This window comes from Cryptomeria japonica, chromosome 7, assembly GCF_030272615.1.
Source record: "Cryptomeria japonica chromosome 7, Sugi_1.0, whole genome shotgun sequence".
NCBI classification, from domain to species: Eukaryota; Viridiplantae; Streptophyta; class Pinopsida; order Cupressales; family Cupressaceae; genus Cryptomeria; species Cryptomeria japonica.
Genome location: NC_081411.1, coordinates 200,083,943 through 200,156,031, shown reverse-complemented (window position 1 = coordinate 200,156,031; position 72,089 = coordinate 200,083,943).

Genomic DNA, 72,089 nt, shown 5'->3' with positions numbered 1-72,089 from the left:
GTTACTAATGATTCTGATGAGGATTTGACAGACAATGGATGTGCTTTTTCTACTATAACAGAAGATCAACCAACACCTACTGTTCAATTGGTAGAGTAGACCTTGGAAGCTAAATTTGAAGATAAGAATGAATGGATCATTGATTCTGGATGTTCACATCACATGACTGGTGATAAGAGTAAATTCTTAACTTTTCAGGAATACAATGGAGGTCTAGTAAGATTTGGAGATGATAAAGCTTGTTTGGTCAAAGGAAAAGGAACTATATCTTTTGATGGTAAGCACAATATTGATAATGTTTACTATGTTGAAGGTTTGAAGAATAATCTTTTGAGTGTTGGTCAATTAGTTGAGAAAAGATTTCAGTTACAATTCAATAATGGTAAATGCAAAATCTTAAACAGAACTAGTAATCAGACTAGAGGTAATATCTTTCATTTGAATAATAATGAGAAGAAATGTTTGATTGCACACATTGATGAAAGCTGGTTATGACATAAGAGAATTTGCCATGCAAATTTTGATTGCATTGTGAAAATCAGTACAACTAAGGTAGTTAGAGATTTACCTAAGATTGTTAAACCTCACAATTCAGTATGTAAGTAATGTTAAATTGGAAAGCAAGTTATAGTATCTTTCAAGAGTATTCTAGATAAATCTAATAATGTTCTTGATTTAATTCATACTGATTTATGTGGACCATCAAGAACTAGATGTATACAAGGAGATAGATATTTTATGCTAATCATTGACGACTATTCTAGAATGTGTTGGGTTACTTTTCTCAAGGAGAAATCTAAATCATTTGGGAAATTCAAACTATTCAAGGTGATGGTAGAAAATGAAATCGGTAAGAAAATCAAATGTTTGAGATCAGATCAAGGAGGTGAATTCACATCTAAGGAATTTAATACATTCTTTGAAGTGAATGGAATCAAAAGATAGTTATCAGCACCTCGGACACTCTAGCAGAATGGAGTTGTGGAAAGGAAGAGTAGAATAGTCTTGGATGCAGCTAGAAGCATGTTATCTGAAACAAATCTAGCTCATGTATATTGGAGAGAAGCGGTCAATACAACTATTTATACATTCAACACAGTTCACATCAGAGGAGAAAATGGTAAGACCCCTCATGAACTATGGTTTGGTAATACTCCTACTCTTAGATGTTTCAGAATATTTGGAAGTAAATGCTATATCAGAAGAGATGAGTATATTGGAAAATTTGATCCTAGAAGTGATGAAGGAATATTTCTTAGTTATTCATCTAAGATCAAGGCATATAGATTTTTTATCAAGAGATTGCAGAAAATTGTTGAGAGTGCAAATGTGAAGATTGATGAATAGTTTAGAGGTAATTCAAGGTACATAGACTCTAAACCGGCAATAGAGATAATGTCAAATGAACCTACATTGAGTACACCAATACAGAATATTGATCCAGTCACACTAGCATCATCTGAAAATTCTATAGTGACTCAAGAAAGGCATCCAGTAAATGCACCCAGGTATGTAAGATTGAATCACTCTGAAAGTTAGATAATTGGAAATAAATATCAAGGAGTTATGACTAGAGGAAGATTGACAAACGAAGAGGTATGTCTTATTTCTCAAATTGAACCTACAACTATTAATAAGGCATGTGAAGATAAATATTGGATTAAGGCTATGGAAGATGAATTGGAACAAATTGAAAGGAACAACACTTGGTCATTAGTTCCCCAGCCTAAAGACAAAAATGTAAATGGAACTAAATGGGTTTTCAGAAATAAACTTAATGAAGATGGTAAAGTAATAAGAAATAAAAAAAGACTAGTGTGTAAGGGATATTCTCAGAAAGAAGGAGTTGATTACAATGAAACCTCTGCACTGGTAGCTACAATTGAGGCAGACAGACTTTTATTAGCTTTTGTAGCACACAAGAACTATATAGTATATCAAATGGATGTTAAATGCACATTTCTGAATGGAGATCTTAAAGAAGAAGTTTACATTGAGCAACCTGATGGATTTTCTTTGATAGATGACAAAGATATGGTTTGTAGGTTAATGAAAGATTTATATGGATTGAAGCAAGCTCCTAGAGCTTGGTATGCTAGATTGTACAAATACCTTTTGAAGCTTGGTTACACAAAAGGTAATGTAGACAACAATCTATACTACAAAGTGAATAATGATGAAATCCTAGTTATTGAAGTTTTTGTTGATGATATAATCTTTGGAGGAGAAGATGGATTATGTAAAGAATTTTCTAAAAATATGCAACAAGAATTTGAAATGTCTATGATTGGAGAGATAAAATTATTTTTAGGATTGTAGATTTCACAGACTGATAAAGGTATATTCTTATGTCAATCTAAGTATTTGAAAGAATTACTCAAGAAATTTGGCATGGAAAATGGTAAACTGGTAGGCACACCTATGACTACAAATGATAAATTATCTTTGAAGGATGAATCAACACCTGTTAATCCGACAGGATACAAATCTATGATAGGAGGTTTACTATAGTTGACACAAACAAGACCTAATATTATGAATGTAGTATGTATTGTTTCAATATTTCAGAGTAATCCTAAAGAAAATCATGAATCAGCAGTAAAAAGGATTTTCTGGTATCTACAAGGCACTACAAATCTTGGTTTATGGTACCCTAGAGATGAAAATTTTGATTTATGTGCATAAGCAAATGCTAATTGGGTAGGAGATGTGGATGACAGAAAAAGCACCACTGACGGAGCATTTTTTCTTGGTAGCAGACTTATTTCTTGGTTGAGCAAGAAACAAAGTTGTACAAGTCTATCAACAACAGAATCAGAATATGTTGCTGCAACAACCAATTGTACACAGGTATTATGGATCAAGCAAATGTTGAAGGACACAAAGGTAAATTGCAAGGAACCTATAGTCATTTACTGTGATAATATGGCAGAAATTGATATATCTAAGAATTTGGTACTTCACTCTAAAACTAAACATGTTTCTATCAAATTAAATTTTCAGAAAGAGAATGTTGGAGCAAAAGAAGTGAAATTGGTTTATGTAAATACTAAAGAGTAGATTGCAGATATTTTTACTAAGCCTTTGCCTAAGGAGACTTTTGAATATCTTAGAGAGCAGCTTGGGGTTATACCCCCACTAGTAGAGACTTAGAACAGTTGATGTTTGTCATCAACCGACAGATTTAACAGAGAAATCTTTTATTCCAGCTTTGATGAGGAGAGATACTTCTCAGGGGGAGTAGTTAGATAATTTGATAATTTGGTATTTTGGTATTTTGTAAACAGTTCTATAAACTCATGTATCCCGTTTTTGTATTGGTTTGGAATTTGATGTTAAAGGGGGAGAGATATTATGGAAAAACATATTATTCTTTGGGGAGAGATTCTTAATTGGGGAAGAGATTGTTACTCTCTGCATTTTGATTTCTAGTTAATGATGATCTCTTTGGGAGATTGTTGGTTTTTGGTTTTTGGCATTTCTATTTTGGCACTATGATGGTTTTTCCATCTTGTGTTGCCATCAATGCTAAAGGGGGAGATTGTTGGTATTTTGGATGTGTTGCATTGGTTTTGTCATTGATGTCAACAATTGTCATTACTTGTTATGTTCACCAGCATATTCAGTGGCTTATGCATAGTCACGACATCTTGTTCACTAGTAGGTTATATTGTTCAACGACACCAAGGATGATCTGTTATCATCTGGAGATTACTTGGTTATGTCGAAGAAATGATTTGATCACTTGGTTTTAGCGATTTGGTTATTGATCTAATCAGGTTTGCATATTTGCTTTTACTGGCAAATAGGTCCAAGTTATACATCGGCAAGCATATCTATTCCAGATCAACACGACATGTTATGGAGATGATTTATTATTGATGTAATTACATTAAGCCGACATTATATATTGGATATTGCATCAAATATTGATTTACCATTAATTATTTTTATTGTAATATTCTTTATAAAACTGACCTAGACATTTGGTCTTAGGCTTCGGTATATATGTAAGATCTTATTTGTAAAATCGGAGTGAAAACATGTGAATGCGAAAAATATTGTAAGAAGGTATATGCAAAAATAAGCAAAGCTATACACACAGACATCATTTGAAGATTGAAAGAAGGTATTGAGGAGACTAGCAGAGCTTAACTGGTACTAAATCTAGCATAAGAAGATGCTATTTTGAGCAGTACATTATTATTGGATTTAATCATCCAATTGTAGTCAGTGTGACTCCCATCTTGTAATTGAGCAGTGAGCTCTAGGTAGCTGGCCTTTCTGTATTTGCAGACTCCATATTGTACACACATACTATCTGTAGTAGTATCATTTGATTGTGGGTAAGGCTTCCCACCATGGTTTTTCCCCTTATAGGGTTTCCAGGTACAAATAACTATGTTATGTGTTGTGTGTGTTATTTGTCTTTCTATTTCATGCATTAATCTTTATCGATATTGCAATTAACTAATAAAACTTTCTATCGGCATAAAGTTTGGTTTACCGGCATTAAGCACTAAGTTTTGATTATATTAATTTTGGTTTGAAGTTATTGGACAATTGATTCACCCCCCCTCTCAGTTGTCTTCGGGACCTAACATAGTCATGTCTATCATTTGTTGTTGCAAAGTCTTAATTTGTTAAGCTAAAATTCCTATGGATGGTGATGGAATATGAATGGAAGGGATGAATTCTTAACCTTCCCTACAAAATGCATAAGGCCATGCCATGATGTTTTTTTGATTAGTTTGGACCTAAGATTGCAACAAATAAAATGTTCTCTTCATTTCTTTGAAAGTGGCAATTTTGTTTGATTTATTGTACTTGAAAAACCTTTTTTGAGTTGAGGTTGAGTTTGACTAATTCTCTGATTGTGTCTTAGATGTTTGAGGTATGATTTTTTAAAAATGATTACAACACATTAGGAAGTAAGAAGGTGTTGATTATCCTAGGTTTTATTGGATGTATTTTAATGTATATATCTAATTCAATCTGATACTTGCATTCTTTGAATTCTATATGTTCTCAAATTGAATAACATTATACTATATATATTCCTTTGGAGAGGCATGTCCTTGAACGAACATGTCTCTCCTTTAATTATAATAATTTAATCAATATTATAATGTTTCATCAATCAATTATTAATTTAGAATAATATAATAGATTAATATTGAATATTAAATTTTATATGATTAATAATAATATAATAATATAACATAATAATATATTATTATTAATCAACATATATTATATGTATTCTAAATGATAATTCGACTAAAGCTACAAACATTAACACTCCCTCTTATCTAGGGAGGATGACCAGACATAATGTGTAGTGATCTCCCATGTCAACACTTATGGCCCTCACCATAGCTACACAAAACATAATTAACACTCTGTCTTAGCTAGGGAAGATAAAATCAATGCAAATGCATTAAGTCTAGATTAACTATGGAATAGAGAAAATATTATCTCACTATGATATCAGGAAGTATGGTATAAACAAGAATATCAAGGCACATGATATTCACCATAACTCAAAAAATATCATCTCATGATATTGGGATTATTTGCATCAACCATATGATACTTATCACAGGGGACCATAGTCTCAAGATGTGAATTTGCCTCCATCGATGATTCGATTCACAAGCTCTTGCATGGATTGCCTCTATCAGCCTATCCATAAGCTCTTGTGCAGATTGCCTCAGTCGACGATTCTATCCATGAGCTCTCACATGGATTGCCTCATTCGGTGATTCTATCCACAAGCTCTTACATGGATTGCCTCATTCGGCGATTCTATCCATGAGCTCTCACATGGATTGCCTCAGTCGGTGATTCTATCCACAAGTTCTTATGTGGATTGCCTTAGTCAGTGATTCTATCCATTGGCTCTCACGTGAATTGCCTTAGTCAGTGATTCTATCCACAAGCTCTTACATGGATTTCCTCAGTCGGCGATTCTATCCATGAGCTCTCACGTGGATTGCCTTAGTTAATGATTCTATTCACAAGCTCTTATGTGGATTACCTCAGTCGGTGATTCTATCCATGAGCTCTCATGTGGATTGCCTGAGTCGGTGATTCTATCGACAAGCTCTTAAGTGGATTGCCTCAATCGGTGATTCTATCCACAAGCTCTTATGTGGATTGCCTCAGTCAGTGATTCTATCCATGAGCTCTCATGTGGATTACCTCTGTCGGAAATTCTATCCACAAGCTCAAGTTATTGTAAGATCGTCGCCTTCTAATAACCTCAAAATTACAAGTGGAAATCATTTGGAAGTCATCACTTCCTTATGATTTACATAGGGCCCATAAGGCATTAAATGATTTCATTAGTATAGTAATCAATTGAATCAAGTTTTACCTCATAAGTGTTTCACCTTCAATAGTGAAAATCCCTCTCAATCACTATGATCAAAATTGTCACAAGTTGACTGAACCATCTGCTCCCTCTGAAGCTCAAGTTCTTGTATCAACCTCTTGTCCTCTTTTGAAATGTCAAACTCCCTCTGCCTCTAGTCTCAATCATCAATTCGTTTATAAGCATCAATTTATTTCTCCCTTTAATTCAATTTTATGTGCTTTCTTCCTAAAGGTATGTCAGAGAGAGATTACAAATAGCTCATAAACTAAATTATCTCGAACAAAAATACAATTGATAGAAGCATACAAGATTTTACTAGCCAATATTATAGCATAAATTACAAACTCAATAATTCATGTACCTTAATAAAACATGGAATACTTATCTTAAGTTTGAAACATTTCCTTTCATAAGGTGATCCCATATAAGAAATATCACCCATGACTCATCTCTCATCATAATTCCCTTTGAATGATGTAGAACATTTTCAAAATTTTGATCAACACTTTCATTATGATCTACCACACACAGTCATTAATAACTTTTCCAATCTACCAACTTTATCCAATCTCTTTGGTGAGATGTTAGAAAATATAATTAAAAACATTTCCTCCAAGTTATAGCCAAATCCAATAGTTAAAACAAACATTATGACATTTTCCCCAAAACTGCTAACCCTAGGTAGGGTTTCAAGTGACCTGCACCAAAGTCGTCATATCTTGTACAAAACTGAATCAAATTTGATGAGATAAACATATTTGAAAACTAGAAAGACGGATCTTTCCATCCATATATTATATTCTTCATTTTGAAGCCAACTAAAGGCAATACAATGGCATATTTCAGACTGAAAATTCTAGAAAAAACTAAATTCTACAACCCTCTCCAACCTCCAAATTAAACTTCACAGGCCTAAGCTCTGATACCATGTTGATTATCCCAGGTTTTATTGGATGTATTTTAATGTATATATCTGATTCAATTTGATACTTTCATTCTTTGAATTCTATATGTTCTCAAATTGAATAACATTATACTATATATATTCCTTTGGAGAGGTATGTCCTTGAACGGACATGTCTCTCCTTTAATTATAATAATTTAATCAATATTATAATGTTTCATAAATCAATTATTAATTTAGAATAATATAATAGCTTAATATTGAATATTAAATTTTATATGAATAATATTAATATAATAATATAACATAATAATATATTATTATTAATCAACATATATTATATGTATTCTAAATGATCATTGAACTGAAGCTACAAACATTAACAGAAGGTACTCATAAACTAGACAAAAGAGAGCATGTTTGTTAGGATCTTTTCGAATCCCCCATGTTTCATAGGATCTTTTCAAATCCCAATGTTTTCGATAAATTTTGGCCAAATGATAACACATCAAGAAGACTCTCCTAATGTCAAAAGGTCACTTAGAATACAAAAAACCAACATCTTGATACTCTATAAGCTCAAATAGCCCTGTTACACCCTAAAGTGCACCATTTTTTTTGTCTTTTTTTGGAAGTTGAACCAAAGAGAATTTCTCCTCAATTGTCTTGGTTCCTTGGGATATATATCGTGAGTGTCTTGGGGGTGGATTGTTCCCCACCCTTGTATTTTGATATCACAAGTGTTTGGTTACTAACTTAGCTTGGCCACTAATTCCTAAAGCTTTTATTGAGGGTTATGTTTGAGTGGTCATAATCAATGGCACTTTTGACTAAGTTAAAGGAGGTATCCTAGTTTATAGAGGATACGCTCTACAAAATTTTATGTACCATAGAGGCACTAAGGGAGGCATGACATCATTATGACAACCTATAACACTCGTCAATTGTGACTTACATTAGAAACACATTTGTTTATAGTTGCTTGGATTACTTGGCTTTAGCCATTTCCACTTAGATCATTCCACTCTCACCAGCCTTAAGGGTTTCTAAGGAGGGAAATCCTAATAAAGGTTTTATCCTATTGCAAAAATGAAAAAAAGCATAAATGGTAGGTTTGGCTTTTTGGTTACCTAATAAAGGGGAAAGCATATGCCTATCACCTTCAAGGCATGAAAGACAAGATGGTTATTTTTAACCTTTCATTGAAAAGTTTTCAAAAAACTATTTGGTGATGTTTCTCCAATAAGCATGATGTTCAATTTAATCCCACATAGAAATGATGAAATGACTTACAATAAAATAGGTTTTTTTTGTTCTTTTTAGATAACACCAAAGGAAGTGTGAGTTAAACTAGGTACAACTATAACTGCAAAACCTATGAAAGAATTAGATTATATTGTTGGCTAACAAGTAAATTTTTCTTTTGGTTACATAAAACTTCTTCACTATCTCTCTGAAAAACAAAACATTACAATATCGGAGCATGAGAAAATACAAATCAGAAGGTATCTGATAGTATTCAGCAAATGCGAATCACCATCTAGGCGATTGTGAGATTCTGTTAAACCAAATACAAATTAATGTCAAATCGGTTGTAAATTTATTTTTGATCAGTTGCAAATCAGTTATAAATAGAAAGAAAAGATAGAAGATAGATGTTATGTTTCAAAGGATTCATTCATTACAATATTTCCCATGATCTCGATCTCATCATAAACTTTGTACTTTTGTATGTATTTGTGGACAATGTGTAGTATTTAGATAGAGCTCTCATCTTCTAGATTTTGAAGTTTCTTTTCTTCTTTGAGGATTCATTGATAAGGTGTTTGTTGTCTCTTCTATTGTGATCTCTCCCTTGCACCTAAAATCCTAAAGGTTACCTTTCTTGCCACGGGGTTACAAATATATTACACAAAAAAATAAGTTTTCCAGAATTCAAAAATAATGATGGGTTAGCAGCGCAAATGGATTAGAAACAAAAATGATAATAAAAATTGAGAAAATGATAGAGCTAGGCAATTGCGAATGAGAATAAGCAATTGCAAATTTCTATGTGATGAATTGCAAACTATTGTCTAGGTGATTTCCTAGCGTTGAGAGCAATTGCTAATTATTGCATGGTCAAATATGTAGCACTTTCTGATGCATCTGCAAAGAACTTGTAAATCACAGAAAATTATGGTAGAAGGTTAGAAAATCTATTGTTCACGTCATGGGTTCACCGTTTTTTTCATGCTTAGAATCATATAAAAAAATAATAGCTAATTTAGGCAATAAGGAACAATCATGAAATCCCTTAACTAATTAAGCGAATTTTAAACATAAAGCAATGGAAATGAATGCATAAATAGAATCAAATAATCAAAATGATTGGAAACCCCTATTCTGCATTTTAGCTTCCATTGTCCTTCTCCACAATTGTGTGGTTGATTGGCTCTCTGATAAAGCAACTAATAGCCTGCATAGATTTGACACGATTATTTTGAAGATCATGATTCTAGGAAAATTGAGGAGAAATGATCTTGCTTTTATAGACTTCTGAGACAAATTGGGTGCGAAATAGAACAAAAGTACTAATTGATAGTTGAACTAATTTGATTGACCAATGAACTCATCTTGATTGATCTATTAACTTGTTTGATTGATGTATTAAGTGGATTGATTGAAGAGATAACTCAATTGATTGACTAGATGACTCAATTAATTAGCCAGTTGATTGGATTAATTGAGAAGAAGACTGATTAGATTGATTACTTAGAAAAGGTGATTTGGAGTAAAAAGGGGAGATAAGAGAGTTAACTGAGTTAACCGATTTTCTCAATCAGTCATGATTTTCAATTTGAAATTCAATTTCATATTTATTTATATTTGAATTCGGATTTTTGAATGTTGAAATACACATGCAATTTATTGAGATTAGCTTTTGGTGAAATTTGAATTTGAGGAAACGAAATTAATTGAAATTAGATGAAATCAGATGAAATGCGAGTTTGGGGCATTGGAAGAATAATTAGTTAATTAAATAATTTATATAAAATTAATTAATCATTAGAAATTGAACTAATTAAATAATAAAGATTATTTAGTCAAATAATTAATATTTAATTAATATTTAATTAACTTTAAATGATTAAATGATGAAGGAATGGAAACTGAATAATTAGTAAGATGAAGGATGATGATGATTAAATTAGAAGAATAAGATTAACTAGATTAATTAAATAATTAAAGAACTATTGGCCTAATAAGACAAATAATTAGAACATGATCAATGAGACATTTCTAGGCATCTACAATTATAACCCCATTGGAATTTTTGACTATGAATAAAATAAATGCTTTCACAAGTATTGAGGTATTTGGGCCTCATGATTTTGGCCTAATATGAGTCTTTCTTACGCAACTTCCAATTAATTTTTGAGAAGACGTATTTATTCATAAGAATGATCTATCCTATACCCGTACCTCTATTTTTCTTGTGCACTCACATATAATCAAAATCCATAAGAGATCTGAGAGATCCTATTCTTCCTTTTAGTCTCAGACTAGAGGAATCTTCATTGAATTTGTTCTAATTTAGAGGCCATAGAATTGTGAATGGAAAACAAAAGGTATATGGTATGCTCTGAACAGAGGATTTGAGGAGTTTAAGCTTTCCCACATTACTTAGAAGGGCCCCTTTCCAAGGAAAAACTTTCCTACTAATCTATTCAAGGAGAGACATCAAAACATAGTTATCAACAACACCTTGGCTAAGTGGCATACTCAAGTATGATGATAGAAAAGCTTCCACCTTGTAGTTTATTAAAACCTTTTACTAAGATATTTACTATCTATTTGAATAACTATAGTGAGATTTAAACTAGTTACTCATTTTAAAGGGATGGTAAATAAATGGTATTTTTTTTCGTATTCATACAACATGTCCCAAATCATAACGGTTGAAAATTAATAAACCAAGGGTATGAGGATAATAAAATCTTAAAAACTATTAAATATTATATTTATGTAAAGATAGTTCCCATAAGACAACTAATAGGTGATTGTAAGAGTGAACAATTTCATCTAAATAAACATAAAATAAAGTCCTTTTTATGTGTGTTCTAGAGGCTATACTAGTAAATAATATAAAATTTAATAAATATAGTAGTATAGCAATGAAAGAGTGTAAAATGTCATGAGTAATGGATTTAAATATGGGCCAATGCAAGAAGTTGAGTCCACTTTCTCACCAAAAAGTGGAATTGTTTTCCCTGATTTTCAGGTTTTGTCTCATTTGAGTTTAAATTTTGAAACACTTGGAGATTGAATCTTAGAAAAAGTCAAGAATATAAAAGATATCCCTCTTAGTCTAATTTCCAAATATTTAATTTATTTTAATACCCACATAATAAAAAATAACTTTTTCTATGGAGTTCTGAAACCTATGTTTTAAAAATGTTTGTTTTGAGGACCATACCATGTATGTGTAAGACCCCACTTTTTGACACAACTAAAATTATTTTCTCAAACCATTTTGGGAAATGGTTTGTAACACATTGAAGATTGATGAGCATATTTTTCTGCATGTTTTCTTAATTATTATTTTTAATTAATTTTTTAATCACTGTAATTATCTTTTTAAAAATTTGACATGTATGGCCAAATAATTTGACATGAGTTTCTCTTATGTGACTTCAATGGATGATGAAATGGTGAATAGATATGGTTGATTTGGACTTTGGTTGAAAGGGGTTTTACTATTGGGTTGATGAGATTGATATGATTGATATATTGGGTTGAAATAAAAAGATGGTTGGCCCAACTCTAATGTTGGTTGAAGTGAAGTAGGAATGATTTTGTTGGAGAATGAAGGTTGGCATGTTTGAATGGTATCATAAGAGAAGGAATTTTGGTATGATAATGACTCCTTTTTTATTAGACGTACCTTGGGTATCACTTCCCTTATCATTTTTTCTAACCGATCCCTATGGTTGTAAGGAGTAGTCATGTCTATCATTTGTTGTTGTAAAACCTTAATTTGTTGAGATAAAATTTGTTTGGATGGTGATGGAATAGGAATGGAAGGGTTGAATTATTTTCCTTCCCTATGAAATGCATAACACCATTCCATGATGTTTTATTGATTAGTTTGGACCTAAGATTACAACAAATAAGATGTTTTCTTCATTTCTCTGCTTAGTTTGTTGTACTTCAAAAACCAGCTTGAGTTGAGGTTGAGTTTGACTGATTCTCTCATTGTGTCTTAGATATTTGAGGTATGATTTTATGAAAATGATTACAACACATCAGTAAGTAAGAAGGTACTCATAAACTAAACAAAAGAGAGCATGTTTGATAGGATCTTTTCAAATACACCTTATTTCGTAGGATCTTTTCAAATACCAATGTTTTCAATAAATTTTGGCCAAACGATAACACATCAAGAAGACTCTCCTAATGTCCAAAGGTCAATTATAATACCACAACCAACATCTTGATACTCTATCATCTCAAACAACCCTGTCACAACCTAAGGTGCACCATCTTTTTTGTGTTTTTCTCGAAGTTGATCTAAAGAGAATTGCTCCTCAATTGGCTCATTTTCCTAGGAGATATATGGTGAGTGTCTAGGGTGTGGTTTCTTCACCACCCTTTCACTGCAATATTACAAGTGTTTGGTTACTAACTCAGCTTGGCTACTGTTTCCTAAATATTTTATTGAGGGTTTTGTTCAAGTGGTCATAATCAGCATCTTTTTTGACTTCGTTAAAGGAGGTCTCCTAGTTTTTAGAGGCTATGCTCTGCAAATTTTTACATATCATAGAGGCACTAAGAGAGGCATGACATCATTATGAAAACATACAACACTCATCACTTGTGACTTTACTCACAAACACATTTATTTATAGTGGCTTGGATTACTTGGCTTTAGCCATTGCCACTTAGGTTGTTTCCCTCTCACTAGCCTTATGGATTTCTTAGGAGGGCATGTGAGCTAAAGATTTTATCCTATTGCAAAAAATGGCAGAAAGAATAAATGGTGGTTTTGGCTTTTTCGTCACCCAATAAAGGGGACAAAATATGCCTATCACCTTCAAGGCATGAAAGATAAGATGGTTATTTTTAACCTTTCATTGCAAAGGTTTTTAAAACTATTTGGATATGTTTCTCCAACAAGAATTATGTTCATTTTAATCCCACACAACAATGATTAATTGACTTCCAATAAAATAGTTTTGTTTAGGTCTTTTTAGATAACACCAAAGGAAGTGTGAGTTAAACTAGGTACATTTGTACCTGCAAAAGCCATGAAAGAATTAGTTTGTATTGTGGGCTCACAAGTCTAAATTTTTCCTTTGGTTACATAAAACTGCTTCATTATCTATCCAGAAAAAAAAAATATTACAATATCAAAACATGAGAAAATGCAGACCGGAAAGTATTTGACAATATTCAATGAATGCAAATCACCATCTATGCGATTGTGAGATTCTATTAAATAAGATAAAAATTGTTGTCAAATTGGTTGCAAATTTATGTTTGAGCAGTTACAAATCAGTTATATAAAAAAAGAAAAGACAAAAGATAGAAGTTATGCTTAAAAGGATTCATTCATGACAATATTTTCCATGATCTCGATCTCATCATATACTTGGTACTTTTGTATGTATTTGTGGACAATGTTGTAGTATCTAGATAGAGATTTCTCATCTTCTTGGTTTTGAAGTTTCTTTTTTGCTTTGAGTATTCATTGATAAGCTCTTTGTTTTCTCTTCTATTGTGATCTCTTCCTTGCACCTAAAATCCTTAAGGTTACCTTTCCTGCCATGGGTTTAGACACATATTACAAAAAAAAAAAGTTTTCCAGAATTCAAAAATAATGATGGGTTAGTAGTGCAAATGGATTAGAAATAGAAATGATAATCAAGATTGAGAAAATGACAGAGCTAGGTGATTGTAAATTAGAATAAGCAATTGCAAATTTTTGTGTTAGGAATTATGAATTGATGTCTAGGCAATTGCATAGCATTAAGAGCGATTGTTAATTACTTTAAGTTCAAATACATAGCACTTTCTGATGCATTTGCACAGAACCTGCAAATCACAAAAAATTACACTAGAAGGTTAGAAAATCTATTGTTCATGTCATGGGTTCACCATTTGTTTCATGCTCAAAATTATATAAAATAATAATAGATAATTTAGGCAATAAGGAATAATCATGAAATCCCTTAACTAATTAAGCTAATTCTAAACATAAAGCAATGGAAATAAATGCATAAATAGAATCAAATAATCAAAATGATTAAAAACCCCCTATTTTGTATTTTAGTTTCTATTGTCCTTCTCCACAATTGTGTGGTTGCTTGGCTCTTAGATATTGCAACTAATAACCTACATAGATTTGACATAAATATTTTGAAGATTGTGATTCTATGACTCTAGGAAAAATGAGGAGAAATGATCTTGGTTTTATAGATTTTTAAGATGGATTCGGTGAGAAATAGAACTGAAGTACTGATTGATATTTGAACTGATTTTATTGATCATTGAACTGATTTTGATTGATCTGTTAACTTATTTGATTGATCTATTAAGTGGATTGATTGAAGAGATAACTCAATTGATTGACTGGATGACTTAATTCATTAGCCAGTTTATTGGATTGAATGAGAAGAAGACTGATTAGATTGGAGAGATGACTAATTAGATTGATTAGTCATAAAAGGTGATTTGGAGTGAAAAGGGGAGATTAGAGAGTTAACTTAGTTAATTGATTAGATAACTAATTTGATCAATCAGTCATGATTTTCAACATGTCCTCGAGGATTTTTAATTTGAAATTCAATTTCATGTTTATTTAGATTTGAATTTGGATTTTTGAATGTTGAAATACACATAAAATTTATTGGAATTAGCTTTTGGTGAAATGTGAATTTGAGTAAATGAAATTAATTGAAAATAGATGAAATGCGAATTTGGGGATTTGGAAGAATAATTAGTTAATTAAATTATTTAAATGAAATTTTTTAATCATTAGATTAATTAAATAATTAAAGAACTATTTAACTAATAAGATGAACAATTAGTACATAATCAATGAGACATTTTTAGGTGTCTACAATTATAACCCCATTGCAATTATTGAGGATGAAGAAAATAAATGCTTTCACAAGAATTGAGGTATTTGAGCCTCATGATTTTGGCAAAATCTAAGTCTTTCTTAGGAAAATTCCAATTAATTTTTGAGAGGACATATTTATTCATAAGAATAATCTATAATCTTTAATTCACTTGACCCTTGTTCATACTGATCGGGTCAACTCTGGCCGATGAAACAGTGTGGAGAAAATTTGTGAATTCTATCAGTATAACCTTTGCCGATGAACTTGACATATTGGAGCTCGAAGTAGCAGGTATGAAGTCATCCTGATGATCTAACGAAGTCATCTTCGGTCATCACAGTGGCATCAGTTATTGGATGGACGAAAGGATAAAGACTTGTAGTTTAGATCTAGTTATAATGGTCATCACTTTACTGCTATTGAAAGATGCACGTATGTTATTTCCTGCAACTTGGCAACCATGATGGGGCCTGGCATAAGTGAGCGGTACAGGCGAGATAAGGGTCATGCAGATCGGAGATGATTGAATGGCGATCAAGGTTGATCCAAAGGTGGTCGTTATGTCGTGATGGGAAACTGCTCGTTAGTATATTTCTCGCGACATGGTGACCAAGTGGTGGGACTCGAAAGGAGAGAAAATAAGGCGAATTAAAGGCAGTGCAGATCAAAATGATCAGATGATGATCATAGAAGATCTGACAGTGGTTGCTAGGTCGCGATGGGAAATTGCTCATGAGACTTTGCATCATGACCTAGCGACAAAGAAGAATTCTAGGTGAATAGTGTGGCCATGCTAAGATGTTAGAGCAGGGACCCCAGAAACAATCAAGGGGTGCCACGTGGCAGAGCGCAGAGAGAAAGATCAAATGTTTGGGATAGTTGATTGTTTGTCTTGTTGATACCCAATAGAATCACCTTCGACAATTGGGTCTGTCATCGACCATTAGAAATGTATTTTTTTGAAGCTACTTCGATACTTGATGGAGTCCACTTGTCTGAGTTGCTGTATTAGAATACAAACCAATTCAATTTTTGGATGCATGTGGGATAATTGTTTTCTCATGAATGCAGACCGACATAGACAGTTAGATGTCTCACCAATCAGTGCAAATTGACAGTTGAACGGTTGACATGAAAATGTATATGAAGCCAGGAGAAGACTCGAACATAGAGGTTGTTCTGATGATAAGCAGTATACTATGGTGTATACTCGAAGTAATCAGAGTGAACATCTGTACTATAATAACAGACTTTATTGTAAAGATTCTTTGTGTGAATAAAGTGTTCTTGTTGTCGGTGGTGGGTTTTTTACTTGAAAGGGTTTTCCCATGTAAATTCATGGCGTTTATCTCTATGTATGTTTGATTTATGATATTGTCTCTATTTCGTATATGATAATCTTAATATTCTATAAAGTTTTAAAACAAACTAGTCTTGTTTCCCCTACAAATTGACATTAGGAAAGCGTTTTTCTGCACTGTGCTTTCCTTACAAGTGGTATCAGAGCTTGAACTATTGTGTTATCCTTGTGGGTAGGGTTGGTTTTTTATGTTAATTTATTTCAGTGGGAGTTTGTTAGTGTGTCTACTTGTTTATAGATTAAGATGGTAAGCACTTCTGGAAGAATGGATATTGAGAGGTTCAATGGCTCCAATTTTGAGTTATGGAAACCTAAAATTGAGGACCTGCTAGTTGACCGAGATTTTTTGATTGCACTGAGTGGATAGAAACCTTCAGCCATGAGGTAAGAACATTGGGATTTAGCAGATCATAAATCTAGAGGACTCATAAGACTAAGCCTTGTAGACTAAGTTCTGTTGAATGTACGTGAGGAGAAGACTACAAGTGATTTGTGGAAGAACTTAGGAGACATCTATCAGGGCAAAACCTTGGTGAATAAAATCTTCCTTTGGAATAAGTTATATTTTCTGAAAATGGATGCAAGAAGACCCTTGGTAGATCATTTCAATGTGTTTAACATGGTTCTCGCTCAATTGACATCAGTCAGTTTAGCTATTCAAGAAGAAGACCGTTGCATGTTGGTGTTATGCTCATTGCTAGATTCTTGGGAACATTTGGTGATGGCCATTGTTAGTACTACAACCTAGTTCAAGATGGATACTGTGGTAAATACTCTTTTGACAAAATAAATGAGAAAGAACTCTTCTGAGATGACAAAAGATGCACTATCTATTCAAGGTAGACCAAAGGACACAGACAAGAAGAAAGGGAAGAAGTCCAAGTCCAAGTCTCAAGAGAGGTCCAAGTCTCTTGGAAAGAAGTGTAAGGTGAAATGCTCAAACTGTGGACAAAAGAGTCATATTTGAAACAACTGCAAAGAGGAAAAGAAGAGAAAGAACTCTTCTGATAATGAATCTTTTCACAGTGATGCAGATGCCTTTGTAGCAGATTTGGCAGTGCTTGCTTCTAACAATGTGTGGCTGATTGACTCAGAGGCATCTTTCCATATGACATCTCACAAGGAGTGGTTCTCAAAGTATGAACCATATGCTGGTGGGAAGGTGTACTTAGCAAGTGAAACAACACTGGAGATTGTTGGGAGAGGAAGAATTAAAATCCAATTTCTTGATTGGAGAATAAAGGGAATCAATGGAGTTCTGCACACACCAGGTTTGGCAAGAAACCTACTTTCTATAAGCAAGCTGGATGATGTTGGAGTCTAGGTGACGTTTGTGTCTAGTGGTTGTAAGATGACTAGAGGGTCTATTAGTTTGGCTAAGGGTGAACATGTTGGTACATTGTACAAGTTAAATGTTGAATCTATGTGTTGTAATATAGTCACTAAGAAATCTGATAGAACTATCAAGTTGACATATGATGTAACTTCTATGGAAGCTAAACTTCCCATGGAAGAGGCAATGCTCTTGCATTATAGGCTTGGTCACATTGGTGAAAAAGGTTTGAAAACTTTAAAGAGTAAAAATTTTGTAGAAGGACTTACTGATTCTAACCATGAGTTTGTTTTCTGTAAATATTGCATATACGAAAACCAAAACCGTGTTCAATTTTATTCAAGTCCTCATAAATCTTCTAACAGCCTAGAATATGTGCATTTTGATGTGTTTGGTCCAATGGATGTACCTTCTTTATCTAAATCAAAGTACTATGTATCCTTTGTTGATGATTATTCGAGAAGGACATTTGTTTATTTTATGAACTATAAGTCAGAAGTGTTCAGTCAGTTTAAGGAATTTAAAAAACTGGTTGCAAATTAGACTGGAAGAAGAATAAAATGTATAAGAACTGATAACAATAATGAGTATTGCAATATAGATTTTGACAAGTACTGTGTAGACCATGGAATCAAAAGACATAGAACAATGCCTTATACTCCACAACAAAATGGAGTTGCTGAAAGGTTGAATCATTCTCTAATGGAGAAAGAAAGAAGCATGTTGAGTAGTGTTGGGCTGGAATAGAAGTTTTAGATAGAAGTAGTTGCTACAACATGTTACCTATTGAACTAGTCACCTACAACAGCATTAGTAGACAAGACACCTATGGAAGCATGGTCTAGTAAGAAACCTTCTCCAAGACACATTCATGTGTTTGGTTTAGAGGCATATGCACATGTGCCTAATGTTAAAAGATCTAAATTTGATAACAAAGAAGTCAAATGTATTTTCATTGGATATGGAGTTGGAGTTAAATGCTACAGGATTTGGAATCCTGAGATTGGAAAGGTTGTGTACAGTAGAAGTGTCATCTTCCAAGAGCTGAAATCTATGTCTATAGATAAACCAACAAAGAAGGAAAAAGAGAAGGATGTGATTGAATTTCTACTAGGAGAAGAAGTGACAACTCCAGATGTACTTGAAGATGAGAATGAAGAGAGTTCAAGTAGCTCTGAAAGTTTAGAAGAAGAACAAAATGAAGCCTCACCACAAGTGTTAAGAAGATCCACATGAGAGAGGTGACAACCTGATAGGTTTACCCTACATAGGTATAATTTTTCAATGTTGACTATAAATTGTGCCTATGCTTTACTTGCTAATGTTGATGAGCCTAGGACTATAAAAGAAGCCATGGATATGTCAGATTCAGATTCTTGGTTGGAAGCCATGAATGATGAAATGAAATATTTGGACAAGAATGGAACATGGAATCTGGTCTCCTTACCTAAAGGCAGAAAGCCTGTGGGCTATAAATGGGTTTTCAAAAGGAAGTATGATCTAGATGGCAGCATTGAGAAGTACAAGGCCAGATTGGTTGCAAAGGGGTATTCTTAAAAGGAAGGTGTTGACTATCCATAAATTTTGTCTCTTGTAGCTAAGCTGACATCTATTAGATTTCTTTTGTCACTTCCAGCTGCATATGATTGGGAAATCGAGCAAATAGATGTGAAAACAATATTTCTTCATGGGGACCTTGAAGAAGAAATTTATATGTCCTAGCTTGAGCATTTTGTGAAAAAGGGTAAGAAACATTTGGCATGTAAACTAAAGAAGTCTCTTTATGGTTTGAAACAGTCTCCTAGAATGTGGTATCAAAAATATGATATGTTTGTGTTTTCTTTGGGATTTGTGAGATTGAAAGCCGATCATTGTGTGTACTACAAGGTTGAAGATGATAAGATCCTTATTATTGCTTTGTATGTTGACGACATGTTGTTCCTTGGAAATAACAAAGGTATGATCTCAGACTTGAAGTCCCAATTATCCTTGAAGTTTGAAATGAAAGATTTAGGGTCATCAAACTACATCATGGAAATGGAAATCAAGAGGGACAGGTCTAAGAGAAAACTCTAGCTCAGCCAGAGAAAGTACATCACTAGTGTTCTTGATAAGCTTAATATGTTTGACTATAAACAATAGGTTGTTCCTATTCTGCAGGGAACCAAACTATCATTTCATGACAGTCCAGAATCTCTAGAGGAGATAGATGACATGAAGAGTATACCTCATGCAAGTTCTATTGGCAGCTTGATGTATGCAATGGTTTGTAAAAGGCCATACATTGCCCAAACAGTGGGAGTATTAAGCGGATTTATGTTAAACCCAGGAAGACTGCATTGGGATGCTGTAAAGAGAGTTTTCAGATATCCGAAGGGTACTCAAAACTTTGCATTATGTTATCATGGTAATCTAAATGATTCAAAGAGAACTCTCAGCATTTGTGGTTATGCAGTTTTTGATTGGGTAGGGGACATTGAAAGAAGAAGATCCACCAGTGGATATGTTTTTGTTCTGAATGGCAGAGCAATAAGTTGAATGAGCAAGTGACCGCCTATAGTTGCTTTGTCCACTAAAGAGGCATAATACATTGTATCCACACATTCTTGTAAAGAAGTTGTTTGGCTCAGACGCTTGAGTACATATATTGGTTTTGATGCAAGGGAGGTTGAATTGCAAAGTGACAGTCAGAGTGCTATATGTTTAGCAAATAATCCTACATACCATGCCAGGTCTAAACACATATATGTGCAATTCTATTTTGTGCATGACATGATAGAAGATGGAAAGGTTAATTTGATCAAGGTAGACACTCAAGAAAATGTTGTGGATGCATTAACAAAACCAGTGAGCACTCACAAATTCAGGTGGTGTTGTAAGTCGATGGGTCTCAATACCCATCCCTCTCTATAATGTTTGGAAAAATTCTCAAGTAGTTCAGTGAATTCCTTTTCAAGTGGGAGTTTGTTGGAATTATGCGTCTAGTTAACTTGACCCTTGTTCATACTGATCAGGTTAACTCTGGCTAATGAAATAGTGTGAAGAAAATCTATGAACTTTATCGATATAACCTTTGTCGATGAACTCGATATATTGGATCTTGCAGTAGAAGATTTGAATTCATCCCGATGACCTGGCGAAGTCATCTTTGGTCATTATGGTAGTATTGGTTATTAGATGAACGAAAGGATAAAAGACTTGCAGTTTAGATCCAGATCTAGCGGTCATCACTTTACCACTATGGAAAGATGCACGTATGTTATTTCCTACGAATTAGTGACCATGGTGGGGCCTGACATAAGTGAGCGGTCTAGGCGAAAATAAGGGTCATGTAGATTGGAGATGACTGAACAGCGATCAAGGTTGATCCAATGGTGGTCGTTATGTTGCGATGGGAAACTGCTCATTAGTATATTCCTAGCAACATGGCGACCAAGTGGTGGGACTCAACAAGAGACCAGCTAAGGCAAATTAAAGGTCGTGTAGATCAAAATGATCGGACGGTGATCATAGAAGATCCGATGGTGGTCACAAGGTCGTGATGGGAAATTGCCAGTGACACTTTCCATCACAACCCAGTGACAAAGAAGAATTCTAGGTGGATAGTGAGGTTGTGCTAAGATGTCATAGCAGGGACCCCAGAAGAAATTAGGGGGTGCCATGTGGTGCAGCGCGAAGAGAAAGATCAGACATTTGGGATAGCTGATTATTTTTCTTACCGATAGCCGATGGAATTTCCTTCGGTGATTGGGTCTGTCATAGGCCATCAGAAATGTAGTTTTTTGAAGCTACTCTGATACATGATAGAGTCGACTTGTCTGAGTTGGTGTATTTGAATATGAACTGATTCAATTCTTGGATGCATGTGGGATAATTGTTTTCTCACAAATGCAGACTAACACAGACAGTTAGATGTCTCACCGATTGGTGCAAACTGACAGTTGAAAGGTCGACATGAAAATGTATATGAAGCCAAGAGGAGACTCGAACATAGCAGTTGTTCTGATGATAAGCCATATACTATGGTGTGTACCTGAAGTAATCAGAGTGAATGTCTATGTTGTGATAACTGACTTTATTATAAAGATTCTTTGTTGTGAATAAAGTGTTCTTGTTGTCGATGGTGGGATTTTTACCTGAAAGGGTTTTCCCACGTAAATTCATGGTGTTTATCTCTGTGTGTTTGATTTTTGATATTGTCTCTATTTTGTATCTGCTAATCTTAGTATTCTGTAAAGTTTTAAAACACACTAGTCCATTTTCCCCTACAAATTGACATTAGGAAAGTGTTTTTCCGCATTGTGCTTTCCTTACAAGTGGTATTAGAGCCCAAACAATTGTGTTATCCATGTGGGTAGGGTTGGTTTTTTGTGTTAATTTGTTTCAGTGAGAGTCTATTAGTGTGTCTACTTGTTTATAGATTAAGATGGCAAGCACTTCTGGAAGAATGGATATTGAGAGGTTCAATGGCTCCAATTTTGAGTTATGGAAACTTACAATTCAGGACCTGCTAGTTGACCAAGTTTTTTTGATTGCAGTGAGTGGATAGAAACCTTTAGGCATGAGGCAAGAACTTTGGGAATTAGGAGACCAAAAAGCTAGAGGACTCATAATACTAAGCCTTGTAGACTCTGTTCTATTGAATGTACATGAGGAGAAGACTACAAGTGATTTGTGGAAGAACTTAGGAGACATCTATTAGGGAAAAACCTTGGTGAATAAACTCTTCCTTTGGAAGAAGTTATATTTTTTGAAAATTTATGTAGGAACACCCTTGGCAGATCATTTGAAACTGTTTAACATGGTTCTCGCTCAATTGACATCAGTCAGTCTGGCTATTCAAGAAGAAGAATGCTGCATGTTGCTGTTATGCTCATTGCTATATTCTTGGGAACATTTGGTGATGGCCATTGGTAGTACTACGACTTAGTTCAAGATGGATATTGTGGTCAATACTCTTTTGACAGAAGAAATGAGAAAGAACTCTTCTAAGATGACAAAAGATGCACTCTCTGTTCGAGGAAGACCAAAGGACATAGACAAGAAGAAAGAGAAGAAGTCCAAGTCCAAGTCTCAAGAGAGGTCCAAGTCTCCTAGAAAGAAGTGTAAGGTGAAATGCTCAAACTGTAGACAAAAGGGTCATATTCAAAAGGACTACAAAGAGGAGAAGAAGAGAAAGAAATCTTTTGATAATTAATCTTCTCATAGTGATGCAAATGCCTTTGTAGCAGCTCTGGCATTGCCTACTTCTGACAATGTGTGGTTGATTGACTCAGGGGCATCTTTGCGTATAACATCTCACAAGGAGTGGTTCTCAAAGTACAAACCATATTCTGGTGCGAAGGTGTACTTAGCAAGTGACTCAACATTGGAGATTATTGGGAGAGGAAGAATTAAAATCCAATTTCTTGATTGGAGAATAAAGGGAATCAATGGAGTTCTGCACATACCAGGTTTAGCAAGAAACCTACTTTTTGTAAGCAAGCTGGATGATGTTGGAGTCTAGGTAACATTTGTGTTTGGTGGTTGTAAGATGACTAGAGGGTCTATTAGTTTGGCTAAGGGTGAACATGTTGGTACATTGTACAAGTTAAATGTTGAACCTCTGTTCTATAATATATTCACTAAGAAATATGATAGAACTATCGAGTTGACATATGATGTAAATTCTATGGAAGCTAAACTTCCCGCAGAAAAGACAATTATCTAGCATTATAGGCTTGGTCACATTGGTGAAAAAGGTTTGAAAACTTTAAAGAGTAAAAATCTGGTAGAAGGACTTACTGATTGTAACCTTGAGTTTGATTTCTGTAAATATTGTATATACGGAAAACAAAACCATGTTCAATTTTATTCAATTCCTCATAAATCTTCTGACATGCTAGACTATTTCCATTTTGATGTGTTTGGTCTAGTGGATGTACATTCTTTGTTTAAATCAAAGTACTATGTAAACTTTGTTGATGATTATTCAAGGACATTTGTTTATTTTATGAACAGTAAGTCAGAAGTGTTTTGTCAGTTTAAAGAATTTAAAAAATTGATTGAAAATCAGACCGGAAGAAGAATAAAATGTTTAAGAACTGATAACAGTAATGAGTATTGCAATACAGATTATGATAATTACTGTGTAGACCATGGAATCAAAGGATAGATAACAACGCCTTATACTCCACAATAAAATGAAGTTGCTGAAAGGTTGAATTGGTCTCTAATGGAGCAAGCAAGAAGGATGTTGAGTAGTGGTGGGATGGAACAAAAGTTTTGGGTATAGGGAGATGCTACAATAGCATTAGTAGACAAGACACCTATGGAAGCATGGTCTGGTAAGAAACCTTCTCTAAGACACATTCATGTGTTTGGTTTAGAGGCATATGCACATCTGCCTGATGTTCAAACATCTAAATTGGATAACAAAGTAGTCAAATATATTTTCATTGGATATGGAGTTGTAGTTAAAGACTACAAGCTTTGTAATCCTGAGGCTGGAAAGGTTGTGTACAATAGAAGTGTCATCTTCTGAGAGCTGAAACATATGTCTATAGATAAACCAACAGAGAAGGAAAAAGAGAAGGATGTGATTGAATTTATACTAGGAGAAGAGGTGACAACTCCAGATGTACCTGAAGGTGAGAATGGAGAGAGTTCAAGTAGCTCTGAAAGTTCAGAAGAAGAACAAAATGAAGCCTCACCACAAGTGTTAAGAAGATCGACATGAGAGAGGCGACAACCTAATACGTTTACCCCAGATAGGCATAATTTTTCATTGTTGAATATAAATTATGCCTATGCTTTACTTCCTGATGCTGATGAACCTAGAACTATAAAAGAAGCCATGGATATGTCATATTTACATTCTTGGTTGGAAGCCATGAATGATTAAAAGAAATCTTTGGACAAGAATGGAACATGGAATTTGGTATCCTTTCCTAAAGGTAGGAGGCATGTGGGCTATAAATGGGTTTTCAAAAGGAAGTATGGTCTAGATGGCAACATTGACAAGTACAAGGCCAGATTGGTTGCAAAGGTGTATTCTTAAAAGGAAGGTATTGACTATCCAGAAATTTTCTCTCCTATAGCTAAGCTGACATCTATTATATTTCTTTTGTCACTTGGAGCTACATATGATTGGGAAATTGAACAAATGGATGTGAAAACAACATTTCATGGGGACCTTGAAGAAGAAATCTATATGTCCTAGCTTGAGCATGTTGTGAAAAAGGGTAAAAAAAATTTGGTATGTAAGCTAAATAAGTCTCTTTATGGTTTGAAATAGTCTCCTAGAATGTGGTATCAAAAATATGATTCGTTTGTGTTTTCTTTGGGATTTGTTAGTTTGGAAGCCGATCATTCTGTGTACTACAAGGTTGAAGATGATAAGATCCTTATTATTGCTTTGTATGTTGACGACATGTTGTTCCTTGGAAATAAAAAAGGTATGATCTTAGACTTGAAGTCCCAATTATCCTTGAAATTCAAAATGAAAGATTTGGGGTCAGCAAACTACATTCTGGGAATGGAAATCAAGAGGGACGAGTCTACGAGAAAAATTTGGCTCAGCCAGAGAAAGTACATCACAAGTGTTCTTGATAAGTTTAATATGTCTGACTGTAAACAATAGGTTGTTCCTATTTTGCAGGGAACCAAACTACTATTGTATGATAGTCCAAAAGATCCAGAGAAGATAGATGACATGAAGAGTATACCTTATGCAAGTGCTATTGGCAGCTTGATGTATGCAATGGTTTGTACAAGGCCATACATTGCCCAACCACTAGGAGTATTAAGCAAATTTATGTTAAACCCAGGAAGACCGCATTGGGATGCTGTAAAGAGAGTTTTCAGATATCTAATTGGTACTCCAGACTTTGCATTATGTTATCATGGTAATCTGAATGATTCAAAGAAAACTTTCAGCATTTTTGGATATGCAGATTTTGATTGGGCAAGGGACATTGACAAAAGAAGATCCACCAGTGGATACATTTTTGTTCTGAATGGTGGAGCAATAAGTTGACTAAGCAAGCAACCGTCTGTAGTTGCTTTGTCCACTAAAGAGGTAGAATAAATCAAAGCTACACATGCTTGTAAAGAAGTTGTTTGGCTTAGGTGCTTGAGTACAGATATTGGTTTTGATGTAGAGGAGTTTGAATTATGAAGTGATAGTTAGAGTGCTATATGTTTAGCAAATAATCCTACATACCATGCTAGGTCTAAACACATAGATGTGCAATTCCATTTTATGCGTGACATGGTAGAAGATGGAAAGGATAATCTAAATAAGGTAGATAGTCAAGAAAATGTTGCGGATGCATTAACAAAACTGGTGAGCACTCACAAGTTCAGGTGGTGTTCTAAATGATGGGTCTCAATACCCATCCCTCTCTATAATGTTTGGAAAAATTCCCAAGTAGTCCAGTGAATTCCTCATCAAGTGGGTGTTTGTTGGAATTATGCCTCTAATTAACTTGACCCTTGTTCATATTGATTGGGTTAACTCTAGCTGATGAAACAGTGTGAAGAAATTCTGTGAACTCTATCGGTATATCCTTTGCCGATGAACTCGACATATGGGAGCTCAGAGTAGCATATTCGAAGTCATCCCGATGACCCGACGAAGTCATCTTCAATCATCGCGGTAGCATTGGTTATCGAATGGACAAAAGGATAAAAGACTTGTAGTTTATATCCAGATCCAATGGTCATTGCTTTACCATTATGGAAAGATGCATGTATGTTATTTCTTGTGACTTGTCGACCATTGTGGGGCCCGACATAAGTGAGCGGTCTAGGCGAGATAAGGGTCATGCAGATCGGAGATGATCGAATAATGATCAAGGTTGATCCAACGATGGTCATTATATCGTGATGGGAAACTGCTCATTAGTATATTCCTCATGACATGGTGACCTTGTGGTGGGACTCAACAGGAGAGTGGCTAAGGTCAATTAAAGGTCGTGCAGATCAAAATGATCGAACAACGATTACTGAAGATCCGATAGTGGTCACAAGATCATGATGGGAAATTGCTTGTGAGACTTTCCATTGCAACCCAGCGACAAAGAAGAATTCCAGGTGAATAGTGAGGCTTTGCTAAGATGTAAGAGCAGGGACCCCAGAGCCAATTAGGGGGTGCCATGTGGTGGAGTCCAGAGAGAAAGATCGGACGTTTGGGATAGCTGATTGTTTGTCTTGCCTATACTCGATGGAATTGCCTTTGGTGATTAGGTTTGTCATCGACCAACAGAAATGTTTTTTGAAGCTACTCTGATACCTAATGGAGTCGACTTGTCTGTGTTGGTGTATTTGAATACGAACCAGTTCAATTCCTGGATGCATGTGGGATAATTGTTTTCTCACGAATGCTGACCGACGCAAATAGTTAGATGTATAACTGATTGGTACTAACCGATAATTGAATGGTCAAAATGAAAATGTATATGAAGTTAAGAGGAGACTCGAACATGGCGGTTGTTTAGATGATAAGCCGTATACTGTTGTGTGTACTCGAATTAATCAGAGTGAACATTTGTGCTGTGATAACAGACTTTATTATAAAGATTCTTTGTTGTGAATAAAGTGTTCTTATTGTTGGTGGTGGGTTTTTTTCCCGAAAGGGTTTTCCCACATAAATTCATGGTGTTTATCTCTGTGTGTTTGATTTCTCATATTGTCTTTGTTTCGTATATGCTAATCTTAGTATTCTATAAAGTTTTAAAATACACTAGTCTTGTTTCCCCTACAAATTGACATTAGCAAAGTGTTTTTCCACACTGTACTTTCCTTATAATACTCATACCTCCATTTTTCTTGTGCACTCACATATAATCAAAATCCACAAGAGATCTGGGAGATCCTATTCTTCCTTTCAGTCTTAGACTAGAGGAATCTTCTTTGAATTTGTTGTAATTTATACGTCATAGAATTGGGAATCAAAAATAAAAGGTATATGGTAGATAAACGTGCTCTAAAGGGAGGATTTGAGTAGTGGAAGCTTTCCCACATTGCTTAGAAGGGCCCCTTTCCAAGGAAAAAGTTTCCTACTAATCTATTCAAGGAGAGACATCAAAACATAGTTATCAATAACACCTTGGCCAAGTGGCATACCCAAGTATGATGATAGAAATCCTTGTAGTTCGTTAAAACCTTTTCCTAAGATATTTACTATCTATTTGAATAACTAGAGTGAGATTTAAACTAGTTATTCTTTTTAAAGGGATAATACATAAAAAAAAAATTTTTCATATGCATACAACATGTCCCAAATCATAAGCGGTGAAAATTAATAAACCAAGGGTATGAGGATAATAAAATGTTAAAAAATATCAAATATTGTATTTATGTAAAGATAGTTCTCATAAGAAAACTAATAGGTGATTGTAAGAGTACACAATTTCGTCTAAATAAAGATAAACTCAATGATATATCTCATTATAAACTCAGTCATATCCGCCCAAGGGGCCATGAGGTATTTTTTATTGTAGCCGTCATCAGCCATCTTGGTGACTCTAGAGTGATCCTTGTCTTTGTCAAAGAAGCTCGACAAGTCCTCCTCTCCTATTTTTTTGTCTTTGTTTAACCTTCTTCCATTTGTGGCCAGACAAGTGAGCGTCACCACCAAAGTTTCATTAATCTAATAATCGACCCCATAAGCCTTGAGACTTCCTTTTTTCCATCCATTAACAAAGGCCTCCATAATTAGAGGAGTGGAGCCATGAAGCTTGTCTAGGAAGGGGATGAGGCCACCATCGATGACTTCCTGTGAGACATCTTTATTCTTCTTCCACTTATCGCAAGTAGAGGGCTCTTGTTTTTTCTTATCTCCTCTCATTATACTTTTGGATGCCAGATAATAGGAGGTCACAATTGCTAACCAGTCACAGAAAATGAGCCATGTCCATAGGATATCAAAACAGTAGCAGAAAAGCCACACAATGGGATGGGAAAACTAGTCGCTGAGGAGGTTTCTAGAATTTTGATTAGGGAAACCCAGAAAGAGACCTTTTCCTATCAACTCAGTCATGTCATGATGAGATATCATTGATTAATGCAGTAATCGTTACGTGCTAGATCGCACAAATTTTTGAGGAAGGCATCCCTATCACTCCACCACTTGGTTTCCACGTATCCACCACCTTATTGCCTTCCTGATATATGTGCGAGATTTTGAAATCTGTCAAATCATTAATTATATTACGACAATCCTTGATCAGGCTGGCAATCATCGAGCTAGGATCCGTGCAACCACTCAAGTAGTTGATAGTGTTAAGCGAGTCAAACTCCTGCCACACTTTAGTAAACCCCTCTCTTTTAGCCATGTGTAGCACAATGTGGGAAGCACTGGCTTCCGCATAATGATTAGTTTGGGTGCGTAGGGGGAGAGCCACCATGAAAACCAGTAGTCTAGAGTGATTCCTATCCACTCCCTCGCATCTAGCCGACCTAAGATTTCCTTTAGCCACCCTATCCACATTGATTTTGATCCATCCCAAAGTGGGAGGATGCTAAACAACATTTTTTTTGCATTGCTTAGTTTTGTGAACACGATTGACAATGTTCTAATCAATTTGCCACCGATTGATAGTATCCCAATCCTCCTGGAGGGTAGAAATAGGGGAGTCATTCTTTTGGCTAGGACAAGCATGGAGAAAGTTCTCTTTGATAGCATTATGGATTCTAGTAGCCACAACAAAGGGAGGAGAATCCAAGTCTCTGAAGACTATTATTTCTTTCTTTCTAGATGCCCCAGGCAATATGAGGAAGAGAAAGATTCCAAAGAACACCAAAGGCTTGAATATCAGAAGGGCATTTCTATTCAAACCACATTCACTAAGTAGAAGTACAAAAGACCTAGGCAATATTCAAAATGTTGAAGAAGTGGTTCTAGATATCTTTCGAATAGGCGCAATGCAGCAGAAGATGGTCAGTAGTTTCCTCTTCCTCTTTACAGAGAAAACATCTATTAGTGAGAGGAATACCTCTTGTGAAAATATTATCAATGGAAGAGATCTTGACCTCCATAAACAACTAGAAGAAGATGTTAATTTTAGGAATTAATAGACTATTCCAAATACCCACCCAATAGGTGAGGGGGAGAAGGATCTAGAGATGAACTTATAGGCATCAGCCACTTTGAACTTCCCAGAAGAGGAGGAGTTCCAGAACACTTCATCCTCCCCTTGAGAGGGGGATGTGGATGCAATTCAACCAAGGTTGGATAGGTCTCAGGTCATTGTCAATATAAGAGAGGTCCAGCCATTCTCCATTTCTAATGTAATCAGCCACCTAGGCGCCAATTTTTCGGAGTCATAATTCTTTGTAGGGGAGAGCCCAAATAGAGTCTGATAGGGGGCCCTCACCGATCCACCAGTCATCCCAAAATCTTATTCTAGTACCATTTCCAAGCATCCATCTGCAACCATGCAAGATAACTTTGGAGGAACCAGAGAAAATGCTCTAGAAATCAGAAACCGCATTGGGGAGCTCATAAGTTTCCAGTGTGATTTGGATATCAGGGATACGATACTTAAGTTTGAATATATTAGTCCATTCATTAGTCTCCTTAAGACATCTCCATAGCTGCTTGGACATCAAGGCTTTATTGAAGTCTCTCAAATTCCAGATATCTAGGCCTCCCATGAGTTTGGGCAAACAGACTTGATTCCAGGCCACCAGGTGTAATCTATTTTTGGATTTAGTTCCAGTCCATAAAATGTTTTTTTCAATTGTTTCCAAGTTATCTGCAATTTTAGCTCGGATTTTGGAAAGACTCATAACATAAATTGGAAGACTCTGAAGAGAGGCCTTGAGTAGTTTGAGCTTTCTGGCTTGGTTTAGCAAGGCGCCTTTCCATCTAGCCAACTGCTTCTGGAATTTGTCTATAAGATTCACCCAAAAGGAGTTAGGAGTTGGACCCTAGCAAAGGGGAAGGCCAAGGTAGGAATCAGGCAAAGTTCCAATTTTGCAACCAATAATCGAGGAAATTTTAGCTTTCCTATGCTCGAGGGTGTTAAAGAAGAAGATGGAAATTTAGAGCCATGTTTATAAATATTTAGAGTCATTTTTAAATGCTTGGCTTCTTTGATTGAACCTTCCCCCATCAAGAGAGTGTCATCCACAAATTGCTAAGGAGAGCAAGTGGGGACTTGAGAGGAGGGTCGAATACCCATAATATTGCCCTTTTTGACTTCCCTCTAAATTATTCTTCTAAGAGCCTCGCTCATCAATATGAAAAGGAAAGGGGATAGAGGATTATCTTGACGGATGCCCCTAGATCCAGAGAAAAAACCGAAGGAAGATCTATTAATCAAGTCAGAGAATTTAGGGGTGGAAATACATTGCTCAATAATCTAGATGAAGTTGTCTCTGAATCCAAAGGCTCTGAGGATTTTGAGAAGGAAGCACCAATTAACTCTATCAAAAGCTTTCAGAAGGTAAAGTTTCAGGAGAAAACCGGTTTTTTTGTTAATAGAAAGGGAGTGGATGTTCTCGTGGAGAACAATAGAAAAATCCTATGTTGATGATTTAAATTTTAAGGAGAACTTTTTGTTCTTGAACTTGGGGATTCTCACATGTGACCCCATTATTGAGCCTTGCATTTCATCTCTTTCTATTGATATTGTATCACCTATTGCACCTGATGATGCAACTAGTGTGACAATTTTGGCTTCTTGTGATTCAGTGCAACATGATATTTCTTGTCTTCTAAATTTAGTTAACTGGGATGACTACTTGATAGAAATTACAGATTTGTTTGTGGAGTCCTACATTGCAGGTTTGGAAGACATCATTAATGATATTCATGTTCTCTTTTGTGAAGATTATCCTTCTTCACTTGTTGCAAGGGAACACTCGGACCCTCTTGTGCATTCTCTACATGATCCTTCTTTTGAGGTTGACATGATTGTGGATATTTTTGTACAACAGTTGGAGGAGGTCTTTTTATCCTTAGAGGAGACACGTGAGTTTTTGGATATTGTTCTACATTCTTCTTCACTAGATCTTGGAGTGCCTTTTTCAATAGTGTGGAGGATTTCACCACCTTTGGAGGGCGTAACTTTCGGCATCGACATGGGGACACTTGAACAGTTTTCAAACTTAATTCATCATGAGTTTTTTTCCTACATCTTCCCTTCACGATTGGGGAGACTTCATGGATACACCTTTGGTTTTGTTTCTTCCTAAGGGGAGGAATGATGTTCGACATTCGTGGAGTAGTTTCTTCATTCATCTTTGAGCTTCTACCATTGGTGCAAATTCTACATTGAGGGGGGGCTACTTGGTCTCTCTTCTTCTCTCATATGGGGGGGACTTTTTCCTCACATGGGGTTTTCTCCTTCTCATACTTCCATGGGAGCTATATTGTATAGTTTTCATCTCTCTCTCTGGAGGAGGGTTTTTTTGTATTGGGTTTTTCTCTCTTTCCCCACTTTTATAAGAGGTTTCATTGTACTGGTTTGATTTGCATTTGAATTTTTACATGGGTACCTAACATGGCCTCACAGTCAGGACCCATCTTGCATTGCTTAGTTGCATTGTAGACTTAAGTGCATTCCCCTAAGTTGCACTTAAGGGGGGGTGTTGTTATAAGTATTTATTCATGTTGGATATTATTACACCTTACTTTAGTTTACTTAGGTACATGCATATCATAGTAGTTTGGGTATGAGACACTTTGGTGTTTGTGCCACATTGTGATAATGTGTTGTAGGAGATTTCCACCTTTTATGGTGTGATCTTGTTATTACTTTATCATATCTACTTATTATGGGATGATAATTCCACCTTTGGTGGGTGATCCACCTCATGTGGAATATTTTATTGTTTCTCCTACCTACCACACCTATTTCCTACCTAGACTTATTTCTCATTGAGCCACATGTCATGTTTGTGTGCTCACATATCCATATAACCTTGTCTATATATGCAGGCTCATATTCAATGTATGTAACCACTTTTGATGATCCAGTTGATCAATATTTTCATCTTGATAGAATAAAGTTTATTCCTATCATATATTTTGTCTCTTTATTGTACTTTTCATTGAGCTGTTGATCTTGGCAAAATCTCACATATGCAAATTTTAACCCAAATATATATTGGGATTGTCTTTCCATTAATTATCTAGTTCTTATTTGCCTAGGTATTCATGACATGGAATAGTTTTAATTTATTTTTTCAGCAACATTTTTGAGGAATTTTCTAAGCTAAGAACTCTCATTTGGTCAAACTTCAAGGATATTAATCCCTCTTTCGAAAATGACATAATGGTTGGTGAGAAGGGTTGGTTTTATTTCAAATATAAAATTTAAAATTTATAGATTTTAGTTCATTTTACACAATTGAATTGAGTTAGGCATACCAATTAGCATTCAAATCTTGTATATGAAATAAAAAATTAGAGATTATTGAGCAATACTTAAAAAAGGAATCTGGATGAAATTAAGTAGAACTTGTGTTACATAATTTATTTCACTTATACACTTATTATTACATAAGAACCAATTGATTTACAAGGAATCTAAAATATGAAAAATCCCATGCATTTACCCATCATTTTCAGGTCAAGTTATTTCAAAATTGAATTTTTGTTTACGAACATTTTGACTTCGTTGTAGATGCCTCTCCCATAATTATGCTATTTTCTTTATAAGACATATTCATCTAAAAAATATATTTGTTAAATTCATTAAAATCACCAAATGACGCCGAATATATTAATAATTAGAAGCTAACATAATGGTTTTGTTCTAGGCTAGTTTGACTTTATTTTTTTGATGCATAATATTTTTATATTTCTTAAGATACTATTTTCAAATTTTAAATCTCTTTTAATATCGATTGTTTATGTCTTTTACATGTTATTGTTAGAATTTATATTACACAATAGTATATTTAGGTTAAATAATTATAGACATTCAAAATAGAACATTTAAGTTGTTGTTGGTGTGCCAAAAATCTTTAATTTAGCATTATTTATTCTGAAATAGAACATTTAAGTGGTTGTTGGTGTGCCAAAAATCTTTAATTTAGCATTATTTATTCAGCTAGTTTGAGTTATTGTTTTTGTTGTTAGGAAATATTAAAGTTATTTTAATGGTGAAATATGATACTCATACTATTTTTTATTTCATTTTGTATTTATTTTGGTGAAATATTTTGATATAATAATCTATTGACAAATGGTATATTGTTGTGTTACATTTTTCTCATACTAAAAATATATTGAAAATTTGACAAAGATTAAAATTTTTAATATATTATTCAAAGTAATAATCACAATCTTTCAATCAGATAATTAGTCCACAATACAACCATTAACTCTATAAAATCCAAATCATATCTAAAAAAATAAAAAAATAAGAATCACAAAACTAGAATATCACACATACTTCTAGGGAAGTAATTGATATTATTGATGATCGCAAAATTGTCAAGGGAAAAATTCTTACATTGATGAATAAAATAGTCAAATATGACAGCATAATTACATTTCAAAACAACAATGATATAATTGCATATTATAAAGGAAGTAATAAAAGTATGTCTTTTTTTTTTTTGGGTTCAAACAAGAGTTAGGAATCTATAATAAGATAAAAGATGATGTAACAAGTTACTAAAATGACTTCTAAATATAAATATATTAATAAAGAGTACAATCATGACTTTATTTCTTGAAGTCAAGGATTCACATTCACAAAGATTATTCTTCATGTGTCGAAAACTATTTAATTTCACTTTCATACCAACAAATATTTCACTTTAAAATTAGATAATATAATTGAAGTTAAAATTAGAGTCATGATTACAGTTACAAATATGATTAAGGTCACAAAGACTTCAATTTGTTTTAAAATTATTAAAAAATTGTTATATTCAATATATTTAAGAGTTATTTTACTATAATATTATTGACCTCAAACAATCACTAACTTATTTCTAAATCATTATGTCTTATTTATCAAATACTTTCATTACAATATTACAAAAGAAATATTTCACATTAGATGACCCTTGTTCACAATTTACTGAACTATATAATTGTGTTTATGATTTTTGCATGTCGCACAATGCCAATTTCCTTCTAACATGCTATTTAGTGTTTAATTATAGATGGATTTGGCGATATGAGGCTCAGTAGTGGTATAATAATTGTAGACGAGAAGACCAAACGTGTAAAATACAAGGTAGACATGTTGAATTTTTTATATTTTACTTTGATCTGATGCATTTCTGTTTATTGTTGTCATCGTCTGTTGATGGCTTCGATCGGTAATCTTCAGTCTATTTGAGGAAGTATGACATTCTACTTATCGTTGGGTAAGTATTTGATTTTCTAAATTTTAATTACGCAAGCTCAATTTTTGTATACTATTTCTCTGTTGTAACTTGTACTACGTTACTAGTGTGATTTGGATCTTTAGTTTTATATATATATTGGGCATTTAAGTGGTAATGGAATCATTTAAATTATAGATATTAAACTTATATTTTTAGGTTTAAAAGTGTTAAATGATGTTTTCTAAACTTTATATGTTGTTTAATGTGTGTGGTCACACTTAAAATACACTTCAAAATTTAGAAATGTTGAACACTCAAAATTGACTAACATTATCTAAACTTAATATGTATGATTTAAAACTGAACAATAACAACTACTTATTTATTGGAGTTGTAGCCATAGCCAGAAGTCAATTTGCATGCTTTCTTTAGTCATCTCTGTGTCTAACGGTTTATTCATAATGTAACATTGTTAAAAGTTTTCTCTAATCTTTTAGTAGTATCAATTATTTACAATGTTGTCTTCTCTTCTATCTAAAGTCCGGTATCTGCACCAGTCGTGAATATTGTGGTTGAATACCACTTGAAGAACAGACACAGGCAAACTTCCTCTTATATTTTCATCCATAGGAGTTATAGAGTTAATCAATGGAAAAGTGATCACATCTCAATTTAAAAAATTCAGATGTGCGTAATAGGAATATTTATTGGTATCTAATATTTGGTACTATAGCAACAATGGTTTAGAAAATTTCATTAATATTAAATTTTCGGTATGGATATGTTTAGCTATCACGTATTCTATCATTGTTAATCTTTTCAATTGTTAAAGCAAGAAAATAATAGACGCAATACTAGAAATATAATCAGCATAAATAAAAACTACAATATGGTGACTTTGAAAGCTTTTAGCTCTTGATTGTGGGATATGCTGCATGCCTCCATTCTGTCGTGCACTCATGGGGAATTTTTTTTTCTCTCCTTCAATTCAATCCTCTATGTTACAAAATAAATCTTTCATTCTCAAACAACATTTCATTTTTTTTTAAAACTATAAAAAAAATGTGTACTATTATGTCATTGAAAAAAATCTTATTTTTTTTAATTAAATATTTTTTAATCTTCTTGATCTATTGGTAAAGTTAAATGATTTTGAATAAAACAACTGTTACCAATGCAATATCTTGAGCTTACAAAGAATGGATTCTTCAGAAATTTTGACTTTAAAAAAATTAATTTTTATCAGAAAAAAAATTAAAATAAAATTAATAATAGTTTTAAATGAACATGGTTCTTTTTAATCTATTGATAAAATTGAATTATTTTTAATGAGACAATAATACTAGCATGATCTTGAGATTATAAAAAATAATTACTTTTCAATTTTTGACTTTAGTATAATTTACAGCTACTTTTTAAAACTATTATATTATCTAGGGAAAAAAAAGTCAAACTACCTAATGTATGGTACATACTAAAAAGTAAAACTAATGTAACTAACAAACTATATATCCATTATTATTTTAGGATACCTAATACTTTTGCTTGCAAGAAGAAAGGTTAATATTATTACTAAGTAAAGAGATTTATTTACATATGTAACTATGTTATAACTACAATAGCACTTCCGTAGAAGTTATGGCATGCTGTTTATTAATTCCAGGTACTTATTAGAATGAATTTACTTAGTCAAGAATATTTGTAAATTCTTTAATATTAAAAAATAGTCTAATATCATTTATGACTTGAGTGTTAAAATATAATACATATGATAAATAATGTGTTGTTGAAAGATTTTGTTTTATGATTCAAAGCCAAAGCTTAGAAGATGGTGCATCTTTAAAAGGAGTAAGTCTCATAAAGTTGGTTATATTGGGTTTTACTCTTTACTGACAATTCAAAATGTTGCATTCCATGGGGAAATATAATTGTGTACAATCTAGTAACTTTATCTAGCTCAATAAAAAATATTTATAGTCAATTATTAACAAAAATATGTTTAACAAAAGTTGTCTTGTAAATATAAATAGATAATAGTATCTAAAAAATACTAAATTTTTATATTCTATTAAATATATATAACATTGAAAATATAATAACCTCCATGAAGTAAAGATTTAAAATGGATCCTCTATGAATACTTTTTTTATTGTAGATATGGTGACAGTGTATTTTTATTCATGTCAACCCATGTTTGTATGACAAAGGGGGAGATTATAGCATATATGGTAATAGTGTGTTGTTCTTAATGGAGAGTTTGTTGTGTTAAGAGTTGGCAATTGTGGTAACAATACAAAGAGTTGAGTTGAAAAGTTACAATGTTGTGTTATATCCTTATTTAAGATGTTAACGATTAGATGTCAAATGTTCCTTGATTAACATGTTGTTGTAGTATATGTTGTTAATGGAATGTTGATACATGGTTGATCAAATATGATATTATGAAGTTCATGGTTGAATGCCAAATAAATGATGCTCTTAATTTCATGGTTGGAGGTCAAATATCCTCTAATGAATAGATTGTTGCAGTGAATCAACCTATGCAAGTTGTGCGACTTTAGTCTGTCTCTGGCTCAAAATATTATACTAAATTTTTGTACATTTTAAGATATGATTTTACAGTTTGGGAGTAAGAGAGAGAAAGATGATTAGCCTGTATGTTTCTCATTTAAGGTCACAAATGTCAATATATTTATTTTTTACGGAAAGCAGAGTAAAAATAGTCTTATTGCTTATCAAGATGGGTCAGAGGAATGCTCCACACTTCTATGGATTTCAATATTTTCTCTTGCAGTTTAGGGGACCTAATCATAGTATTTATACATTAACTATCCTTAATTTCTAGGTGTTTAGGTGTAACACAAGTATGAACCTACTTATTATATCTCAAGACTGTGTTGCGTAGTTTGCATTGAATGATTGGATTCGATATCTATATATATGTACCACCTCAATTGAAAATGATAGTGATAAATAAGTTAATATAAATGATATGGATACTCATATGATACTCTCTTGTTCTTCACACTATGGTTCCTAATCTTTACAATACTATCTATGGTCTAAAATGAACATATGAAAGGATAAGTGGTTTTTTAGAAAACTTGGAATAGTTGCACCAATGCTTTAGGTATGTGCCCACATGGAGATGCATGTTAGGAGGACTTGGGTCATTTTTATCTCCTCGTTTGGGTCACATCACTTCTCCTCTAGTATACAAGTTTTTGCGCATGCTGACCTCTTGGCTCTTGCACATTTGATGTCTACATATTTCATTATAGCTTATTGAGAAAATTTGTTTGAGTGTGTGCCATGATTTTGTGTGTTTGTGCCACATTAAAGGGTGTTTTGAGATATTTTTCCCACCCTATTTAATCTTTATTTTAATCACAATATTTTGTCTTTCTTGGATGATATAATTTGTTGTTTCCTAGTTTGATACTACACATTTGATCTATTTTCTATTTTTTAGCTGACCTACTTGATATTTTGGAGGCTTGCAGAGTATATAGATAAAACTTGAAATAAATGCAAAGTAAGTACAAGCTTTTTATGTGGAAGTGTGCAAAGAATTGCCTAATGATATATCAAAGGCAGTGAGCCATATGTAGTTATATTTGAATAGGTTGAGACTTGTGCCAGAGGTAGTGAACCACAAGTAGTTTATCTGGTCAATCTAACTTATTGTGGTGGAAGTCAATCCATTATTAATGCTAATATAAGGTTGAATCTTCGATCTATAAGTGTTGTAATCATCAAGGAGTTTTTAGCTTCCTTTCATTGTAGCCATAAAATTATAATTCAGGGATTTTTTACTTCCTTGGGTTTGAGCCCTAAAACCAAGTTGTAATTATGTTGGTACTATTGTGAGGCTAGATTTGGATAGTATATCCAAGAAAATTTCTTGGTGTGGTGTTTACATTATTGGGATTTTCATGTAAATTTGGTGTTTTTAAACACAATTATGTTAAATACTTTTTTCTTTTTTATTTCCATTTATGTTGATCTACTACAATAAGAGTTTTGATTTCTAGTGGCATTAAAGGATTAAACTTAATTGAATACTAATTAAAATACCCACTCTTAGTTTAATAGAATTTTTAACAATTGGTATCAAACCCAAGGTCCTTGGAAGAAGCCTAACAGTTTGAGGAAGATCTAGGATTGCACAAGAAGTATCTCATTCATACAAGACAACTTGGTTTGATGAAACAAACCATACTTTCTAGTAGATAAGGATGGAATATTATTTGAAATCATTAGAATTTTGTGTGTGGAAACCTATTTAGAATGGTTATACTTCTCATTTTTCTCCTCCAACTGATCTAGCTAGAATTAAGGCATATAAAAACAATTCTAAGGAAAAGAATGCTATTTTGAGTGGACTAACTGATGCTTGTTTGGTAATGCACTAGTGCACTACTAAGGATGTCTGAGAGAATCTTATGGGCATTTATGATGGAGATAATAAAGTCAAGAAAACCAAGTTGTAGATCTACAAAGGTAAATTTTAAAACTTAAGAATGTTGGAAGATGAAGATACTGATAGCTATTTGCTCTAAGTAGATGAAGTAATCAACGAAATCAGAATTCTTGTTGAGGAAATTAAAGAATTGGTTGTGGCATAAAATTTACTCAAGTCTCATCCCAAAGGTTATAGTCCTAAAGTGTCTTTATTGAGAAAGGTAAGGATTTAAATAACTTTTAATGGATCAACTATTTTGTGCTCTGATTGCATTTGAATTGAGATATTTTGAAAATGATGTTTGAAAGAAGGAAGAAAATTTCAAGACTAGCAAGAAGGAGATGAATGATGCATCAGATAAAAGAAAGGGTTCTAATGAAGAAGAAGATAACTTTGTTGGAAACTTGTAGAAGGGTATTGGAAAATACATGGGTAAGTTACCTTTCAAACATTTCAATTGTGGAAAAATGGGTCATTATGCATCCAAATTAACTTTTACAGAATCAAATAACAACAATAATTCCAAAAGAAACAATTTCAAAAGAAGTCTACATTCTAAAGAGAATTGTTATTCTTCATATGATGATGAACTTGGTGTAGCTCTTGATGTTGATAGAGAAGAAACTCTTTTCATGGCCCTAAATATTAGAAATAATGTTGTTGACCCTAAAGAATATGTGAAGAAGGATGTTCTTAAAGGTCCTAATCCTACTAAAATGTTTCGCACTCCAAAAATTGATAATAATACTAAAAGGTCTATAATTGTGCATACTTCATTCATGAAAAAATAGAGAAACTCAGTTATTCCAACCACATGATAGGTGGTATAAGAAAGTTCATCAATCTTATGAAGTGGAATAGAGGAATAGTCAAATTTGGGGATGAAGCCTCTATAAATATTTGTGGAAAAGGATCAATAAATATTGATGAGAAGAATAATCCCAAACATATTCTCTATGTTAAGCATCTCAAGCCTAATATTCTTAATGAAAGTCAATTTTTTAACAAAAGTTACAATCTCACTTCATATGATAAAGACTTTGAAATTGAGATGGCAAGATCTAAAAGATTGGTGGAAGAAGGAACTAGGACTAAAGGCAATGTATATAACCTAAATAAAACTAATTGAAGAAACTATCTTCTAGGACAAGCAACTCAATGTTGAATGTGACAAAAAAGAATAGGACATATCAACTTTTAGAATCTTGTGAAGATCAAATCTATGCATGTAGTTAGAGAAATGTCACATATTATCAAGCCTGGAAAATCTTTATGCAAAGTATATCGGATTGTGAAGTAGATAAGGACAAGATTCAAGTCTAGGGAATTTGCTTCTACGAAACCCTTTTAGCTCATTCATACTAGATTGTGTGGACCAACTAAAACAAAGAGTCTTTAAGGTGAAAGGTACTTCATGTTACTTGTAATGGCTGCCAAAATACCCTAGAGAAAATAACTAATTTAACTAACAAATAGAGATAATTATTTTTAAAACATCTAGTAATGCATCATATTAATTTACCATTACTCATATGTATAAACCATAAAATATCATGAATGCATTGGCAACTTAAACATAACCATATAATCTCAATAACATAACACACATGTGGTTCAAAAATACATCTCACTAATATTCATTCCCTATGGTATCTCAATGTCATTACTTAACTATCATTAACACATAAGGACATCCATAGTTATGAAACCATTAACATCCATTTTAGTTAATTTCCTACTCAATTCCTTCCTTCCTAACATGAGAATTATGAATTATCAAATGCATATCCTATTATATTCCCATTAACTCTTAAGTTCATTTTATGACACCAAATCAAATATTCCTAATTTCCTTTAAAACCATATAGCATGGGAATCTCATATGATCTAATGCATATCTAATTCATTTCCATTATGAATAACCATGCAATGTATAGGCTACTTATTCATAATTATTTCCATGGAATAATTTGAATAACCTATCACAACCATAGATACACAAAGGATATCTAGTCACATCACTTAATCATTTAATTTCATTCAAATCTAGAATTACGTACACATTGAATATCCATTTACAACATTCATAATCTCATACAAACCAATCATGTTTCCAACCTAATACAAGTCCTGTAACATATAATCGTAAGATACAAGATACATAATCCTCTTTACAATTACATCTTTCTCATTATATAAAATATATAATATGAACCCCAATTCCATAGTTTATGTTCCAAAGATCCATCCACATGAAGAGAAGATATAAATCCATATCCATGCATGCGAGCACCAAATGAAGAACATCCTAATTGGAAGAAGGCATCAAACCACCTGACCATGTGGAATGAATAAGGAACCATCCCCTATGCTAGGAGATGACACAATGTTCCAACTAACACTCTAGACCTAGGCTGACTCCTAATAACCAAGGAACTCAAAAAGACATCCAGAAAAGATAAACAAGCAAGTAGATTTAATCAAATCACATCGCAAGGGTAATCGTAAATCAATTAACTCCCAAAGGCATACTCAACAACTAAGGCATAAGGATCGTGGACACATGTAGGGAAAGAGTGTCATCACACGTAGTCACCATGGGAACCTATCCTGGCATTCATGATAGCCATGTAGAGCCATCTCAACCTATGAGAAATAATGGGAGTTCGGCCTACTTGGATCACCAAGGTCTACTCAACCATTCCTAGTTCAACATAATCACTCCCTGGGATATGAGTTGAGGCCACAAAATCATTTCTTATCTTATTAAGGTGATTTATCTCTAACCAACCCACTTATGATTAATTAATTATGTTATAACTTGATTACAAATAAACATAAACTCTTCATGTGGTTCCATCATAGGTCTCGACCCTAAGCATCCCCTTTAGGAACCTCTTAGAGCCTATTGCTCATGACCCTGGTCCTACACATGCAATAGACCATTATCCCTATCCATGGACCAAGACCTTAGGGTGAAACATAAACCAGAATGACATTGCAATAACATCATGAAGGCTAAACATGAAATGAATCCAATGTCACAACATCACTGATACAAAACTAAAGCACAATATGAACCATACAATCATAACAATAACAAGAGTAAAGTATGAATTCCTATATATCAAACATGTACAAACACATCATCAATAGTGAGGCATAATCCTCTCACTAAAGCTCTCTTAAATCATTCCTCAACAACAAGGGAATCTTCCTTTTGCTGGAGCTAAACAATGCATATGCACAATCCTCAATGATAAGGCACAAACCATGTTACTGAAGCTCAAATCAATCATGAAATGAATAATATCAAATCGAAGACACCTCTATGATCATAAAAAAAATCACAAAAAGCCTCTAGTACAAGCCCCCAAATTCGGAAAAGTGACCTAAATGAGCAAACACTAACAATTTGACAACGCAGGAAAGTCTGGCATGTCCAATGGCTAGAGTAGGAAATCCAAGCACCAGATTAGAACATATAAGGTGTAGAATGATGCATAAAAGAATTTTGTGGTGCATATGCTCCTATTTGTAGCACATCCAGGGTAACAAGCAAAAATGAAGTAAAACGGAGACAACAAGTGATGAAAATGCCCAGTTTTGAACATAGGCTCACAAAAAGGACCAATATCATTCTCAGAAGGTGTGGGATGATAACATAACACTAAGAAAATTTTAAAAAAAGAAAATATGATCATACAAAGAGAATGTACCACTAATCCCTTGCACCTCCTTCACACAGTCATGCATAGAAATGCACAGAACTCATTTAGTGACATCAAGAGATGAAGTAGAGCATAATAAGGTACAAATCAACAAATAAAAAGGTGATCATAGGTTCAACAAAATCACACAGAAGAGAAATCATAGATTCATAAAGGAAAAATGCAAAACACACTTTCTCGACAATAATCCATTTCTCAATTTTACCAATATCACTCACACACACATATATATACACTGTAGACACCCAAATATGTCCACTTAATTAAATGAATACTTAGAATGTATTAATTAAATATTTAACCATCAATCAAAAATTAATTAAATTAATATTTAATTAATTCACCCTAACCCTCTTCTCCTATGAATTAAATAAATTATAATTCAATTTATTTGATTTAATTCACTTAAACCATATTCTGACTTCTCACCCACTTGCACTTTCTAGAAAATGCAAGTTGCACACTAACCCTTATTCTAATCATGTATAAGCCCCTGATTATTAGCCTAATCCCCCTCTAAGTGTTTGCACATTCCTAAACTAAGGGATTAGGGAAGAGTCACTTCTCAAAAATATCTAAGGCTCTTACAAAGCCTTAAAGGCCTTCTCCCTTCAGCAAGTTAACCCACATGGGTCTTTGACCAACCTAACTCACCTTTAACCCTTGCACGTTCCCCCAACCCCTAGTTAAAGGCTTATCCCTTAACCTAACCATCCATCATAGGCCTCAAGTCCCATCAAGCCTTAGAGGCTTTGACCAATCTAACCGTTTAACCCTTGCACATTCATTCACCCCTTGGATAAAAGCTTTATCCATTAACCTAATGTTAAATTAACCACCCATAGTAACCATTATGTCTCTTCAAGCATTTACCACTTTGTCCCTCTCCTATCAAGCCTTTCGTTGTTGACACTTGTCAACATGTGATTGGCTTGAAGGGAAGCATATGGATTGAGGATTACCATTTCCTCAAGAAATCCTAACCCTTCCTCAATCAATTGAATCTCAACCCTTCATTTGCCCATTTTCTCTATAAATAGAGCTCATTCCTTCATTGTTCCAGATACACACACACACACATAAGAGCTACCTATGCATTATCATTGTTACTTAGAATTTGAATGTTTTGTAGGAAGCCATTGTATTAGGTTCTAGCTCTTTCCCTTGGAATTGCTATTTTACCTCTAATACTTAATTTGCATCCCCATTCCACTCTCCACAATCATCAACCACTTCAAACCTTCATTTGTCATCTTGAAGAGGAGAAAGACAAGGAAGAGCCAACATCATCAAGCATAAGGAGAAGTATAAGAGTTATCCAGTTGTTTATCTTTCTATTTTCTTTCTTACTAATCTTTCTTGATATGCTATGAATGGATTTATCTTCATGTTATTCTTATGGTTGAAAGTTTAGTAACATGATTTCATTTGGATTGTCACTAATCCCTTTTTCATTGCACCACTTGGTGAACTTGACGACATAATGGATTTAAGTTATGCTCTCAAAATTTCATTTGTCTTTAATATATGACTTATGAAATATCTTACCTCCGCTTATGTTGTTCTACACAAGGCCAGAACATATCATCATAGTGAGGAAATTTTTTGCAGTGTTTAATGTGGTTTCAAAGATCTCTGTTATGCTGACACATTTAATTCTTTGATGGATGTTCGCATACTTTATTGCATTGAGTTAAAGGCTTTTGAATCCCTCTACCAATCGATTTAGCGCACATTGAGCATCTACATATTTTGTTTACTGTGTATTTTTTTTTTGTCACATCATTTGAGAGAAATAGTAGTTCTTCGAGATAATCTTTGCTGATCAGACAGTTCGGTGCCAATATATTTTTCTTATTCATGAGCTGTTGGTGAATGTAATGCTTTTAGGTATAGTGTATGAGTTTGGTTGCAGAATTATTTTACATATCTGTGGTTCCACGCTTTACCAATCTCCCAGTGCATTTCCAACTTTAATATCTGTTACCATTTACTTTTGTGCGAAAGATTCTAACGCTCTTCATCGAATTCGTTTGTGCTTATAATGAGATTTATATATCTTTGAGACATTCTGTTACATAGCGCACAGGTCTGCGCTTCCGAGATTTTGCTGCATGTTTGCAAGGGCAAGGAGACGGTAGACAAGGTTGTACAATTTACTTTACACCAGCAAAGTGCATTTGCTGCTAAATGTATTGTGGCGTTTCTTTAAAGTTTCTAAAGTCTTTTGCCGACTGTATTTAATGCATAACCTGCAATCCACTCTGGTAGTTCCTTTGGCAAAATCACGAGAACAGTAAGGGCAACGATTTCCTTTGACAGCTCTATTCGAAGGAGAGATTGTGGTGTTTTAACGCAATTTATGGACCTAATGTACCATTTCTTTGTGGTATTCTGTCAAAAACAAAAATTATGTGAAAAACAAACAAATTTTTGTTTGCTTTCACATTTTGTATGCAGGTCTAATAGCAGAGGCAGGGATGATACTGGGAGAGGTTGTGGAATCAGGCTTTACGCCTGCTAATTGCATTTGGTTATAATCTTTACGTTTTCTTGCAATAATCTTTTCGTAGACTGCATTCGCTTGAAAGGATTCTTACGCCTGTTATGCCAAAATCTGTTTTCTGCATTTACTTGACTATTTTAACGTCCTTTTTGCAGGCATATCTAAGACAGGCAGGGAGAACGATGGCACAGCCTCTTTTACAAATCTATTTTAGGCATATACTGCACTTCATGCGTTCCCTTTGCTGAAAAGTTTTATTTGTTTTAAAAATAGAAACTTGTTTAAAAGCCCACAGGGGGGGAAGTCTTTCTTAGTTTTTTTGATAAAAAAATGTTATTTTTAATTAGTTTTAAAATTACTTTTTCATTAGTTTTTTAAAAATAGTTTCTTTATTAGTTTTTAAAAAATTGTTTTTAGATTAGATTTTTTTTAGTATTTTCTAAACAAACGTTTTTATAGTCTTTTAGAATTGATTTTTAAATAGTTTCTTAAAATAGTTTTTAAATTAGTAGTTTTTTTTTAAGTAGTTTTTAAAATTATTTTTTTTTAAAGTCTAGAATTAATTTTGTTTTTTTGAAGTGTGATTTTGTGTTACTGTAATTAAATTAGTGATTTTTGTTACTTTATTTGGTTATGTCATTCTATTTTTGACTTTGGAAACTAATTTTGGGCTTACATCTTGTGTAGGACATCACAAACGTTTTCTAACAAATTGTCCTGTAGAGTTTGAAGACATTGAAATTGCCATTTTTATTTTGCGTAACAAATGGTTTAAAATAAACACTCACTTTGCTATGATGGTTTAAAAAGAACAATCAACTTGTGATTTTGGGATTGAGAACTCACACTTTTATCTTGCAAGTTGTAAAAAGAACACTACACTTTTCGATCTCCATTTCAAGTAAACGATGTTATCAATTTTATGCCTTCTTACAAAAGATAAAAAGAACAACTCTTTTTTTGATGTTGGCATAAAAAGAATGCTCATGCATGATTGACAATTACAAACTCACATTTTGCAATTTGGTTTTAAAATGAACTCACATTTTGCAATGAAGGATTAATTGAACATTTGTCTACCATGCTTGTAAACTGATAAGCATATGCTCTCCCCTTAATTAGGTGACCAAAACACCAGACTCACTTTCAATTTTTTGCAAATTAGGATAAATCCTCTTAGCAGACCTGCCCTCCAGAAAAGCCCATAAGGCCGGTGAGAGGGGAACAACCTAAGTGGGGAATGGCTAACGCCAAGTATTCCAACCCACTATAATCAAATGTGGATATGATGAAAATCATGTCCAACGGTAGTGATCATTGATAGCCTTCCACCCGTATCCTTGAGATACTTAAAGCCTTTATTGCAAAGGTTGGGAAGCCTCCTAAGGGAGTTTATCTATGACGCACCGAACATAACCCTTTCTACGAACCTTAAGCATAGAAGACAAACTGAGTCAGTATCCAAATATTTGTAATATCATAGTGCAAGGGTGGGGAAGAATCCGCCCCCAAGACACTCACCTTAAACCTCCCAAGAAAATGATGCAATTGAGGAGCAATTCTCTTTGGTTCAATTTCTAGCAAAAGGCAAAAAAAAGAGCACACCCTCGGGTGTGACAAGGCTGTTTCAGCTGAAGGAGTATTAGGATGTGGGCTATGATATTAGGAATGACCCTTTTGACCTTAGGAGAGTTTGATTGATTTATATATTTGATTTTTCTAAACTTGTGAGAAAAAAGGAGATTTGAAAAGATCCTAGAACACACATTTCGTCATATTCAATTCAAAGTTACCAAGAAAAGAGGTGTTTTGCATGTGCTTATGTGCTTGCCATGTTTTCTTGTCAAATAAATAAAAAATTTAAACCAAGTTACACCCCGACAATGATCTAAACAAACCAATCAACATTAGTTTTGCAAATGCCTCAGATCATCAAATCCCTCAAGCATATCAAGAAATCTATCATTGTCTTGAGAAGAAGAAACCTAGTCAACAAAAGATCTTAAAGAACAGAAAAATTTTCTACATCAACTGCAAACTCTTGTCCAAACATAGAACATTCTTTCACTATTTCTCATGATTATCTCCATGGTCATGGACATGAGTTTGATGAAGTGTCTTTAAAAGCTCGTGCCTTTCAACAAAGATCTGCCTTGTCCCAAGATATCAATAGGAGTGGTAAAATATCGTTGTCCTATTTACCTCAACTAGAAATCACCTATTGAGTCATTTACCATCTAGGGTAATCTTTCATCAACTCATCTTCTCATCAAAATATCATCCACTATCTATCACTTATCAAATTCACAATCACTTATTCTAAAAGTTTCACATCTTCCATATTTTAACTCACACTTCAATTTTCTTCATCTTCCAAATTTCCTCTTCATCCAAACATTTTCTTAAGTCATTTCCAAATCACTCATCAAATTCCTCCAAAATCAAATGTCAAATAATTTCCAAAACATACTTCATTTCTAAACTCACATTTCTAACCCACACATCTTCCACTTATCCCACATTTTCCTCCATTCAAAATCACTCATAAAAGTCATAGTCACCTATTAAATATTCTAAAGGTTCCACAGTTCTTCTTCTTCCATCATCATTCTACACCACTCATTTCCTTAAAACATTCTAAATCACTTATCAAGTTCACAATCACTTATTCTAAAAAGTTTCACATCTTCCATATTTTAACTCACACTTAAATTTTATTCATTTCCATATTTTCTCCTATTCGTCATTTTCGAAAAATCATTTCCAAAACATAAATTTATTTTCAAATCAAATCTTCAAAATTCACAAATCTTCCATATTTTATGTTTTTTAATTCATTTCCAAATCACACTTCAATTCACACATCTTCCATATTTCCTCCTTTTCGTCATTTTCTAAAAATAATTTCCAAACCATAAATTCATTTTCAAATCAAATCTTCAAAATTCACACATCTTCCATATTCCATCTTCTTAAATTCATTTCTAAATCACACTTCAAATGCACACATCTTCCATATTTCCTCCTTTTCATCATTTTCTAAAAACCATTTCCGAAACATAAATTCGTTTTCTTAATTCATTCTCAAAATTCACAAATCTTTCATATTTCCTCCTTTTCATCATTTTATTAAATCATTTCCAAAAGACATCTTCAAAATTCACACATCTTCCATATCATCATTTTGTTAATTCATTCTCCAAATTGACACATCTTTCATATCATCATTTTTAATTCATTCTTCAAAATAATACATCTTCCATATCATCATTTTCTTAATTCATTCTCCAAAGTCACACATCTTCGATATTTCATCTTCTCAAATCACATCTTCAAAATTCACACATCTTCCATATCATCATTTTCTTGATTCGTTCTCCAAAGTCACACATATTCCGTATTTCATCTTCTTAGATCATTTTCCAATTGACACATATTTAATTTTCATTATTTTCTCAAAAATCATTCCACTTCAATCATCAAAACTCATAGTCACCTAGTAGAAATTCCAAGGTTTTACACTCATCCTAAAATATCAAATTCCATTCAACTCTCAATGCAAAGAGATTTTTTCCTTAGTTCTTTTGGATATTGCTAATCATAACAACCAATTATTTTTAGTGTGTCTCTACATCTAGGATCAACCATCCTAAGGGGCATTACTAAGCATCACTGATAGGTTAAAACTAACTTTTGAGTGCATTGTCTAATAGCTAAGTAGCTTGTGGTTTGTAAAACCAAACATTGCCACACCTCATCTCACAATTGTTCAAAACCAAGCAAGCAATCCCAAAGAGGACTTTGTTAACATCCAACCTTTAGTAAAAGAGATCACTCACCCACAAACATTTCAACTCATCATCACCATCATCAAATCTTGGAGCTATCAAAGGGGATCAACCACCCACTTTTCAATTCAGTTCATCTTCCCACACACAAACTTTAGCATGGTTGAGACTAGGGCTTAGAGTCAAAGATACAAGCAACAAGAAATTCTTCATGAATCAGATGATGAAGAATATATCAACCCATTTTGTAGAGAATTTGTAGAGGGAAACAATCTAAAAACTCCTACACAAAAGGAAATAGAAGAGGAAACTAGTAACCCTAGGTTCCACAAAATCTTTGAGGAGATTCTCACAGGTAACGCTGACGTCCACCTCCTAAGAATTGCTCAAGAAGGTGCAAAACTCCCTTTAGACTTTGACATATCACAACTTAGGGAAGCACCAGAGAAAGCTCAATGCAGTCATCAACAAGATAAAAATCAAAACAAAAGAAGGTCAAGTAATACTTACTATAATAATGATGACCAATATCAACAAAGGAACCACATGTATGCTCCATGTCCTCCCACATAAATGGATGCCTTGAGGCAACAAGTACAAGACCTCGCACAACAAGTAAATTTAGGAAGATCACAAAAGAGATATGCTCTTGAAGATATCTGTCTCTATCCATTTGATAGGAACATGATCATGCCTCCTTTTCAACACAATTTCGAAACTCCAAAATTTGACAAATACAAGGGAAAAGGAGATCCAAGAGACCATGTGAGAGAATTCTACTCTGCATTCTTAGATGTTGCTAATGATGAAACTTACTTGATTTTCCTATTCCCTCAAAGTCTAGGAGGTTTATTTATGTAATGGTTTTCACACCTACCCAGCGGAATCCAGACGTTTGATGATTTAGTACAAGAATTTATCACTCACTATGCATGCAACATAGAACAGGATGTCTCAATGGCTGATTTATGTAGTACTAAACAAAAGTATGGAGAGTTATTCTCAAAATTCTTTCAAAGATGGAGACACCTTTCTAGTAGACATTCCTTTCCCATTCCAAAGGAACAATTAGTTGAAATTTTCATTTCAAATGTAAATGAAGAAATGAAATTCTACTTAGACATTAAATGTTTGGATACTTTCAAAGACGTGATAGCCCAAGGGCATAAAATCAAGAAAGCCCTTATCAAAATGAGACTTGTCAAAATCTACAAAGACAACAAGGATGGTCCACAACCAGCATTTAATAGTGACAAACCAAAATTTTGGTTCAAGGATAAGAACATCATTAATGATGGTATTGTAGATGCAAGGATAGTCAAAATCAGCCAACCTATGGTTAAAATAGTAGGGCAAATTGATAATCATAACAACAACAATACCAACCAAGGCAATCCCCCAAACAATCAAGGAAATCAAGCTCCCAACATGCAACAAGAGACACCTAAGAGCAGGTACTCCACCTACAAACCAAATTGGACATATACACCCTTGGGAAAACCTCTTCAAATGGTATTACGAAAACTCATATCTTCCAATCGCATCGCATAGCCTAAAGCATCAAATTATGAGCCTCAAGTTAAACCTTCATGGTGGAGGTATAGTGAGTATTGTGACTTTCACAAAGGAAAGGGGCACAAGACAAACAATTGCCATCAGCTAAAAGACATCATTCAATACCTCGTTGATCGAGGTGACATAGAAGTAGATGGCCATAATGCAAAAACTTCCAATACAGATCACACCATGTTAAAGAATCCAATCCCATCATATGAGAAAGGAGGTTCATCCCATCAAGGTAAGAACCAAGATAGTACAACCAACTATACACTCACAACATATACCTATACTATCAATAATATTTGTCATGCTAATAAACAAGTTACAACCATTACAATCAAAGGAAAAGATCCCATATACAAAGTTGTTACCTATCATAGTAAAACTACCTTACCAAGAGCACCATCAAGAGAGGAATACATGCCCAAGAAATATAACCTTGTGGACCAATTGGATAAAATGCCAACACTGATTTCTATACTAGAGTTTTTATGCCTATCACCCTTACACAAAACTATCTTGGACCAAGCTCTCCAAGAAGCATCAATTCCATCCAACCTAAACACAAATAAATTTCAAGCCATGGTTGGAAGTCTGAAATCATCACCATGTCTCACTTTCACTGAGAGTGACGATGCATCCATTCAGTAACCGCATAATTCCCCTCTTCACATTGAGGGATTCATACATAAACACAGAATCAAGAGAGTCTTGATTGACAATGGAGATGGCCTTAACATTTGCACCTTGCCATCAATAACAACACTGGGATATTTAGATGAAGCAATTGATGCTAGAAAGAAGATCACCATCAAGGCCTATGATGATGCAAACTGCTCCTCTCAAGGGTGTGTTACTCTACCAGTAAGAGTAGGATCTATGGTGAAAGATGTGGTTTGTCAAGTCCTAGACCACCTCTTCCATATAGTCTCCTACTAGCTAGACCATGGATCCATGCCATGCAAGCAGTACCCTCCACTTACCACCAGTGCATCAAATTTCCACATAACTGAGCAGAAATTACTATCCTTGGTGATGCCAACCCATTTTCCTATTGCAACAATATAAGGCATCAACCAGATATCATGGTACCCAACAATAGGGAAGCGACTACCTCATCATCATAAGCCCACCTAGATTCTCCCACTAGTACATTGATCCTTACACCCAAGTAGGGCAAGCTAAAGATGAAGGTAGCAAATGAAGGCCTAGGAGAATATAACATTAGCTAATGCTTTGTGTTGGCCAACTACCTCTCTCACCAAGGACTCATGGAAAGCCACAAATTTCACTCAAGTCACCCATTGTAGAAAATACATCTACACTTGGTAGATTCACCCCCAAAAGATCACAAGAACATGAAACTATTGATGAAAACTTGGTAGGATGGATTTACAAAGACCCTTTAGACAAAGGTAAACAAAAATTCCAGCTCCCTATAGAGAGGTATGGCAAAGGTTTTACCTTGATGCAAACGATGGGCTATGATAGCCATAGTCCATTGGGATCCCACAAGAAAGGGGTACAAGAACCTTTACAACCCTTGTTAAAAAAAAAAGATAAAAAAGGACTCAGGTTTAATCCTATTCTAGCAAGATCTTCTAAGCTCAAGCTTACAAGCAAACAAAAGCAACCAGCTTGCAAGCCTATCACACTGAGAATCAGGCTCATGTCCATTGAAGACAAACCTACTACATCAATAAATCCAAGTCATGTCAACATTTCACAATCAAAGCCTATTAGCAGTTATCAACAAAGATTTCACGCCTAAAGACATCCCCATAAGATACAGTAATATAGTATTACAAAGTGATTCTGAGATAGCTTCACGTGAATACGAATGAGATTCTTCCTTTCCATAATAATTTGAAGGAAATTCTTATGAAGTTAAGAAATCTAAAGGAGATGAATGGATTAAAACCTTTTGGACTTTAGATGATGAAGATACTCTAGGAGAGATATGTCACCTGCCAAGTTTGATTACAACAAGGAGAGTATGGACAATGACCTCAATACCTCCATCTTAACCATAACTAACATATCCTTTGTACTTAACCTGATTGATGAAGCCATGCCAATCATCCACCCCAAACTCATTGACTGGGACTAGCAAGATCACCTAGGCCTTGATACCTTCCAAAATGATGAGGCAATTATAGAATTTATTGAATTACGAGATAACATACCAAACAAGGATCACAAAGCAGGATTTTTTATTGAACTCAACAATGCGACTTATTTTGGAGAGAATGCCAAACCTTTTAGTTGCAAAAATATAACAATAAAGAATGGATTTTCTAGTGAAAACTGCATTGCGACACTTCTAGACCCCCAAAAAGTAAAAACAAAGGACACATCGAAAGGTTAGAACCTCTCTGAAGCACTTGCAGATGGAAGGTTTGACATTCTCCCCTTTAGCACAAAGAAGGAGAGATCATCCATTCTCATAGAGGAGACAAAGAAAGTCAATATGGGAACACCAAAAATCCCTCGCCTAATAAATCTAGTTGAATCATTGACTCCAGCAGAAGATCCTGATTTTATAGAGTTCTTTTAAAAGAGACAAATCAATTTTGCATGGTCCTATGTAGACATTCCAGGGTTGGATCTACAGCTAGTAATGCATCATTTAACAATAGCAGAAGGAAAAAAACAAGTGAAACACACACTTAAAAGAATGCATCCTCAGATTGCACTGTTAGTAAAAGAAGAACTCAAGAAGCTATTAGATGTTAGTTTCACAAGATCAATTGATTATGTAAAATGGATCTCCACCATTGTACCAGTGGCCAAACCAAATGGGGGAATCCATATCTATATGGATTTTAGAGATTTAAACAAAGCATGTCCTAAAGACAATTTTCCTCTGCTCAATATTAATATGATCGTGGACCTAAGAATAGAACATGCGATGCTATCTCTCATGGATGGATTCTTAGGATATAACCTGATCAAGATTGTCGTATAAGATCAACACATAACTTATTTTACATGTCCTTGGGGTACATACTGTTGGAATGTGATGTCATTCGGTCTCAAAAATACAGGAGCCACATATCAAAGGATAATGACTACCATATTCCATGAAATGATGCATACACTAATGGAAGATTATGTCCATGATTTACTGGCTGAATAATTAACAAGATAGGGTCACATTGTAGTGCTAGACAAAATCTTCACTAGACTGAAACAATATAATGTCTTCTTCAATAAAAAAAAGTGTATCTTTGGAGTTACTTCCAGAAAGCTCCTAAGATACATTGTCTCAAACAAAGGCATTGAGGTTGATCCTACAAAATTCAAAGCCATAATGGAGATGCCACATCCTAAGAACATTAGTTTGTTGAGAACATTACAAGGGAGGCTACAGTCAATCCATCAGTTCATTGCACAATTGACCAACAAATGTCATCCCTTCATGCATCTACTACATACAAATGTCTACTTAAAATGGGAAGAGAACTATCAACAAGAATTCCAATAGGTAAAGGACTACTTGATGACACTACCATTGCTAACACTAGCATCTCTAGATTGGCCTTTTCTATTATATATATCAGCTATGACTATGGCCTTAGGGGTATTATTGGCACAACATAATGCAAAAGGAAAATAATGTGTAGTATACTATATCACTAGAACACTAGTATGGTATGAGCTCAATTATAACTCTATTGAATGAGCTTGTCTTTCAATGATTTTGGCAGCAACCAAACTGAGGCACTACATGCTGACACATAAGATACAACTCATTTCCAGGATAGATCCACTCAAGTATTTACTCAACAGAGTAGCACTCGCTAGCCACCTAGTGAAGTGGGTTATGATCCTTAGCTGGTTGAAGCACCACTCATAGGAGACCATCCTCTAATCTCAAATTTTCTAAATGAGGAGATCTTCATAGTCATGGCAGCATTGCAATGGAATCTATATTTTGATGGACCATACTTATGGTATGGTTCTAGAGCTGGCATTCTTTTTATCAGCCTTCAAGATGATAGTATTCCCAAATCATATAGGCTCACATTTCCATGCATTAACAACATAGTAGAATATGAGGCTTTAATCATAGGACTTTGAATGGTCATTCAATGAAATTTGGAGGAGCTACAAGTATATAGCGATTCATAGCTAGTAATCCGACAGGTCAATGATGACTATCAAATTAAGGATGATAAGCTCATGCCTTACAAGAAAATGGTTGATAGCTTCAAGGAATTATTCATAGCTATCACTTTTGAGTAGATTCTTTGAGACTAGAATAGAGTTGCAAATGTAATGGCTACAATAGCCTCTCACCTGAATCTTGCACAAAGATCAACACACTATGAGTTCTTAGTTGAATAGGTTTAGATCCCCACTTATGTTATCCTGGAATCCAAGATGGTATGTCAACTCATTGGTCCCAAGTCCCCATGGTATGGTGAGTCTTACACTTACCTACATGATTGAATCCTTCCACCCAACCAATCAAACAATCAGCAAAAAACCTGCATACACCAATCCGCCCGATACACCATCATTGTTGAAACCTTATACCGATGAGGTGTTGATGGTACTCTCTAATGTTTAGAGCAAGGTGAGATGACCATAATTTTAGAAGAAGTACATGAAGGTATCTGTGGGGCTCACTCAAGCAGCCCTTCCTTGGCTAAGAAGATCATGTGAATACTATCCTATTGGCCTTCCATGGAAAAAGACTCCTATTAATTTATCAAAAAGTGCAAGAAGTGCCAAGTACATGGAGATTTGATACATGCACTTGCATAAGAAGTACAACTCATCACAACACCATGGCCTTTTTGTTAGTGGGGACCTGACCTTGTGGGTAAAATCCATCCATCTTCATCCGTTGGTCATAAATTTATTATCATTACCATTGAGTAATTCATAAAGTGTATCAAGTATGTTCCACTCACCTAAGTCACTGACAAGAAGATCACCTCATTCATCCTAAACTACATCGTTTGCCAGTATGGTGTACCCATGTCCATCATCACAGATAATGGGCTTCACTTCAAACATCAGGATGTCCAGGAACTCTATGATAAATTTCATATCCAACATCATTTCTCCACCCCTTATTACCCACAGGGAAATTGTCAAGCAGATGCATCAAACAAGAACATATTGAGAATCTTAAAGAAGATAATCAATGATGTTGGTCATTATTGGTACATTTGTCTTAATCCCGCACTATAGAAATATTGAACTAGCATTCAAACACTTACAGGCGCAACCCCTTACTCACTGGTTTATGGAGTAAATCATCCATCTTTCCTATTGAGGTTGAATTATCATCCCTATGGGTCTCCTTGCACAACATGACCAATGATGAAGAGAACAGAGTCTCCCATCTTTAGGACTTGGAAATCCTTGATGAGAAGTGACAAGCAACCTATAATCACCTTAAAGCATATAAACATCACATGAGAAGAAGCTACAATCATAAGGTCAGACCTTGCACATTTGGGGTAGGAGATCTTATTCTTAGAGAGAATCCTCGTAGTCAACCAAACAAAGAACATCAGGACAAATTTGAATCCAGTTAGTTGGGGCCATATGTCATCACTAGTGTCTTTGAGTCTGAGGCATATCAGTTAGTAACTTTAGAAGGGGAACTACTTCCAGATCTAATCCACAACATACATCTCAAAAAGTTCCATACATAAGATGTGCAGAGCATTAGGCTCGTCAAATCTTAAAAAATACAAAAAACATTTAGAAAAAGTCCTCAAAAAAGTACACAAAAAAAAGAAAAAAATCAAGAAAATAGTAAAGAAAAATCATTCATACAAATGGTGAAAACCACTTCGGTGGTGAAAACCCGACAAGTAGGTGCCATTTGTAAAGGTTGTAGCTCCATTGTCTTTTAGACTTGTTGAGATCACATCCATTATATCCACTCATACATCATATCCACTATGGCTTGTTATTCATTGTAAAGCGGAAAATCGAACCCTAGTTGCTCTCCCCTCTTCCAACTCCAAGGAGAGAGAAGGGAGGTCACTAGGATTGACGGTTTTCACTTAGGGGAGACTTTACATTCAAAAGAGGGGTTGAAACCCACAAGATCCAATCCCACACAGTGCAAGATTGGATTCTAAATGAGTTTCAAGGGTTAAGACAGCAAGGCTACCCTCTTTTGTAAAGAATGTAGATAGGAGAATTAAGCTAGGCATGCATGAAAAGTGAGAAAGATTCACTTATAAATAGAGATAGGGATATAGGATGAAGCTGCGGACCTAGAATTAGCAATAAAATGTCGAGACGGCACTATCCTGCAAATTTGAGCAAAAGTTGACGAGACGATGGTGCCCGGAGTGCACACGGTCCTCTGAAAAATCTGCGAAACGAAGGGGGATCTGTTTGTCTCTGCACAAGGATTCCAGATCTTCAATTTCAGCCGCGTATCTGCAACCTACACATAGAAAAGCGAAGACGATTAGGGGGTTAGGGATTAGGGGTTTGCCCTTAGGTCAAACCCCGATTTTGGAATTAACCAAGAAATGAGAAATTGCTGTAAATGTAAATGATTGTAATGTAAAACAAGTACTAGTACCTTGTTGTAAGAATGTTTGTATTCTTACATGCGAAGGTGTAAATGTTGTTGTATGTTGTATGTTGTAAGTGGTATGTGATCTCCTCTTCAATGGTTGAATCCTTGTCTTGAATGCAACACTTAGCCTTGAATGGAGACTTAGAATGATCAATTGCTTGAAGGAATGCTTGAATGCTTGAATGCTTGAGTATCATTTCCACGCCTTTTCCGTCATACCATCCTCTTACCAAAATGGGAGAGGAAATGTAGTTTATATACTTGTCAATTAGGGTTAAAAGACTGATTTTTCTGACCTTGGGCCGACAAGGAAAGATAATTTTCCAATTTGCAAACAAAAAGACCCGAAGCCCCAAAGGAGACCGGGCCCAAAATAGGGCCAGGGACCAGGGTGCTGGGTGCCATGGTCCTGGGGGACCAGGGCGCTGGGCGCTCTGGTCCTACCTCCCGGGACAGCAGGGTGCAAGGAGGATCAGGCCAGGGTGCAAGAAAATGTAGTTTTTGATGTCATAAGCAAGTTTCGGGGTCTCCATTCAGGTTCCGTGTTGCATCGCCATCATGAAGACCCAAATGCAGTCAAAATTGCAAGTGTCGCAATTTTAGGACGCTACATTTAGCCCCCACTTTAGCGGGAGTATAAGCGTACACCCATACTTCTGGTAAAGTACAAGGAAACAACATTGAAAGACTTTTACCACGTCAAGGAGGCAAGATACACCAAGCCCGTAGTGGACTAAGGATCTTACGACTTCGATTGAAAAAGTAAAAGGGAAGATCACGAGGGAGAACCATGACTGTCAGTAGTAAGGTTCCCTCACTATGAGTCATTCAAGAGAAATACCAAAAATTTTCAGGGCAAAGCTAAGTTCACCAAGAAATTTTCAAGTATCCTGAAGGGATAGATGGGGTGTATGCCCCCCTACGTTAAAGCGATCACACAAGCCTCAATGGGGGTGATTGCTTTAAGGTAGTGATACATGTAAGAAATGAGAAGGGAAAGGAGCACGTTATCACAAAGATTTAGCCCCCAAGTGTGAGATAAACCCAAGGATAATAGACACAAAACACCAAGCACGAGGTGACTTTGCTTTCCTCAGGGTCAGTATGTTGTATGATAATTCATGTATATCATATGTATGTATGCATAATTGTTCTTCATTCCCCAATCAAGGAAGGTCACCTAGAAGAAGGGAACACATGTGTCTTTTGAGTCAACATGAGAGAGACCAAAAGAGATCTCAATGCTTTGCATCGTCCTCAAGTAGACAACACTAAGGACAACAAATAGAAGAATGAGAATAACATATAGAAGAAGTAACAAAAGAGAGGAGGAGAGAATCTGCTATGCTAATGTAACTAGTCTAGCACGTCATCTACCCCCCGATCTTGCTGATCAATGTTTCAGAAAGGCAGGGAACACGCTAGAGGAGGAACATCCAACACAGCAGATGGAGCTATCACAAGATCCAAACAAGGGCTATGTTCATGTTCCAAGCCACATTGTTCTTGTCTAGGAGCTAGGATAAGTGCTTTAGAAAATTCGTTAGATAGATGGTTATCAACATCAACATATTCATATTCACTATCAGAAGCAAGAGAAGTAACATTTTCATCATGAATAACATTTTCATCTATATCATCATCAAGATTTATAAAAATAGGATCTTTAACTCGCACAGGATCAAGACCATCATGCATCTTATGTTTAGGAGAAAATGGAATAATGCTTGTTGAAGGTGTTTTTGGGGATTGAGAAGCAGTTGCCTGAGCTCTAAGACGACGCTTTCGTCGGCGTTCACATGCAGAACGATTTCATCTAGTCTTAGTAGGAACTAGAGAAGATTGAGGAGGAGGAGTGTTCTCATCCTTATCACTTGGGTGTTTAGGTTGTGGTCTCTTAGGCTGGATAATAGGAGAAGAAGAAGGTCTCTTCTCTCTATAAAAGGAAGGAGGAGGAACTACTCTGTATAAAGGAGGAATATTTGGTTTAGGAAGGAGACCAAGTCCATCATGACGAGGAGGTATAGGTCTACTTTTAGAAAGTTTATTAGACATAGACATAGTCACATCCATAGGAATGGGTTGGGAATCTTCTTGAGGAAAGACATTAGTTTTATCTTTCAAAGGAAGAACTTCCTTCTCAAGAACAATAGGAATATCAAGTTTGGGTGTTCTAGGTTCACTTAGAGATAGGATCATATCTATTTTCCACTTTTGATAAGATTTGAAAAGATGATCACTTCGCGGTGGAAGAGATTGGAATTGTTTAGGCCAAAAATAATCAATAGGAACACTAGAAGTTCTTTCAGCTGGTTTAAAGAGACTATGATTGACAGTAACAACTTCACCATTATGGGGAAATTTCAAACATTTGTGAATAGGAGAAGCAATAGCTTTCATGGAAGATAGCCAAGGATAGCCAAGCTTCACATGAAATTGTTCGGATGAAGGAATAATAGTAAAGTTCACATCAAGGGATTTGTTATGGACTTCAATAGGTAATGTAATAGAACCAATTGCAGGAGAAGAAAATGCATCAAATAATTTCACAATCACATCTGTTTTGTCATAGATCACTTGATTCAATTGCAAAGTAAAAATAAATTCTTCAGTAATAACATTAACCATGCACGAAGGATCAACAAGCACTCCACGGCAAGGTGTATTCTTGACTTTTGCAACTATGTATAAAGGACCATCAGGTGCTCTGATAGTTTCACTAGAATCAAATGTGATGGAAGGTTCTTTAGGGTTTTCTTACTGCTCTACAAAGTTAATCACATTCGGAGTCATAGACACAAGACCATCAGATGAGACAGAGGAATCATTAGTATCAATCACATTAGAGGTATGAGAAGGTAATGGATCAGTAAAAATCTTAAGATTTTGGTTAGGAGGAGCTACAAATGTGTTGCCTTTATCATTCATTCCTGAAATAGAGATAGTATTATTATCAATCAAATCTTGAATTTTATCCTTTAAAGCAAAACATTTTTCAGTGTCATGCCCAGGTTGACGATGAAATTGACAAAAAGATTTGTTATCAAAATAGGGTGAATTAATCTTTGTAGGATCAATTTGCTTTATAGGAGGGAGAGTAAGCACATTTTGTTCCAATAACTTATTCATAATACTATGCAATGATCCATTCAAAGGAGTAAACTTTCTTTCTTTCTTGAAAAATTTAGAAATAGGAGGCACACCTGATGCTGCATTCACATTGTTGTTGATGATGTTTTCATTGAATTTGATGGAATCTCTGTTCGGTTTAAACTTCCCAAATGGTTGTTGACTACTATCACCCTTATCACTCGGAGCCATAGGATGTGATTGTTCCATTTGACTCACAGTCAGTTGATAATTGTGAAGAGTTGCACACAACTGTTGGAAAGAAGTAAACTCAGAAAACAAAAGTTTGTCTCGAATATCTTTTTGTAAATTAGAAATAAAGATTCTTTGAATATCATTGTCAGGCACTGGAAAAGAAATTTGAGCATACAAATGCTTATATCTACTAATGAAATCAGTCACTTTTTCTTTAACACCTTTTTTACAATGCATTAAATCAATCAAAGTAACTTTAGGACTTATATTGTTTTGAAATTGTTGAATGAAAGCATTTGCAAGTTGTTCGAAAGAAGTAATAGAGTAAGAAGGCAACGAGCAATACCATTGTAGGGCCTTATCTCTTAATGTTCTAGTAAACAGTTTTGTAAGCAACCTTTGGTCATAAGCCAAATCGGTACATATTGTTTGAAAAGTCCTAACATGTGTTAGAGGATCACCTTTACCATTATAAAGCTCCAAATGCGGGATTTCAACATGTTTAGGAGGGATAGCTCGAACAATGTCAAGAGAAAGTGGGCTTGCAACATCAAATGTGGGCACACTAAACTTAGATTGATTCATAGAGGCAATTTGTTGCTGTAAAGAAGAGACAATTTGTGCAAGATTATTAATGGTTGCTTCAGTCGAAGAGTTCATATTAGATGTGTTAGATTGTGATGGAGGTATTATGTTATTGAAAGAAGGTATTGATTGAGAGTAAGGTGGCGGGACACTATGATAGTTAGTCATAGGAGAGGATTGGGAAAGAGGAACACTACAAGGAGGAACGGAATGGTTAAATGAATTACCCCTTGCGTCATGTTCATTTGTGGAGACGTAATAGGGACACTCATTGAAGGAATGAATGAAGGAGTTGGATTAAATGAAGGAAGAGGGTTAATTGAAGAAAAGGGATTGCCCCCATGACTGGTGATCATAGGCGGAATGTCTTGTATAGAAGTAGTTCTTATGTTTGATGTAAAGGTAGGTATGCTAGCAATCAAAGTTGTCAAAGGAATAGAATGATTTACTTGAGTAGGAGGTTGTGTATAACCTAAATTTTCGGCACAACTCTTCATAGGCATCACATTCGAATCCACAATGTGTGCAATACCACGCAAAATATCAATTCCATTCTTATCACTTTGAAGCATATGTTTTAGACCCTCAATTAAAGGAAGAGCTTGAGTATCGGGGTATTCTTGAGACATCCATTGCTGAAAATTACCAAATTGATTATCCAATTTTGAAAGTTGTTCTATAGAAACCTCATGGAGAGCTTCTTCATCATTAGGAGGATTAGAGGAATTACCCATGTCCTCGTTAAAAAGGCTATTCAAATTAGGTTCCATCTCCTCAGTAATTAAACCTTGAAAAGACTTAATTCTAAGGCTTCGTCTAACGGGAATAGTGTAAGTAGGGCTTATTGTTGTAAAACTCATGCACTAGAGAGGGAGAGAAGATTTTGAATTTAGAGGTAGCAAATTTCAATAAAATAAGCCAATCTCCTAGATTTAGGCTGTTAAATGCAATCACGACAATCTCCCGAAATTTCGGAAAAAATTTCAGGGACCGTGGCGCTCGGAGTGCACATGGTCCTCGCAAATTTTTTCAAAATTTGTAGGGATGACAGTTATGATGATTTTAAAGCTAATCTGAAAAAATTGAGTGATTTTACGATCCGTAGATAGGCCAAATTAAAGTTGCAATCTCAAAATTGAACCCTACCCAGATTGTTGAAAAAAGCAAAATTTGAATTTTGAAAAAGAGAGGGAAACCAAAATTTTGAATTTTATGATTTTAGAGGGAATACCAAAAGCAATGCAAGTTTTGAAATTTAAAAGTTGACTCAATTTTATGCAAAATTCAATTTTGAAAGTGGAAATCAAAGTTGTTGTAATTAAGCACTTAATTTCAAAAGTCACAAATTGCAAGAATTTGAATAAGGCACTAAAATTTGGAATGAACACCAACACACTTTTCAGATTTAGGATAGTAAGAACACAATTTTGACACAAAATTTCAATTTCAACAATTTTTGAATGATTAGGAGCCTTAAACCAAGCAATCACTAGACCAACTTTGACTGTAATTTTGAAAGTGTTAGAATTGATAAAATTAGCCAAAATTCTGGATTTTAGCAGAAAAATAAAGTAAGATCTAACTCCTGAAATTTCGAAAAAAATGTCGGGGACGATGGTGCTCGGAGTTCACACGGTCCTCGCAACTTTTTTCCAAATTTTCAGGGATGAAAGATATTGTGATTTTATTGCGGAATCCAAAGTTACAGCTGATTTGGAGATGTTTTGATCAATGAAATTGTCGGACAAAGGTTGAATCAAGAGGGTTTTAAAAATTAGGGTTTTGACACTTAACCACTTATTTTCAGAATTAAAGCATAGATATGAATTGATAATTTGCAATAGAAGGGTAGATCTGAAACAAGCATTAACAATTAAACATTTCGCAAGCTCAATTACTAAAAAGAAAATTTAGGGTTTTTATGCAATTAACCTCTAAAATTTTGCAAAAGATCAAACATGGAAATGTAATCAAGGAATCCAATTTTCAGATCTAACCATGAATAATCAGAAAGGATGTTCACGTCGGGTTCACCAAAATGTAAAGCGGAAAATCGAACCCTAGTTGCTCTCCCCTCTTCCAACTCCAAGGAGAGAGAAGGGAGGTCACTAGGATTGACGGTTTTCACTTAGGGGAGACTTTACATTCAAAAGAGGGGTTGAAACCCACAAGATCCAATCCCACACAATGCAAGATTGGATTCTAAATGAGTTTCAAGGGTTAAGACAACAAGGCTACCCTCTTTTGTAAAGAATGTAGATAGGAGAATTAAGCTAGGCATGCATGAAAAGTGAGAAAGATTCACTTATAAATAGAGATAGGGATATAGGATGAAGCTGCGGACCTGGAATTAGCAATAAAATGTCGAGACGGCACTGTCCTGCAAATTTGAGCAAAAGTTGACAGGGGACGATGGCGCCCGGAGTGCACACGGTCCTCCGAAAAATCTGTGAAACGAAGGGGGATCTGTTCGTCTCTGCACAAGGATTCCAGATCTTCAATTTCAGCTGCGTATCTGCAACCTACACATAGAAAAGCAAAGATGATTGGGGGGTTAGGGATTAGGGGTTTTCCCTTAGGTCAAACCCCGGTTTTGGAATTAACCAAGAAATGAGAAATTGCTGTAAATGTAAATGATTGTAATGTAAAACAAGTACTAGTACCTTGTTGTAAGAATGTTTGTATTCTTACATGCGAAGGTGTAAATGTTGTTGTATGTTGTATGTTGTAAGTGGTATGTGATCTCCTCTTCAATGGTTGAATCCTTGTCTTGAATGCAACACTTAGCCTTGAATGGAGACTTAGAATGATCAATTGCTTGAAGGAATGCTTGAATGCTTGAATGCTTGAGTATCATTTCCACGCCTTTTCCGTCATACCATCCTCTTACCAAAATGGGAGAGGAAATGTAGTTTATATACTTGTCAATTAGGGTTAAAAGACTGATTTTTCCGACCTTGGGCTGACAAGGAAAGATAATTTTCCAATTTGCAAACAAAAAGACCCGAAGCCCCAAAGGAGACTAGGCCCAAAATAGGGCCAAGGACCAGGGTGCTGGGCGCCATGGTCCTGGGGGACCAAGGCACTGGGCACCCTGGTCCTGATGGACTAGAGTGCTGGGCGCTCTGGTCCCACCTCCCGGGATAGCAGGTTGCAAGGAGGATCAGGCCAGGGTGCAAGAAAATGCAGTTTTTGATGTCATAAGCAAGTTTCGGGGTCTCCATTCAGGTTCCGTGTTGCATCGCCATCGTGAAGACCCAAATGCGGTCAAAATTTCAAGTGTCACAAATGCAATCAGTGTTATTGCCTCATGTATCTTGCATCATGCTTTCACACCTACACCTAACTAGGTGCAATTTTTTTTTAAGCTAATGATGGTAGTGGATTCTCAATACTAGTGATTTGTTGAGTTACTCATTTGAAAAAAGTCCTGAAATAAACCAAAAACATTCAAAAAATGTCCTGAATAAAAGAAAAAAAATTCAAAACAAATGAAAACATCAAAATCAATCAAAAACATTGTAATACAATTGTTCCTTGTACATAAACATCTAGCCAGATACAAAAAAATATTTGAGCTACCTAAAAGATGACCAACTATCATAACAACAAACCATCAAACATTTGAACAAAAGATACACAAGACCATCCTAACAAGGATACATGTTTCCTTACAACAAGACATGGGGCTATATTTAATTGACAAGAAGATTCTATTTGGCTGATAGGCATTTTGGTTAGATTATTGCTTTTTATATCAGGTTCCTATGCTTATCCAGGATATCCATAAGTGATTAGAGTGGCCAGGATAGTTCATGATATCTTTTCTTCATTTTCTATTTGCAGATTCTTCCAATCAAGTTTTAGGGCAAATACTCATGGTCTCTACATGGGAAGTTCACTAAGCTACAAGATCCTATGCAAAGAAACAATGTCATGGATTAGTCTAGGTTATTTACTATAGTGTATACTTTGACCATCAGTATGTGAACGAGAATGGAGGAGAACATTCTATTGGCAAGAGAAACTGTATGTATGTTGAGATGCTATCATTGATGGAAACTCATATCAGATTTAGTACCCACAACTCATAATTTATTCACTCTAAAAGGTTGATTGAAGATTGATTAAGCATTGGTGAGGTATGTTAAGAAGAACAGTGTATCCAACATAGTGTACAATGTTTTGGTTGGCAGATCATTTTGGCTAAGTATTTTGCCTTGCGGATCTAGGAGATGTATTACGGACATGCGATTTGCCTTATTCTAGGTTTGTGGCCTCTAGTGATGAGTTTTTTGTTATTTGGCAGATCCTATAGATTGGTTTTTGGTGAGAATAGTTTATATTAGTAGTATCATGTGAAAATTCACCTTGCAGATCTTGCAGATCAATTTTGGTGAGTTTTCATGTGTTCAAGGTTGATAAGCTGACATGTGGGAAGTGTGTGGACATTTTGGTCTTGATTTGAGCCAACTTGCATACACGTTTCATCATTTTCACAATGTTCTTGAAGCTGACATGATGGAGACCTAAAATTGGTAAAGTAGATATATAAGACATGTTTATGTGAGAATTTTTGGTATCGGTGATTACATGTGATGTGTGTATGAGCGATCATGCATAGTTTCACATGCACAAGGTGAAGATTTGTGCTCTGGTATGATGCAGATTATTAGATCAGAGAAATATTGCAAAGTTAAGTAAGATACAGTGTTTTGTGGTTAACTAGAATTGTTTTCGCATTTGTAGATGTTGTTTTCCAGTTTAGAGATTTAGATAATCTTTTAAGGCAATGAGCCTTTTGGGATTGAGCCTTTTGGGATTGTAGCCCTTACTTTTAATTGAGAAGTGAACTTTAGCCAGTGTGTCTGAATGCATGTGCATTCCTCTTATGTAATATTTCTATACTTCTAACATAGTATATTAATATTGTGTGTTTGAATCTGACCGTAGTTTTTCCATTAACCGGGTTTCCACATAAAAATATTGATGTTATGGTGTTTCTGATATTTTCTTTATGTCTCTACACTTTACTTTTCTTCATATGCACTAAGTAGTTTAAAGGACATATTAACAAAGTTAAAATTTACAAAACACAGATTTACCCCCTTCTCAGTGTTCCTTAATTCCAACAATTGGTATCCTAGCCTAGTTCCTTGGAAGAAACCTAACAACTTGATGAGGATAAGAGAAAGTGAATGAATGGATTCTAGATGTCTTAGACAACAATTGGTTGTTTCTCTTGAAGATCTTGATCACGCCCATGATGAGAACCGACTGTGTGTGGGAAAAGTGGTCAGCAGAAACACAAAATTTGGTTTCAAAAAGATCCACATACCAATGGGACTCTTGGTGCAAGTTATGAAGCTATATTCAATATCTCAACTGCCCAAGGGATGTTCCATTGTTCTCTATCTCACAAGATCCCTCAAGTCAATGTCTTTTCTCTCAGATCGTTGAGCAAAGTGACTTACGAATGACAACTCCAAGAATTATCATGAATGCATTCCTAGATATGTATGATATTGAATCTATGATGATTTAAACTAGCATGAATATGATGTTATCATAAATATTAGTAATCCTCTCCTAACAATATATACTAGTCTAACATGGATATTCTATGATATTTAAAATTACTTCTAAATGCTATTAGGATTATTTTTATCAAAGAGAGGATAAATGCTTAATAAAATGACTATAGATTAGATGCATGAAACTTGGATATCTCTAAATGAGAGAATGAGAGCTCTATTTATACGAAAAATAGGGCAATGGATGGTCAAGATTTTCATCTTGAGCTTCTCTTGCTTGGGTATAGTGGTGTTTGAACTGGAAAGAGAGGCTAGACTTATATATGAGGTGGATGGGATACCTTCTTTGTTGTTGGGAATGGTAATCTCTGGTTGATGACTTATATTATGACAATATGCAAAGGGATTTGCATCTCCTAGGATTGTAATTTCCACACCATTATGAGGGAACTTGATACACTGATGGTAGGTGGATGGAATGGCTTGCGTGGCATGTATCCAAGGTCTTCCTAATAATAAATTGTATGGTAGAGTAAGGTCCAGAACTTGACATATGATATACTTTACTATGGGGCCCACTCAAATTGGTAGCACAACTACTCCTTTGGATGAATGCTTCACATCATCATATGCTTTGATTGTTATCTTCTTGTGGGGATCCACTAATTCAATTGCATATCCCAATGCTATGACCAATTGTAGTGTACAAATATTCAGGCATGCTCCATTGTCGATCAAGACTCGCTTGATCCTATGTTGGTTGATAAACCCTTCAATGTGGAGTGAGTCATTATGAGGTTGCTAGAGGGATGTGTTTTCACTTTCAGAGAAAGTGAGACAAGGTGATGACCTTAGATTTCCAACCATGGCTTGGAATTGATCTGTATTTAAGTTTACAGGGACTGACACCTCTTGGAGAGCTTGATCCAAGATTGTTCTATGAGATGGAGATGGGCGCAATAGCTCTAAGATAGATATTAGTGCGGGCGATTTATCTATTTGGTCCACAAGGTTATACTACTTTGGGATAGATGTGGTGCCTTTTGGAGTTGCTTTTATGGTAATCTTGCCATGACGTGTAACAACATTGTAGTTGGAACTAGGATTTTTGATAGTAATAGTTGCAATTGTTCACTGGCATCATATAGGTGATTCACAGTGTAAATATAGGTGGTGCGCATATAATCAGTGGTATTTGTGTTTCTCCCTGAAGTGGAATGACCCCTTTGATCTTGTTATGGAAGTGGATTTTTAAACATGAGATGATCATTGTTTGTTGTCTTTGGGTCATGTCCTTTGATTTCAATCTCACCTTGATCAATAAGATCGTGAATAAGATCTTTCAATCTATGACAATTGCTTGTCTTATGCCCTTTCCCTTGATGGAAATCACAATGTTTAGTATCCCTCCACCATGAAGGTTTGACTTGAGGTTCATAATTTGATGTTTTGGGTAAGGTCACCAGATTTTGAGAAACCAATTGACGTAACACCCTTTTAATAGGTTCCCATAAGCGAGTGTATGTTCATTTTGGTTTAAAATTTTGTTGACGTTGTCTGGGTTCCTCTTGAGGTACGTTGCATCCTTGATTTGGAGGAGCAACTGTGTTATTCTTGGGTGGGGGGTTCTATCCTACAAATCAGACCACAAGTTGTGCACTTTTGATAGTTCTTGCATCCACAACCCCATCATTGACGATGTTTTTGTTTTTGTTCTAGAAGTTAGGCTTATCACTATTGAAGCATGGGCAAGGGCCATCCTTTGGCTCATTGTATATCTTGATATGCCCTTTTTTGATGATGGCCCGCTCACACTTTAAGCCTTTTCTGATCATGTCACTGAAAGAGTCTGTGTCTTTTATGTCTAGCTGAACTTCCATTTTGTCATTTAAGTTAGAAATAAATATTTCCACTAGTTCTTGTTCAGGTAATTGAAGGGAACATGTCCTAGACATTTGATGCCATCGTTGCAAAAAGACTGAAAATAGCTCTCCTGGCTCTTGCTTAGTGTTACATAGATCAGCCATTGTGATATCATGTTCAATGTTGTGTGACTAATGTGGTAGGAAGTTCTGGATGAGTTCTTTAAATGTCTTAATGCCACCTGGTAATCAAGAAAACCATGATGTCATTGTTCCTCCCAAGCTTTGGGGAAAAAGTTGCATTAGGTATGTATCCTCGTATGCCACTTTGAGGCAAGCTGAATGGAATTCTCTTACATGATCACGAGGATCTCCTTTTCCTTGGTACTTTTTGAACTTGAGTGTTTCAAACCCTCGTGGAAAAGGTGGCATATGAAGATTCTTATCAAAGGGATAGGGAAAAATGTCATTAAGTGAAAACTGATTAGTTTTCACACTAATATGAAGTTGTTGGGTGAGATTCTCAACTTATTGCTGCAACATGTCTATTTCATAGTGGAGGAGGAGGAGGTGGGGGATTAGCTTTATGAAGGTTGTATCTGATGTGATCTTGACCTCTTTCATCCTCATTGCAACTTTGTTATTTTGATGCTTCTCTGAGTTGTGCAACATCAAAGTGAGAGGGTAGTTTGGCTCCCTCTTGAGCAAGTCTTAAAAAGTGAGCATCAGCATTGCTCCTGAGTATTTCATCAAAAAGTTGATTAAAGAGAGGGTTGTGTTGTTCCCTCTCTATCGCCATAGGAGTAGGAGTACTTGGATTTTCATCATTTGGATTTCCGCTAAGAGATTCTCAGAATTCATTGATATTTTCCTCCTCTTCTTCCTTAATTTCCATTTGTCTAGTTCTAGATCTGGTTTGATCCATTTTATTTACAAGTTTATATTGAAGTTGGGTGAAAATGATGATGAATTATTGATGAAATGGGAGATTTATGTTTGGTGGGGTCTTTTGCATATGAATCTCTAGCACTAAAGGTAGATGGTACCAAAGTTCTTTCTTGAATTGCTTGTTGTGTTTGATTGACAATGTTTGATGGAATAAGGTTTAGAGAGATCTGAGGTGTATTATAGACTCAACTAACAAGTAATGAGAGGATCCACTCATAGAATAGTTTTAACTTGTGTAGAAATGCCTCTTAGGATGAGTTTATCCTAGATGTCAAGACACTCTAAAAAGTGATGTATTGTGTTTGATTCAAGCAATATCCAAAGAGAAGTTAAGGCAAAAAAAACCACTTGATGTTTTGAGAGTTGAAATGGATGGATGATAAGTGAATGGGATAATGGATGAAATGTTTAACTTCAATAGAAACTTTGTGTTACAAAAGGAACAAACTCTTCCTCTTCTTGTTTAGGGGTTGGTGGTTCTTCCCTAGCTAAGTTATATGTGATACAACTATCTAGAAAGAAGGAAGGATTGATCTTTCCTCCTTTTTTCTTGTGATAACTCAAAGTTCTATATTGAGTAAAAGTTATGTGGTTTAATGACTCTTGATCAAACTCGTTTGATTTTCCTTGAAGATATAGATGCATGTGACGTAAGAAGGTTCTATGTGAGAAAAATATTTGTCTATTAAGATAGAAGAACTTCCTCCTTTTGATAAAATCCTTTGAGCTCAATGGTATTTTCTTTAAGTTGATATGTTGATGAAGATTCTTCTTTCCCAAGATGTGAAGAATGGTCATATAGTTTGATACTTTTGTTGTTTCACTTTGTTTTGGGATCTTTGTTGGTTTTTGAAAATGTTTGTGTTGGATGAATACTTGTTTTTGGAACTGATTTTTTATTTTTCTTTGACAAGAAAACAAAGCAAGCACACAAACATAAGAATGTTGCCTTAAAAGGCATAAGTAATGTGGGTCTAGATCAACCCAATCGTTGGACTTTTATGACCCTTTCCTTCAAATGTTTTTTTTAGGTGTTTTCTAAAGCCTAAAGTCGGCTCAATTTGTACTGGTCTAACACAAAAATGAAAATAATTCAAACACTCTTTATCCCTAAGGTCAAATGGCCAGTTGTGATAATTTCAGCCCACATCTTGATATTTCTTTAACTTTGGTACTACATACCTTATGAATCCCCCCGTGGAAGGTAAGGATGTGATATACTAAGTCTTGCATGAGCATAACAAATAGATGATCCCTATGATGGGGGAGTCGCCACTTTTATCAGGCTACAAGTAACCTTTCAAAAAGATATGTTTCTACTCAAGGAAATATGTAGGGTGAATATCTTGGGAGCAAATTCTTCTATGATCTTGCATTGAACTTCTCACAAATATCCTCAATCAATAGAATGGGTGGGCTACTACATAAATGTGTTTAGTAATTTTTGATGTTTTTGGACATAAGTTCTTTCTGCAGTGACTCACTTAAGAGCCTTGTAACTTGAGGCGGGGCCCATTTGTCCTTTCGACAAGTTACACTATAGCAACAACTATACTCAAGGCTACAACTTTCACTCTCACCTGATTTCTATAGTGGCTCGAAGGATTTACCACCCGAGGTCATTCCCAAGAGTGATCGATCTCTTGGCAGGCCTGTCTTAAAAAGATAAAACTTGAGTGTTACTAAAACTTTTCTCTTACACCTAGGACCATGAAAGCCAAGGGAGAGGATAGTGTGTGTTAGAAGTAGGACCACTCAACAAACTCTTTTTGCACAAGTGTGCCAAACACAAAATACACTTGTTCTTTTTAACTTGTCATTGCAATGATGATCTATCTATTTGGAGATGTTGCTCCAACA